The 72,089-nt window shown below is 34.9% G+C and overlaps 1 protein-coding gene and 1 long non-coding RNA gene across 4 annotated transcripts; one reads left to right on the top strand and one right to left on the bottom strand.

Annotated features, from left to right (window-relative positions):
- The first annotated feature begins 10,391 nt into the window (after positions 1-10,391).
- Positions 10,392-39,479, top strand: LOC125647556 (homeobox protein HOX3-like). Of its 3 annotated transcripts, none has more exons than XM_048874265.2 (3): positions 10,392-10,587; positions 36,229-36,799; positions 37,931-39,479. In XM_048874265.2, the coding sequence occupies exons 2-3, from the start codon at positions 36,334-36,336 to the stop codon at positions 38,689-38,691; spliced, it is 1,227 nt and encodes a 408-aa protein (XP_048730222.2). In that variant the 5' UTR covers positions 10,392-10,587; positions 36,229-36,333; the 3' UTR covers positions 38,692-39,479. The 3 variants fall into 3 exon arrangements, with proteins under 3 accessions (XP_048730222.2, XP_048730224.2, XP_048730223.2); XM_048874267.2 differs by lacking the exon at positions 10,392-10,587 and adding an exon at positions 21,218-21,496; XM_048874266.2 differs by lacking the exon at positions 10,392-10,587 and adding an exon at positions 22,539-23,076.
- Positions 33,529-36,229, bottom strand: LOC125647557 (uncharacterized). Its single transcript, XR_008796103.1, has 2 exons — positions 35,777-36,229; positions 33,529-35,381 (listed from the first exon to the last, which is right to left on the bottom strand). It is a non-coding gene; the product is annotated as an uncharacterized LOC125647557 (long non-coding RNA).
- Positions 39,480-72,089: the final 32,610 nt, after the last annotated feature.

Here is a 72,089-nt window from a genome sequence, read left to right on the forward strand (position 1 = left end):
AGATCTGTTAATTATGGATATAGAAATAATATTGTTCATCACACAAAGACATGGGGTAATTACACTGTTACCAAAGGGAGATAAACCATAACACTATCTAAAAAGAACTGGCGACCAATGGGAATCTGGGTTAGAATACATGTAGGTCCTCAGTACCCCCTTGCTTGTCGTAAGAGGCGACTAAATGGGGCGGTCCTTCGGATGAGACCGAGGTCGTGTGGCACGATAAGATCCCTCCCTGCTCAATGACCATAAGCGCCGAGCATAGGCCTAAATTTTGCAGCCCTTCACCGACAGTGGTCGTGACGTCTGCATATGAGTGAAATATTCTCGAGTGGGACGTAAAATATGCTAATCACAGTCTATAAAATTGCATCGAGAACTATTGCACCTGATCCCACCTCTGGTGTGTCCTGGGGTCCGTGTTTGCCAAACTATCTATTTTGTATTGCTTATAGGAGTTTATGATATTGATCACTGTTCGTTATCTTCACCTTTCATTGCGGCTATATTTAAAAAATATTTAGACAAAACAATAGACCCAGATCAAACAGGATTCATATCCAACAGGTATATAGGCGAAAACACTAGATTGAGATATGATATAATGCATTATACGGAAGAAGAAGATATCCCTGGTCTTTTATTACATATTGATTTTGAAAAAGCCTTTGATACTTCATCATGGAATTTTATACCAAAAAAATTAAAACTTCCTCAACTTTGGTCCTTCCATTAGAACACGGGTTAACCTCTTCTACACAAATATAAAATCAATTAACCAAGGTGGCAACCTTTCTGAAGTCTTGTGAACATAAAATCCCATCTTTTTTTTGTAAAGGGTTTATTTGTATCCTTTAATAAAAGGATTGGCGAAACTCCGGACTTTTGTCGTGTCCAGAGTTAAATGTGGCACTGTTTTTGATATTCAAAGAGGTTGTAGACAAGGGGATCCTTTATCTCCGTTTATTTATTTTTTTTATGTGCAGAGATTTTGGCAATAAAAATAAGAACAAATAAAGCAAAATTAAAGGCATAACTGTTGGTAATGTGGGGGGAAAATTTTCCAGCTTGCTGATGACTCGTCAATTACTCTTGATGGTACTAAGAAAGTCTTTCAGAAACTCTTAAAACTGTACATGCTTTCTCAGAAATGTCTGGACTATGTATGTATGAATTACACAAAAACTCAAAAGTATGGATTGGCTCAAAAAGATACAGTAACGATGTTCTTATTCCCAACAGTAAATTAAATTCACTTTACTGGGAATACCTTTTGATGTCGATTTGCAAAATATGCCTAAATTAAATTATGACCCAAAATTAGTAAAAACCAAATCTACGCTAAATCAATGGGAGAAGAGATATTTAGCTCCCATAAGCAAGATAACAGTTATTAAAACATTAGTGTTAACATTGTTGAATCAAATCCTGATGTCCATCCCTAACCCCATTTATTGCCTGTAAAGAATTAGAAAAGTTGTTTTTTTCTCCTTTGTGTGGGGTTGTTCAACCCACAGGGTAAAGAAGGATATACTTGTCAAGAAATATGAGGATGGTGGTCTAAAAATGATAAATCGAAAATCATTTATAGCTTCAATGAAATTGTTTTGGGTAAGACATCTTATCTCTGCAAATAGGGTATTAAGTAATTTCATATCAAATTTTAACCTAAATAAATTCACATCCTGTGGGATTGAAAACACTAATCTACTTTTAAAGTCATTAAAAAGCAAATTTTGGATAGATGTGTTCAAGGCTTGGATCGAATCACAAACACTTGTACTGAGTCTAATGTTACTGCAGATTCACCTTTGTTTTACAACCCTATGGTCCATATTAGTAAGAAAATGAATTTTAATAAACATTTATTCGACAATATTAATGATATTATTGAGGAAGATGGTACTTTTTTTAGCTATGAAACTTTTAGTACTACATGTACTAATCCAAATGTAAAAATTAACTTCTTGGAATATGCAAGTATTATCCATGCTATAATAACTTTTAAGCAGGCAGGTACAGACACTAACTTTAAAAGATTACCAAATCCTTTTATTAGAAGAAGCATTTACAATGTACTGAAGTGTATAAAATCAAAGTGTTTTTTGTGAATTTTTAAACAAAAACTCTTCAGTGACTGCAGGTACAATAAAATGGAGTAAGCTTTTGGATATTGATAACAGAGAATGGAAAATTATCATTATACTACCTTGCAAAATAACTTAAAACTGCAAACTCCAATGGTTTCAATACAAAATATATTACATAATTTTAGCAACAAATTTGTTTTTATTCAAAATTAAAAAAAAAAAAAAAAGTAAATTGTAAGATGTGTTATTTACGGGTACGTTTTGTCACGGAGAGGAAGAGACAATAGAACATATACTGTGGGAATGTGATTGTGTTCCAGCATTCCTAGATGAGCTTCAACTTTACATAGAAGATAAAACAAACTTTCAAATAGTTTTTACCAAAAAATATTTTATTTTAGTTATTCCTGGTAAAAGGTTTTGTATGCAAAATACTCTTATCATTTGGTTGAAATACTATATGTACTGAGACATCATTGAACATTCGTTTTGCAATATCCCACTTAAAACTCTTTTATGAAAGGCAAAAATTCCTATTTTACAAAAATGGTGATCACGAAAAATCTCTCTCTCTCTCTCTCTCTCTCTCTCTCTCTCTCTCTCTCTCTCTCTATGTATTCCTGCATGACCCTTGGTATGCATACAATGTATATTGAACATGTATTATGATATATACATGTAACCGTCATGTATTTAAATTAAAACACACTGGTGGTTCGGGTTCTAAAGTTCTTTATTGTTATATCCTAATTCTGGAGGATGATCTAAAAAATATGTAAAATACATGATTGTAATTAAGTTCTCTCTCACTCTATCATTCACACTTTTAGTTATATTAAAATAATGATTACAAAATATTTATAAATTAATGTAACAGATAAATATTTACCAATAGAGTAAATTCAAACTCTTACCGTAAACTCGGAAGAACAGAAACTGTAGTAAAACTTAGTTTCTTTGATATGACAATACATGAATAATAAGTCACTCAGTCCGGGTATGGAGTGTTGCTGGGTTAGTTTCTGTAATTGGCGCGAATCTTGCTTATATAGCACCAAACCAGTAAAACAACTCACAAGATACTCACAACCACACACAAACCATACTGACCTTTCACACTTCTCACTCTACCAATCGGCGTTCATCCCGATGAATATGAATGAAATGAAACGACTTACGATGAAATCAGTAACGTAATGAAATTATATTAGTATGTTAAATATGAATTATTTCATCCTGTGACATAAAGATTGTTTACAAAAATAAAATATCTAAGTAAGAAGCATATGTCGAGTACTCTGTTTTATATTTCGAGTTCTCAGGAATATATCGAATCGCCATATTAATGAAAATGATTATTGTTAATAGATAAGATGTCGTCGATATCAAAATGTTGAGTTGAAGGCGACAGCAAGATATTTTTCTTCTCGTGTAGCAGCTTTTGAATAAACTCTGCTTCATAAAAAATGATTTTGCATGACTAATCACTAGATATGTGTGTTTCCTTTTTCCATTTTTTTTTTGAAAAAGCAACTGTCTATGATGTCAAAAAGTCTAGTCTTTGATTTATCGTGAGGAATGGTCGTGTACATGTAAGATGTTGAGAATTCATACGTTTTGATGTTATTGATCTTAGAAAAGTTTTGCGATTTCAAATTTACTAAAAGTTCTTCGAATGTTTTAGAATCCACATTTGATTTACACAACTTCTGGAATATATTGTGGCACAGTACAGTTGAAGTTTTTCCTTCACTGCTGTTGATATTATCGTGAGGAGCAAAGATAGGGGCTTGATAGAACATTTACTGGATTGATTGAACGTCTCTCTCGAGAATTTTTCACTCATATGGAGACGTCACCAATACTGGTGAAGGGCTTCTAATTTAGGCCTTTGCTCGACACTTACGGCCATTGAGCAGTGATGGTTCTTTAGCGTGTCACACCTACTGTCACACGGGACATCCGTTTTTAAGGTCATCTCCAAGGACCCGTGACATTCACACCTGGTGCCGAGCGTTTGAACTGTCACTACCTGTTTTAACGACTTAGGTCTGTCGCGGCCGGGATTCGAACCCCGGCCTTCCGCGTTCGGGGCGAACGGTCTAACACTAGACCACCGCACCGGTGATCCAGCAATGCATCTTTGTATGGGTTTTGTGAAGTTTAGGAATCCATTATAGGTACGGTAAATTATTTTCATCCATGAGAGGTGAAGATAACGAACAGTGATCAATCTCATAACTCCTATAAACAATACAAAATAGATAGTTTGGCAAACACGGACCCCTGGACACACCAGATGTGGGATCAGGTGCCTAAGAGGAGTAAGCATCCCCTGTCGACTGGTCACACCCGCCGTGAGTCCTACATCCTGATCAGGTAAACGGAGTCATCGCATTGACTGGGATATTCAATGTATCTGACACTGAAGCATGATTAGAAGAATTTTATCATTTGAAAGGGCAGTTGGAATATAAGTACGATTGCCCAATGGAGAACTAATGCCAAGTTCGTTTAAGATATAGTTGTAATAATGAGCCTTACAAACAAGGTTTATTAGCTGGAACTACATGTAAACATCATGTAATTTATCTAATTCTTTGATCACTTCTGGTTTGCTAAACACAGATGGAAAGTACTTTTGTTTTGTATGTGAATAGAGCAGATCTGCAGGAAAGAAGTCGAGTTCTGATGTAAAGGTAACGGTGTTTGGTGGAGAACACAAGGTCATGGATAGGTTTAGGGGGAAATTATTCCATTTAGGACGTCAACTCAACCTGTAGCCAGAGAAGAAAAGTCTTAAATAACCATGCGGCCCAAGCTGAAAAAGATCATCATGACAAAACCACTGTAATTATAGGAGAAGAAAATGAGGTTTTAAATCGAAGATCTACTAGAATCAAACAACTACCAAGGAATTCACAACCTGCTCGTCCAAACTGCGAACCACATTAAACCTGAAACGTTTACCATTGGTAGGGACAGTTCCTTCGACAAGCGCCCGACATTAAAAGTGAAAGTCTTGGTACGATAAAGAACTCTGACTGTTACGGCCTTGAACTTATTGACACTTCACTTACATGTATAGCTATATATGGTGATGTTTTAATGCAAGTAATAGACGAACAAACAGCAATGTAAACAAATAGCGAATGGTATGGACCTCGTTTCTCCACAGTAAATTACACCACGTTGTATATACATGTATTCAGTGTTTATTTAGAATAACATAGTTGTCCATTGTACAGCGCTATCGTTGTGTCTGTAGTTGTACAGCGCTATCGCTGTGTCTGTAGTTGTACAGCGCTATCGTTGTGTCTGTAGTTGTACAGCGCTATCGTTGTGTCTGTAGTTGTACAGCGCTATCGTTGTGTCTGTAGTTGTGCAGCGCTATCGTTGTGTCTGTCTGTAGTTGTACAGCGCTATCGTTGTGTCTGTCTGTAGTTGTACAGCGCTATCGTTGTGTCTGTAGTTGTACAGCGCTATCGTTGTGTCTCTCTGTAGTTGTACAGCGTTATCGTTGTGTCTGTCTGTAGTTGTACAGCGCTATCGTTGTGTCTGTAGTTGTACAGCGCTATCGTTGTGTCTGTCTGTAGTTGTACTTGTATTCAATGACAGAAAGGAACCAATGTAACCGTGACCATGTATTCATGTTTATAGAAATATATCTATTGGCTTATAAATCTACACGCTTATCATTATCTATAATTATACCACGATCCGTGGCGTCTCAATATGAGTTACATATTCTCGAGGAAACATATATCACCCCCACCCCCACCCCCAATCTACGATGTAAAAGGTCTGTATTTGGTATATTACTAATAAACAGAAGAAATTTGTCAATTGCTCAATTTAGTGTATGTGAATCGATGTCTGCCAAAAATACATCGATGAAAATAGCATTGTATGTATACGATTGCTTCTGTACGAATATGTCTTAAAAAGAACGATTTTTTGTATAATGCCTTTGAATTATTGTGCTCATTTTGATATATTGATAGGCGTGATCAGGCACCATTTTCACATATATACATCATGTCAGTAAATGGTGTCTAATAGCGTATGCGTTTTATGTTTCCCAACAAAACAGAAGGTTGGAGTTTCATATTTTTCCTTTGAAAAATGTAACAATGTTGTGAAATTACGCCATTTCTATGGCATCATTAAAATTAGTGACGTCATGATAAGTATTGATTTGTTTCAAAGTAAAGTTCTGAGTTTTACATAGCAGTTATATTCTTGTATTCTAAATGTACTTTAGGGGGAAACTATTCACTACCGCAGATAGTTCTGTCCAAAAAGGTAAAAACGATTTTGCACTAAGCAGTTTGTTGGAACCTTTTGAATACTTTGATGTTATGTACAATGGATGTGCATGTCAAGAAGAACTGTACTTTGTAGATGTAAGGAATATCACTGTAATAAAAGAGAAATAATTAACCCCCTCGATCTCGGGATTTTGCTGGGAAATATAAAGCGCACTTTTCTTACTCGATCTAATCTCGAGACCGACGGTGTTACTTACCCACTGTCCTCTCACGTACTCTCCATTTCCTGAATCAACCGAATATTGGATATCATATAATTTCATTTCTTTAGCATCCAGCAAAGCAGACTGATACATGAAAAAAGTGAGGAACAGTGATCAATCTTATAAATCATATAAAGAAAACAAAACTGAAAGCAGGGCAAACACGGCTCTTTGGAAACGCCAGACGTGGGATCGGGTGCCTTGGGATCAGACGTGGGATCGGGTGCCTAGGGATTGAAAGAAACAGACCTGATATGGTGACCGTGAATGGATTATGTCGCACTAAAGAACTCCCCATGAGAGTAAAACATAACTATTTTTAAAGTTAAAGTGTGATATAGGTACAGACATTTCTCAATTTAAAAAAAAACTTCAAAAACATTCTTTGATTATGAAAATAGGACAGAAGAAAAGACCACACATCGTAACAGAAGTGCAATTTCGATGTTTATAATTACAGCTGTGGCGGTCTTCTTGTAAGTAGCTTAAGCTTGTCTACGTTTCCTACAAATATACGTTACGTTTTCGGATACTTGGGAGTTTTCATATCGTCGGGCATCAAAAGGTAATTTTACTTTTCTACTGGAAGAACGATGACGAAATTTGAATCGTCGATTGTACAACAAAGCCAAAGAACGGCAACTCGAACACAACTCTTGTGTTTGTGAACAAAACAAAGGACACAAAATGCAAGAACCGATACCCACGTGCACGTTTTTAGCTTTCAAAGTTGACACATTTTAAGGAATTAAATTTCATGTTTGCATGTCTGTTCTGCATGTTTAGAGTTCGACTGTGTTTTCCACTTTGGCGGGAATTATAACGCTACACTTCTAGGGGTGTGTTTTATTTGACTACTGGAAACGCCAATGACATGTATTATTGAAATATGTAATCAGTAGTTTAATCTACGCACAGGTAATTATATTTGATTTTGTAGTAAATATTGAAGTAATATTATATCAAACAGGAAAGGGACTAAGTTGATAGAACTTTTTTCCGATTCTTTTGTATATTGAACACATATACAATAAAATATGTTAGGAATACCAAAACATCAATCAGAAAATAGATATCTGATAGTTTTTAATGGTGTGAATATTACATCAAAATTTATTACAAATTAATAAATGAATTTATCTGAATTGAATCTTGTATTTGATAATACTATTAAATATATTCTATTGTTTAATCAAGTAGTATAGAGAGTAGGGAATATTTTTTGGTATAAGGTTATGAATGTCTAGTATATAACTGATGAGTTAAAATTAAATTCTTTGTAATATAATTCATTCTAAATTCTATAAGTATATACTAAAGGTTCATAATTTGGAGTATTATGAAATTTGAAAATAGGATATTGCTAGATATCTAATGCGTCATTCATCCACTTTTGAATATTTGTGCATCGAGTTTCCTTTTCATTAATATTTTCATTAATGTAGTAAAAATTCTACCATATATGTACTAGTACGTTATTGCTTGTTTATGATGAGTTTAATAATAAATATTGTTCACACTAAACTAAACTAAAATTTTAATAAAAAGAATTTGGTACATAAATCGTTATTAATTCAACCCAAGAACAGTTAATCAAAATTAGTTTGTTTTGAATACGCCGGCGGATTCAAAAAGGCTATTTTGAAATGTACATGTAATTATATTGACCCAAAGATGAATATAAATATTATAATAAAATAAAGTTCAAATCTGAAAGCAATGAAATCCTTCACGACATAATTTATGTAAAACGAAAAAGGTATATACACAAATGGAAAATCAAGCACTTTGTTATTTTTGTAATAGTCAATGAAAATATAAATTAAGTATGCCAGCAAATACTGTGAAAATTGAAGAAGGCCGCTTTGCTAATATTACTAAAATGAAGGAAATATATTTTGTGGGTAAATCTATCAATGATGATACAGAAGACATAAGTGTATTTATTTATTTTCTAACAAATGTACTGTTTTTGTTTTGCTAGTATCTTTATCACCACACCAAGATAAATGTCCACTCTTGCATTTGCATGTTGATTTACCCTGTGAATCATGTTCTTTTCTCATCCCCCACAATCTGTACAAGATTGAAACAAACACATTATATTGGTATAATCTAAATGCTAGTATCGTAAAATATGTTCTACCTGATAGGAAATTAATTACGTCTATAATTATCCTATTATTATTTGTTTATATATTTGTCTGTAAAATATTTAGTAGGTTTTTAGCTTTAAGATATCATCATCACCCCTTTTCTTTCATTATAAGTCTTGCTTTATTAGAAAAAAAAAGACTTGCTTTATGATCAATTTTGTATAGATTTATGCATTTAATTACAGTGGAAAACCTTTTACTCACAGATAACTGTTTATACATTTTTTGATAAAGAATAATTACATGTACATTTATCTTATGAATTATTGATAGAGTAAAAATACTTTCAGACGTATGGTATAAATTTTGATGTGAAAAATAAAGAATTGTACTACTAATTACACGACGAAACATGCTTATAAGCTGCTGTGTGGTAAGGAACCATGAATTGGCAGTATTTTATGAGTGTATATTAAGGGATTAATTCGGTATAAGATGTCCTGTTCACTGTGTATCTATGCGGGTGATCTGTATACACTCAGGTCGGTCTATCAGAATAATTTAATTCAGAAACTGATATCTTGGTTGGTCAGAAATACGCATTAATTACTCCAATTCAGACCAAAATCTACAACATCTGAAGGCCTCTATGAATCTACAACGTTGGTTTTATCTGACTTCTGCAGAAACCGGATCACTAGCATAGAGCGGTCTCATTACAAGCCGAAGAATTTTAAAGTTTTGCATAACAAGTGCCACACGGTTTAGATATAGTTGATATTCGGTCATCAATCATAACTGGGGATTATCGGGATATGAACTAAATTTCTGCTCCGTGACGTCGATTTGGCATTATATGTAATTATAATAAAAATGGGAGTATTGCATTATTAGGGTCACAAAAATATATGGGTGGTATTTTTATCCAAAGATGTGATATAACTAATATGCATTATTGTATCATTAATCTGTTTTTAAACAAATGAATTACACGTACACTTTAAAAATAAATTTTGAGCACACTTTGGAAGATAATTTTATAACATTTTCTTTTGATATATGAAATGAAAACTTGATTTATATGTATCATTACACTCGTAGTCAGAATAGTCAGGATTTCTCCTTCTATCTTTTTACTTAAAAATCGCAGCATTAAAATGTTTATATATTGTCATCTACTGTTCCAGTATATGCGATTTTAATTATGACGATAACACTTTTGGAATTTGGGAGATGATAATACCATCAATCAATTTTTGTTTACTGACGGGGATTCCTTATGTACATAAAGATGTTACTATACCCGCCCAACACTGAATGATGAAAGACGGACAAAATGAAGTAAAGTTTGTGTTACTGAATATATAAACATTTATTAAAGACGAAAATCTGGGTATTTACTTCTTGAAAAATAATCATTCTAACAACTTTAAAAATCATAGTAATGTTTCGCTAAATCATATTGCTTTTGTAATATTTTATAAAATGCAGTAAATAAAACAATGCTGAATTAATACAACTATTTCAGGCTAAACATATACTGTAATTAATAGTTTTGAATGTTTTTATTGTAATCAAATTTTGTGTGTAAAATTCATTTTCTACTTTTAGAAAACTTCTAACGGAGTATACAAAAAGCCGAACTACATATGCTCCATCTTCATTATTCATTTCATTTGGTCTAATCACCGTCTGACCTATCAGAGACTGAATAAAACCGCTGCTTCTCCTTACACATTCAAATCAAGGTCACGTGACCCCATATTGAAAATGACAGGCCGGTATTTTATGAGTTTACCGGGTCCTGGTTTATGGGTTTCGGCTAAGACGAAGAAAGGCCTCGTTTATCACCGCCAGTGGAAAGGTAATACATTTTCTATATATCAAGATCCACTAGCGTCTCTAACATCATGTAATTAGGAAAAGCAGTCGATAGAAGCCTCATCCAGGCGCGCTTAAAACAATAAATCTCATGTTTTATGATCTTTTAATTTTGTCTGATAATTTTTAAACCTTAAAAACTTGGATCGAGTTGTCTGTTTGCTCATTTGGACTGCAGGTTTTCGACGATGATAATAAAATACACATTAAAAGATCATTAAGCAGGTCGTTTAATTTGCATGTTTTAGGGGAGGGTCTACAGAGTGGGGAATCTTTTAAACGTGATTATTAGTGTCTGAATTACGGTTTAGTGTATTGGACATAGCAAACAGACATTTTCATTCACATTTGGAAGTAGGTGTGCATTTACCACTGATCAGATACCCGAGGGAAGATTGATGTTTTAATGTCACTGATAATAATTCTGCAACTCTGAAACTGTAAAAATTACACGCGGATAAGGTACACGTGATCCAAAGATAGAAGACTAAATAGCCATGGATTTTATACATTAAATCTACAGTGGATAACTCTGAAAGTGATCTCAATTACCTGCCAGATAGACGTATTATGGAACGTAAAGGTTAACGGGAGGATGGAACACTTGTGACTGTTAATATGTAATCTCTCTCTCTCAAAATTTCAATACACAGTTAATAATGAAATTTTCCCAGATTGTACAACTAAATATCGCCGTCTATTTTTGGACAAAGAGACATTTTTCTGAGAATAATAGATATGACATTAAACAAGTCTTTGATCTGTTTGAGTTCTGTCGACATTTCAGAAATACAATAAACGAACACAAAGCCTGGAATGATTCAAATTAAATTGTTTGACCACAAAATGGTCCAACTTTTGGTGGTTACGTTATTCTATCTCTTGTTTAGATAGTCTCTTTTTTTCTCGCCATTCTGAATTGAATCAATGGTCCAGTTGGCCGGTTTCTTTATTTTGGTGGCGAGGACTTTGATTTTAAAACTTTGTTGTGCCATCCTAACACACGCTCCGAGCCCGGAAAATAATGAAAAATAAATGAGATAGGTCCGAACATGGATGAGGCAGAAGCCCCGAGGGGTCTGACTACAGTTAAGGGTACCGGCGGAGATGGAGACGAGCAGGTTGTACGTGGTCGTACTTCGTTTATAATACTTTAGAAAAACCCAGGGTGTGTTGAAAGTATAGTATTGGTCAGGTTAAACTTGTTTTTGAAATTGATTTAAAATATAATATTTTCTCCAGGTACTACATAAAATGCATTAGGCTTTTCGTGAAAATCAGAACAGAGTTAGAATATCAGTATTTTATTCTTTCAATATTCATTTATTTTTGCTTTAAAATATTTTGTATTTGATTTGAGATATACAATTATAAGAATAAGTCTTCCTGTAGACGTTGGAATAAACATATTTAAATTATACATTAACATCGCTTTGAGAGTACCGGAAATATTAACATCGCTTTGAGAGTACCGGAAATATTTGGCTCTTCATTCAGATATATTGTATATGAATTGATTATTAATCTGTGGAATTATGGGAATTTTAATTTATCTTATTTTATATTTACTGGTCAATGACTAGCTAAATAACTTTGATAAAAATTGAAATATATTATCTGGTATTTATTATAGTATTTAGAAATATATGAAACGTGTTTTTCTCGAATTCATCAATTTATGACAAATACCTCAATAAATAAATTTGTAAGTTATATTATCTTTCTTGTAAATGATATAAACATTTTCTTCTGAAAGTGAGATATTTTACGATTGTTTTTTCACCAGTTGTATATTTTACAAAGCCATTGATTCTTTATATTAATTTGTTGTCATTAAATATTCAATACAACGTCCCAGTAAAAGTATTATGTGTTTTGAGTGTCATTAAAAACTCTGATATATTGTTGTAAATTATATGGATTGACTACCACAACGTTACAGTTTACGATCTGAAGCTTGTAAAACTATTTATGATATTGTCATTTCTTTAGTTAATTTAACATCATAATGAAACCGATAGGGACAGTCTTGTCCAGATTTGTATTTTACGACCAGTAGTTGGGTCCACTGATCGAATTTATCCGCTCTCCTGGGGGAATGAGTAGTAACGAATATCAATATTAATCATTTTTTGCATGTTATCCAATTTAAACAGAGGAATCTTAGATTTCACTGATTCCACAATTATCTCACTGAGGAACAGGATCAGATGGTTGGGGAAACGAAAGGGGAATAGCGACAGTTTTTCTGAACCGTAATTTATCATTTTTCGACAGCTTAAAGACGCACTACAAATCTCTATTTGTTTTATTGTCAGTTAATTTTAAGCAGGTGTGTAACACTTTGTAGCATAAAGCAGATTTTCATCAACAGACGTGTCAAACGAGTGTTGTCCTCATCTAACTGAACACATAAAACATGAGGGAAAAACTGATTGAGCAAATACTTCGTTTGAAGTTGTGTAAACGAAAGTGCACGAACTTGCAGCTAGTTATGAAAAACCATATTCTAACAATTTTCCTAGAATTGCTGCATGTCAGACAGTTTGTATAGTCTTTTTAATTTATAGGGTGTGCTGAGTCAGAATTCCATATTTTTCTTGTAATTGCATTTTTCGCTTGGTGCTGAATATCATGTTCATGTTCTAATTTTAAAATGATCGAACAACAGACTACCATTGCTATTTCAATCTGAAGTGCTATCTATATGCTAAATTAGACTTTCAAGAAAATAAAAGAAGATTTAATTCTCTAATAAACCAAAAATCCGGTTGTATATTTCACACGATCTGGTGTCCATGACAAACACGTTGAGTTTCGACACGGGCGTATTTAGGACCAAGGTGATGAAATTCTGACGCTATTGTCTTCCAGTAGGAAATCTTGTGATTCCATTTTGTGTTTCTAGGATGTAAAATTCTTCACGTTGTGGGTAATTGTACAACGTCGTCTGTTTGCCCTTTCGCAATACACCACTAATAACGCGGGTGTTCCTTCGGTTGTCGTAAATGTTTATCTAGAATGATTTACAACATTTAGCACACATGAAAATACCTTTATGTATGTGAACACACAGTTTTCTAGTGCTTCGAGATCTAAATAAAAAAAAAAAGCTGATTAATTATCTAAATACGAATCGCCGCATAAGTTTATTTTCGAAGGCTGCAGAATGCTTTCTTATATACCAATAAAGATTTCCACGAAAAAATCCAATATTTAGGACAATTAAAGACGATTTGCAAATACTAGCACGAGTATGTAGTATGATATAATCTATAATGAAGTATACAAAATATCAGAATTTATGGATTATGAATTCTCGATTTTCAAACGTCAATATATATTTTGAATGTTTTGAAATCAGGATCCAGAAAGATTCCAGTAACACCTCCATGCACGATTGGTCTAAACAATACAATTGTGCCTCCTGGGTATCGTATGAACATGTGTACATGTATATTATCTGGTCTGTGGAACATGAAAAAAACATTTATTCCCAAACGAATACTTCCAACATATGAATAGAAAACAAAAATAAATAAGGGATCCAAATGCCCCTTCCCCTCATTTCACTTAAATTTTAAAGTAGACATAAATCCGGAAATCTAACAACATATTGTAGAAATATATAAACACGATCATAAATTAAGTAACGAAATTCACAGGATTGTCAAAGATTTTTAGCAAATTTAAGGTTTCCGTCGATTTATTTTTTTAAAATAGAAAGTGTACACGAGTTTACTATGGACACACATTTGTCTATGTACCATTTCCATACCAAAGTTGCAGCTTATTGTAATGGTGTACAAAATATGTGCATGAATGTTTGATAGATAAGCAAGTGTTCTGACGCAATATGCATGTATGCTTTAGAGAACTATTTATGATAACAGGCTTTCTTGCCCCCCCCCCCCCAACTCAAAATTATATATATATATATATATATATATATATATATATATATATATATATATATATATATATATATATGTATGTCTGTATGTATGTATGTATATAATGAAAAGGTAACATAGCGAACAGTGATCAATCTCATAACTCCTGTAAAGAATACAAAACTAAGTGTAGGGCGAACAAGGACTACTGAACATACTAGAAGTGGGATCAGGTGCCTAGGAGGAGTAAGCATCCCCTGTCAACCGGTCACACCCGCTATGAGCTCTATACATGTATCTCGATCGTAGTCAAAACCAGTGTGCAAAGAACGGCCTCAATAGCATGTTAGACAGCATTTGACCCAATGGCAGGTAGTAGTCTTCTCAATTCAATACACTCATCAGAATGCGGAAAACTACACAGTGGTCCAGGACATTAGATTTGTTTTATGATTATAATACAACTTCTTTACGTGAATTTAATTAAGAAACATTCTCTTAGACTGTAGATGATGTAATTGAAATTTTATTTTGATGATAAAAGATATCGTTTGAACTAAGGCTATATGTAATTATTCTGGATAGAGTTCGATACATGTCATTATTCTGGATATATGGAGCCTCGAAAGTTAGTATGTTTCATTTCTTATGATAAATATTGGTTAGACTGAATTAATAGAAAATTATATTTTGGCGTATTTAAAATCAAGCATTGTATTTGCTGCAAGCTGCAATCACGAACTAGCCCCATCAGCGATCTGTTTTATTTATTAATGCAATGGTACATGGATTTTATATGTAAGACCCAAAGGCACGAAAATATATCGCAGACAGAAATATACATACTGTATGTGATTTTTACGTCAGAAATATAATTTCTTAGACTCTTTCCTTTATGCATAGACTATATATACACTGATGTATTGTTCTGTAGTCGACATGGGGAGTATACCGCCGAGAGCCATGTCATCACAGAGGACGGAGTAATTATAAATAAAACGGACACACAATTACATAAATGAGTAATGATTGATTAGTTTCTAATGTTTTGTTTAATCAGACTGCGACTCATACAAGGGTTGGACAAATCTTATGCAACTGCATTTAATATCACGTTCTGCATATGTACAGTAGCTATAGAACATCCAAAACACAACGGTACTAAGGACTGCTACTTTGTTGTAAAAATGTTTTTCGTATAAAGTACATTGCAACAGCTGAAATAATGTTTAATTCAAAAAAGGGATATATCTGAACAAGATGAAAAAAGGAAATATATCACGTAATGTTTCTTCGTGAACGATAAATCAAGCTTCCCTTGCTGTGGCGGCCCGTGTTTAAGACGTTTCCGCGGGCTAGATTGAATTGGATGTATCCATCCTTATTCTGTAGTGTTTGTATGCATGTTTTGGTGAACGTAATAGGGATGATGAATGGATGGAACTATTGTTAAATTGACGGTAGGAAATCGATAACGTAATCTAAATGATCTCTTTTCTTGGGCCTTGACATGTAAATGGTTTCCTTCCCCCTGTAAGGTGTGGATGTACTGAGTCATCCAATGTGTTGCAGATTCAATTAAGTTTACACCCTGCACGTGTAAAATATCAAAAATAAAATCCTGTTGATAAATAAGATTCATTTCATCCGATATATATCAAATGAAAAATATTTAGAACAGATATCCTACAGTTAACAATAGCCTAAAACGATATTCCAGCGTTTGATTTACAAAACATCTACAAATATTAGTGGGGTGTCATATCCTTAACGATTCTACAGACCTATCTGTTTGGTATTTCACATTGTATGAATATCTTTTTATATTAGACGCGTGTAAGTTTCAGCATTGAAATATAAACTGATGATAATTTACATCCATCATTTCTCAAATGTTTGGACCTTTCCGGAACCCATCATGTTTGTTTGGTTTTTTCTGTCAGTTTGATCTATATTCAGTGGTCGGTCCACGTGACCAGTCAAACTTAGACAAATATCGTATGTTTTCTCAATTATTTTGCGTAAATCTTTAGTTATAACCTCTTTGACAGGTATATAAATTTTAAAAGAAAACTGAATGCGACATTTTCCGTATTTAATTACAGTTTTGGCAGACATTTATGAAGTCTAATATTCTATTGGAATTCGCGTTCACTACATTCTATCCAAAAATGTTTATTTTTGTAGCCATAGATTCGCAATATGTAGGCAATTTGGGGATGCTTTACAAGAAAAGATTAAGCAAATTTTTTAGATTTTGTGGTGGCTTTGTATCAGGGTTATAAATCCTGTGAGACAGAATGCGATCCTCGTATCACGGATAAAGTGTGGTACTAATTTTCCAGCCTTTAATACGTCTTTAAATCTTTTCTGTCCTTTCTCTGTATTGCGGTACCTTTCGTCGTTTTTATGGTCGTTTTCCAAATTGCCTCATTCACTCCGATTGACTACCAAACATAAAAACCTCGTCTCAATAGTTCCTCAATAAGATTTCCTCCGATTGCAGTCGGATAGACTTTAAACCCTTGTCGTAAATCAGCCCCATAATGGACAGAAAGAGAGCACTTCTACTTGCCTACAACTAACGACCGAATGGAGGGAGTTTCCCATTTCAATAAATATAAATGATTGAAGTCGGCTTATGTAGGGAACTGTTATGAAGGATTAGCACCATAAAACAGTTTCAAATTTCTCAGAAGTTCGCACGGTTACATCGGATTTAAGTGAGGATAGCATCATTGAAATCCCAATAGATACACGACGGAAAATTAAAACAGTCCAGTTGTCATGGCGTTTTTGTGACAGGTACATTAGAGGAACAGACTTCCCGCCGAGAACGATTTACATTTTGTCAAAGAACCAAGGTGCTTTGGGCTACTAAAATAATTTACAATAACTATTGACAATATTATTTCACATTCTTTATCACTGATAGGATCGGGCAATGTTTTGAGCGTTAACTGGAAATTCGTGAATGGAAATTACATAGAGTAATCTAAGCTAGAACTACGGAAAAGCCATTCAGAAGCGATAGGGCCTCAACTAGAGCTGAACATCGATTACACATTATTAGGATTTTATGAAAGTCACTTCTTTATTTTGTTTGGTTGAAGGTGTTAAGCTTTGCTCTTTGAATTAAAAGGTTTGTTACCGCTCCCTTGTAATTTCTACACCTTCACCTATCATTAGTGTGTGGCCGTACCTCGATTCAGGACCTATAGATGATACCGGCCATAGTACAAATCTAAATATGACAACTTAACAAACAAACCACAGCTTCTTTGTATCATTGCCAAAGACTGAACACACCAATACATGAGCTGGATAAAAATGTTATGAACTGAAATATATTAATGTATTCTTAATAATTGTGTAACGAAAATTGAATATTTATTTTGCTGCAAGAAGTACATTAAATGTATATAGACCTGTGGACATTTTCATTTTGAATATTTTCACATTCTCATATTTTGGGGGTCTAAAATGCCTCTTTTGATACAATAGAACATTTTAGCACAAGGAAAGGCTACCAAACGTTTTTGTGACTATGATTGACAGTTCCGGTTTTCAGGTTTTGTGAATGTGACTGTTGTACAAGTGTTGGGTTTGCACGGGGTGGAGAACCCGAATTTTGACAGAATTATCAAGTGGAGCTAAAAAACATTTTCAATGCCGGGGTCGGTCGGGGTCAATGCCCATTGTTTGTTTGGGGGTTAAATTAATGTCAAATTTATCAAAACAAATTGTTGACTTGTCCATAAATTTTCTAAAAACTTGGGTGATACTTGAAAGACGGAATACCTTACACCAAGTATGCAAATGTCAATCTAAAAATTCAAACAAACAAAAATACAATAAAATTACTAAGTGAAATGAAATTGCAGATGTTGGTTTCATCTTTCGTTTCAGATTATTCAATAAATTCTCTGTTTACGTCAAAGCAGGGGAAGCTTTGTGAAAAATAATTTTGAGAATAATATACATGTAATAAATAAATTTTATTTGTAGAAGAAATTTTAGGAATGATCGATTAATATTTTGTACATATTCAAAATACGCATATTCATACAAAAATATATCAGAAATATTTCCGGAAATACCATAAAATTATTACCTTTTCGTTAAGTTACTGCATACAAACACTGCATGTGTAATTCTTATCATTTTTGTTATTTTGATTTTAAATCAAAGGAATAATTATCTCAATAGAATTGATACAACAATTTTACTTAGTACAGGGAGTAAACATGCAAGTATCTCTGCCTGCGAGGGGAAAGCAATGTGAAGCCATAACTTTCGTTTAATCTGTCTTTCGTCGTTTATATATATATATATATATATATATATATATATATATATATATATATATTTCAAATTGAAAATCAATGACATATAAACCATGTGTGATTTTGCTTTGTCGTAATTAAATATTAGCTTGTCAAGTGTCAAGAAATAATTCAAACTACTGATACGAATTATTAAAACGTTTCTAACCAATTCAACTATAGAAATAAAGAAACGAAATTAACAAGAGTAAAACAAATCGGAATAATTCGTGACACCTTTCCATTATTCTCGGTCACACAGTAACCCCCTTTATCAAATAGATTTCTGGGTATCTACGGGGATATTCGGAAGGTCTCGGTCCCGCACCTTTCCCCCGCGCGACCCCGAAGCTGTCAGGTTTTCGGGTCTAAGTTTCTTTGAGGCGATCTAAAGTGACCCTATAATAAACATATCGGATTCCTCCCATCGACTACACTATTGTTACAAACTTGGTTTATTTAGCGGGGACACGATACGGCTTTTTGAGAAGAAAAAAGCACACAAGCTTGAAATAATAATTTGTTTGCGCTCGAAAAACATTGCTCAGAAAATGGTATTTCAGCGACCTTTTAGTTGAAAGAAGTGCGAAAATTAAAAAATTATTGTTTCTCTTCAAACTTAAAAAATCTCATCGTGTTTACATGCAGCTATTGAAACAGACATGTTGAATATAAAATATTATCTATTTATGTTCCAATACTCTCTAACCTTGTTCAGAAATTAGAGATATTTATAAACATCGTAGACGTCACATTCATATCTCTAAAGGAAATATTGTAAACTGGTGTAATGTACACTGAATTTTCTTGAAACTTATAAACTGAAAATTTGAAGCTGGCGTTTAGTAGTATTCATCTATAAAATTTAGAACAGTGAAATGAAATATTATTTCTACAGAATTTGGTTATTTATATATACTATCTAAATTTCTTTCCGAAATAATATTTTGAAAATATCTAATAAAAACTCAAATAAATAAAAACGGATAATTTAGAAACAAATAATAAAAAGATAAATAGGGAGTAGAAATTAAGTTTGTTTTTCAGGAAATACATCGGGATGAAAGTCTTTACTAACAAAACTTGTTTTTTCTGGGTTTTTTTTTTTAATGGTTTGCTATAAAAAAAAAAATTGGGGTCAATGTGAAATACCCATCGAATTTAAGATTGCTATACACCATCGATTTTCAAATACAATACTATAAAAACTAATTGCAACTACACTCCAGAAAAATACCGACATATCTCCACAAATTCTAAAAAGATATTGCATCATCCTATTGGAATGAATATAAAAACACGAACGTCAGGATTCAGAAATTCTTCCTGGATGTCCCAGTTCGTGAAATCTCAGCCGATGTAAGTCCAATGAATGTTTATTCTTAAAAGTTTTACGATACCAGCAAACCAAAGTTATAACACAAACGTATAAGCATTTCGTCGCTATCAACACTACCACAACAATTATTATTAATCCATGTGTATCCATCGAATAGTGGTCAACAAATGATTTTGTGGAGAAGAATTCGTGGCATAAGAAAACGAGAGAAAATGACAAACGACTCTCGTAATATTAATTTATCACCGGGGCAATGTCGGTGTCAGCTCATCTATTTCCAATGTAAAAACTTCTTCAAATTCAACCTGGAATCTAGCCCTTGTGAATCGGCAACTAATTTGCAGGCAATCCTGTTAATGATGTTTGCCATTAATTTCTCCTTTTTTATCACTTGTTCAGATCTGCATTGAAAACGTGATACCTTCTTCGCATTGATACCTTAATGGGACAATAAAAACAATATTTTTTAAAAAGTTTTTTTTTACATTCTGGCTGCCCCCGACAGACATAAATCAGACTCCCTGACATACGTGTCGCTATTTAGACCCAGTTATTGTGTGGCGTGCCATTTCTGTGTTGTGGGGTCTTGTTTTAAAAACACACACGTGGGGAGAGAGAAAACGAGAAAGAGAGACAGAGGAAGAACGAGAGAAAGAGAAATAAGTGTTCATGTAATTAATCCATAAGATTAGAACTAGTTAAAAACAGAACATTGTTTTAGGTTTGAAACTGCATGACACCAAACCTAAATAACAGGGTTATCTTTCTTGTGCTTGTCTTTGAGACTAATTGGTGACCACTTCATAGTTTCAGCAGCGTGTCAATCTTTTTTGCCCTTCCCAGGCTTTATGACCCCTCTTTCTTCTCTCTCTCTCTCTCTCTCTGTTGAGTTTCCTCTATGTTGATACAGGGACACGGTTAATGGAGGTATCTGTTGTAAGGAGAGTTTTGGGATTCCTCATTTGCTTTGTTATCTGCTCGGTAAACAGAGATGCGGGTTTTTGTTACGTAAATCATCACTTTTATTTCGCAGGTTTTTATTTCTTTTAACTCGAGAATTTCTTGATTACCTTTTTCCCTTTATGCTGCTTTCACTGAAGATTTCATCTTTTTAATTGTGAGGATGTTTTAATTGACTTTATTGCATAGAGAACTTTGGGAATTGTGATAAACTTTTAAAAGGTTCACGGGCGATCTTGTTGGTGGCGATTTGTCGCAGTGTGTTAAAACCAATACCCAAAGAATGTTCTAATTGTGCGATTCTTACAATACATGTGTACACCTGCAAACAAAAGAATAATTTGGGACATTCCTGGCGCACGTTTTGATTAAAAGGTAAGTTTTTTGGTTTGATTTGTTAGAGTTTTCCCACGATTGTCAGTACCAGCTACACATACGAGAACCCTCCTGGCATCCCTTGAATTTCGCTGTACAGTTGTAAGTGCTCTGATAAGTGAATTGCCACTGTCTATTGCCCCCGTGACTTCGCTTAAAGTTCACTTTCTTAACGTTAAATTGTGTAGCCATTGTAACATTTGATGGAAGGCTATCGATACCATCCATGATATTAACATAATATCGGTATACTGCGATCATGCCTGATATTAAGACGACATTGTCCAGATATATTAAAAACTTGTTAAAAAGATAACGATTATTAATTTTCAGATGGAATCAGATTAATTTTAGTTACGACTGGTAACTGTACGTGTAGATAATTACACGGACCACTTCCAACACCGTGTGACATGTGTTCAATAATTAATGCAATGATAGAATATATGTTGTACGGAAGTCAAAATGTGTTCCCGAGGTTAAAAGTCATTTGACCTTTGTTTTGAAGAGGCGGGTGGGTTAATGTCATATAACAAAGAAAACAAATAGCTATAGGTTTGTTTGTTAACACTGTCTGGCTCTTTGTATTTTCCACTCTGGTATTTCAATCATTACCTGAATGAATAAGAAAAGCTTTGATATCTTCAAAAATGGTGATAGGCCAGATGTCATCATAGATGCAGTTTATCAAACTGGGGTTACTAAAAGCTATTTTGTTTCGCCAAGCTTTGAACCTCGGAATTTGTAAGATGCGTCTAGATGGGGGTTCCCTTTCTATAGACACCCAGTAGGCGCATCAGATTTTTATGGGACTTCGGTGACAATTTTTTTCTTATGATATATGTATTTTTGTCAAACGCCGAATGACAGGAAATCATGGATAATTAGGAATCCAACCAATTCCTTGTTCGGGAGTTGAATACAGCAGAAAAGTGTACCGGAAATCCCATGGATAGGAAGTGGGAGAGAGCAGTGTGCGCGTCGCAACTTATGAGAGCTAAAAAAGTGATATTAAATCTCTTTTGCATTTCTTTTGTCTTCCTGTCATTTTGCGACCGAAGACGATGCAAAACAGTGATGGATGACTAAGTTCTATACAGTTGACTGCAGAACGTATCCCTGTTTGCTACGTTACCAGGTTTCCGGGACTCACAGTGTGGTTCTTGCAGAGAAGGGATGTACAGGAAGTTAATCTAATTCATTGTATGCAGATCCCGACTTTTGTTTGATTGGGCAGTTCAGATCAATCCTGTCCCTATCTCATACCCTTACTTAGATAGTTAAACAGATGCCGCAGTATTGGCAGTGATTAATGACTAAAATATCGATACAAAATTCACCAGAATTCAATACGATCTGGAAGCGCTGAATTTCATTTCCATGTTTTTGTATTTCTTGAGGAAATATCAATGTATTCGATTACGGCACATTTATTCACATAAAAACGAATGTCGTGTCGACTAAAATCAAATATGACAGGATTGCCGATATCAAATAAGTTATATCATTCACTTAAATCGCGAGGAATTTTCTTTGGGAGGAAAGACAATCTATCAATTATTGGAACTAAACAGCTGATGGTAAATAACACTTAACAGACATGTATTCCAATTTCTTTCATATTTTCATTGCAAAAAAGGCATCAAATATTACTCAGTATTATTCACTTAATCTGATTAAAATAGAGGGTTCAAGGCGGGTTTGACCGGTAAACAGGGTATGCTTACCCCTCCTAGGCATCTGCTTCCATCTCTGGTGTTTCCAGGTGTCCCTATTTGCCCTGCTCTCAATTCTGTATTCTTTATAGGATTATGAGATTGATTACTGTTCGTTTTCTTCAACCTTTTCATATGTAACATGAAAGCATGCATGCATATAACCAGCTTACCTTAGACAATAGTTCAAGTGAACTTTTCTGATTAAGTATTGTCCAACATCTGTCTGTCTATCTATTAGGCATACAATTTTCATATTCTCAAGAATCACTGGATTCAAACTGAAGTTTATCACAAAGTATCGTTGGGTATAAGAATTCAAGTTTGTTCGTTTTTTACCAACGAGGGTCATTTTCCATCCCTTCCAGGGTTGGGGAGGGGTACAAGAGGGATTGAAGCGTTACGTAGGAATATACAGAGAATTAAAAATTTCCTTTTTTTTCAAGATCCAGAAGGATATAATGCAATGTATGTCTAATTGATATATCTAGTATGTTCTCACAATGCCTTCTGATGTGGGAGAAGGGTAGCTGATAGGCATTAGAGCTATATATAGGGATGTCTGAGAGTATATAGGCTTTACAAACTATTCGCTTTAAGAACTACAACACAATACATCTCATGTTGATATCAAAGCGTCCTTCTGTAGAGTAGATCAAAGTTGTTTGCAACATCATTTCCTGGGCATGGTGAGGTTATAATTGGGATTTAATACATATTTGGGGAAATTCAACTGCAACGTCGAGCAATCTGACTTGCTGACCTCTTCTATACAGTAAGTTTGTGGCACGATATTAGCACGACTGCAAGACAGCTAGAGATCACACCAATGTTTCAAAAACTCGTTGATTTACCCTTGATCCGTTATTTAAACACCCGATTAAAACAGGACATTAAAGAATATATGAAATCAAAAGATAAAATTAAATGAAAACTATAATCAGCTTGAATTTTAACTAACTCTCAACAGCTTATTCCTTTCTTGTAAATCACACCAACAACTCATTGTTACCTTGTACACTACAACAACAGCTTATCACCATCTCGTAAGCAACACAAACAGTGTATTTCTTTCTTGTATACAACAGCTTATTGCCATCTTATAAGCAACACAAATAGTGTATTTATTCCTTGTATACAACAGCTTATCGCCATCTTGTACACTACAACAACATCATATCGTTATATTGTATATTACAACAACAGCTTATCGCTATCTTGTACACTACAACAACAGCGTATCGCTATCTTGTATATTACAACAACAGCTTATCGCTATCTTGTATATTACAACAACAGCTTATCGCTATCTTGTATATTACAACAGCTTATCGCTATATTGTATACCACAACAGCAGCTTATTGCTATCTTGTACATTATGCCAACAGATAATCACCATCTTGTACATGACAATAACAGCTTATCGCTATCTTGTTCACCTTAACAATAGCTTATTGTTATATTGTACATCACAACAACAATTTATCGTTATCGTGTACACTACAACAACAGCTTATTGTTATCTTGTACACTGCAACAACAGCTTATCGCTATCTTGTACACTACAACAACAATTTATCGCTATCGTGTACATGATAACAACAGCTTATCGTTATATTGTACATCACAACAACAGCTTATCGCTATCTTGTACACTACAACAACAGCGTATCGCTATCTTGTATATTACAACAACAGCTTATCGCTATCTTGTACACTGCAACAACAGCTTATCGCTATCTTGTACACTACAACAACAATTTATCGCTATCGTGTACATGACAACAACAACTTATCGTTATATTGTACATCACAACAACAGATTATCGCTGTCTTATACATCACAGCAACATCTTATCGCTACCTTGTACATGACAACAACAGCTTATTGCTCTCTTGTACACAAAAACAAAAGCTTATCGCTATCTTGTACATCACAACAACAGCTTATCGCTAAATTGTATACCACAACAGCAGCTTATCGCTATCTTGTACATGACAACAAAATCTTATCACTATCCTGTACACTACAACAACAGCTTATCGCTATCTTGTACACTACAACAACAGCGTATCGCTATCTTGTATATTACAACAACAGCTTATCGCTATCTTGTACACTGCAACAACAGCTTATCGCTATCTTGTACACTACAACAACAATTTATCGCTATCGTGTACATGACAACAACAACTTATCGTTATATTGTACATCACAACAACAGATTATCGCTGTCTTATACATCACAGCAACATCTTATCGCTACCTTGTACATGACAACAACAGCTTATTGCTCTCTTGTACACAAAAACAAAAGCTTATCGCTATCTTGTACATCACAACAACAGCTTATCGCTAAATTGTATACCACAACAGCAGCTTATCGCTATCTTGTACATGACAACAAAATCTTATCACTATCCTGTACACTACAACAACAGCTTATCGCTATCTTGTACACTACAACAACAGCTTATCGTTATCTTGTACACTACAACAACAGCTTATCGCTATCTTGTACACTACAACAACAGCTTATCGTTATCTTGTACACTACAACAACATCTTATCGCTATCTTGTACACTACAACAACAGCTTATCGCTATCTTGTATATTACAACAGCTTATCGCTATCTTGTACACTACAGCAACATCTTATCGCTATCTTGTACCCTACAACAACAGCTTATTGCTATTTTGTACACCATAACAACAGCTTATTTCTATCTTGTACACCACAATACAGCTTAATGACATCTTCTACACCTCATCAACAGTTTATTGCTCTTTTGATAAAGTATCATATTATTTTTCAATAGCTTGATAATGGAATATTGCAAAATAATTCATGTACGGAGAAGCTGAAGTCATCCCGTTCGTACATCAATTTAGACTTGCATTTTAGAACCATTACATTTATGTATAGATATAAGATCAAATATCTACTTATATTCTTTTTATTGCAACAGAGTTATGGGTACATTCTCGAGTCAAGAGGTCACGGCTACGCAGTTTTACCGTGACGTCATTGAAAAAACGTCCATATGACACGACAGTGTGTGAAAAATAAAAGTATCATTTTTAAAACGATATTTTAAGCGCGTCGTTGGATTTGATCATGTGACTGACTGTATCTCTATTGTATATGTATTAAAATGATACCTTATTAAATGTCACACACCCCCCCCCCCCCCCCACCCCCCCCCCCCCCCCCCCCGCCTGTGAAAAGATTACTCATCCTTCCTGGGTATTTGAGATGAAAACCGAGAGAAAATTACAATACATCAAAAAGTAAATAAATAAAACCTATATTGCGACTTGCTGCTAAATATGATATTGCCATAGAGAAAACCAGTGCACCGAAAGCTCCCACAGACTTAACGGTCTTCTTTCGACATGCCTTACAACTCACGTGGATGGACGTATTTGACACAAGCAGATATAGTTTGATGCCCGGATGCTGTTATCTCCCCTTTTATCAGTTCGTCATGTTTTTCACACGTTTTGTATGGTAACAAAACACCTCTATCGCCGAGACAAGCCCTTACTTTCTGGCTCGATTTGTCTGATTGTTGACACCCAAGGTGAGATGTGCAAAGTCGAAATCAATTCGGAAATTTAGAAAATAGAGATCAAGAAACACCCAATAGTCTTTTCGAGAATATTGTATTCATAAACATTCCACACAAATATCGTCAGAGAAATTCGATTAATTTTTTTCACCGGGCTAAATACACGAGATTCTTGTGTTTAATTTTAGTTTTTTGAAATTATTAGAAATGACAGTTGGAGGTGAGTGCTTTCAACAACTGGTAATGTTAGACTATTGATAAATATTTACCCAGACAGCAAATTCTCAACAGAGAAAAAGTCTACAACTTTGACAGGACTGCGCAAAGCTTCACAAGAGGCATATCACTTCAACGTAATAGTTACCGTCTGTCAGAGTTAATAAATTCTCTTGTAGTAGGGGTAGTGTCACAGGCTCTAATTTGATCCAAACATAATTGTGTTATATGAATAACCTTAAATACCCAGACCGTAGAATGTGCTTATGGAAGAAAAGTTTTGATGCATTGGCGATATACCTGCTATTGTTTATTGATTCAGAAATTAGCTTATTACATGCATTTTGCGGTTCATGTAGATTGTTGCACTTCTGATGACAGAGTTTAGTAGAGGAAGCTTCTTGTCTTGTTGATGTTGGATCAGATCTGCAGTCATGTTTAACAGTATCAATTAAAGCAATGCTTCTTAACCGCCAGTGCTCTCGCTCAGTCCAACCATTTCTTCCCGATTGGTTCTCTACTGCTCTGACGGATTGTAGTGAAAACCAAGAATTAAAATCACAAAAACAAATGTTTACAAATCTCTCAGGCTCAAAAAGGGTTTTTCTCTTTGATAAAAAAGTTAAAAGAAACAAGCGTTTAGTGAGAAAAACCAGGAGTGCGATCTATTTCACAGACTGGAGGAGATCCGGGAAACTATCTTTTTTATGCTTTTTGCTTCATGCTGGGAATCAATGTGTTTTGCCTTACAGAGTATCAAATTTTAATCTTGTACAACTTCTTTCAGACCCCAGATCTGATTTGAAGCTGTGATAAAATTCATCACTCGTCAATTCCTCTGTACATATTGGAGTGGACTGCTGGAATAGTTCAGGCTATTTACTTGCTGAATTTACACATCTTTTTCCGCTCGTTTTTTTCCTTCTTTTTAATGTATCAAAAACTCTTCGCTAAATGTATTTTCTAATGTTACTTATGTATCTAAAAAATATTACAGATACATAAAGTGAAAGGAAATCAGATAGCACACACAAAAAATGACGTCTTAGTAACGATAAATCACTGACATGCCCAGAGATCGAAGGCATGTGGGGTGGGGGTGGGTCCTGTAGTCTGAAAGGTCAAGCCGCGGAAAGATCAAGGCATGCGAATAATGAATAATAGGTAATCAAGTGCAGTATCTTGTTTTAATTCTAAATTCTTTTGATTTTCTAGAAAATTTTATATTTTATAATTGCTATGCTATTTCCAATGGAAAAACAAGTCGTACACCTGCTGTGGTGTTGCTTTTGTAATACCCCCTTAAAAATTCATGTCCAAAAATCATGATATATTGCACATGGTATGGAATGTACCATAATCAAATAATGACGAAGGGGTAAAAAATTAGTATATTGTAATTAGGGAATGACAATAATGTAGGAAACATCTTGTAGTTTACGAGAGAGAGAGAGAGAGAGAAAGAGAGAGAGAGAGAGAGAGAGAGAGAGAGAGAGAGAGAGAGAGAGAGAGAGAGAGAGAGAGAGATTGGTACAACTGTGTCGTCGTTAAGAACACAATACATGGGCTTTGTTTGTCTGAGATACGTAAATTGACATTTTGAAATTACTGAATTCCCTTGTGGAAACTCTCTTGTACAAAAAGAGCATGGTGGGGGTATTTAGGGTATGAATGGAATCGAATCCTCCAATTCTTGCAGATAAAATAAATCAATATTTAACATCGCCCTTGCCAAATACACTGTCTTATTGTATAAAAATATAAATGATCATTTAACACTGCTTAAAAATAACGTTGTTGGTTACTTAGAATTACTTCCCTTGTCCAGTCAGGTCGACATCATGTCTCGTAGTTATTTCGCACGATACTGTCACTCTAATACCAAACGTTACTTGGAGATTACATTTCTCTGTGTATCGTGTACCATATTTCTGAAAAAAGGTATCATGAACTAAAGTCTTGCGCAAACGGGATATTTTTTGTTGTCAAATGCGATAACACAGCCTGTGGGGTTTTCCATAAAGTTTGGTTTCATTTGCCGCAACCATGTAAGTAGACCAGTATGTGATATTTTCATATATAAGTACTAGAAGGTTGCTCAAATGCTTAAAAGGTCAATGTGAACACACTATGGACTCAGAAATTTGTCAGTCATATATATTTATTTACATTAAATGCTTGATATTTTAAACATAAGCAAATCAAGGAGAGAATATTTTTTGGATTGTACGCATGCTGTTCAATCCTTATTCATTCAAATAGAAAATATCGCTAGGACTCGCTCAGTATTCTCGCAATTAGAGTCATCTCGAAAAACAAAAAACCACCCCACGAAAGTTAAAGCCTCGCTAATAACGTTTATCGCCATTATTTAAATCAATTTACACTATTTGAAGAAAATGATCAGACAGGGGTACTAATACGTATATGTAAATAGCGACTTAGAGTACAAAGGTCGTTTTAAGGTACACTGCAGCTCCACCATTAGGTGACTTTTTAATACTAATGGTTCAAAGCAGTAAAACTGGTTTAATTTTTACTTAATATAGTTTAATTTAACCAATAACCAAAGAAAATATATAAATTGCATGTCAGACATACATAAACAGAAGTTACATGTCAGGACCAGGGAATCTCACGTTTTCATTAAAATGTAAAATAAAAAATACATAAAAACTGGTTAGGAAGACAAAATTTGAATTTCAGCAGTTTAAAACAAACTGCTATTTTATAAATATATATTCTTAGCACACTGATTTTGACTACGAATAACTCCGTTTACTTGACCAAGATATAGGGCTCACGGGGTGTGATTGGTTGACAGGGGATGCTTAATCCTCCTGGGCACCTGATCCCACCTTTGGTATATCCAGGGGTCTGTGTTTGCCCAACTCTGTATTTTGTATTGCTTATAGGAGTTATGAGATTGATACTGTTCGTTATCTTCGCCTTTCATGAATCAATTATAGATACCAGGGGAAGCATTATATAATAGACATACAAGTGAGAACATACTAACATAGGAGTTAGTGTCTTTGACAACATTTTTAAATACATTGTTTAGGTAATTGATTATCTATGGAAAATATAAAACTTTTCAGTATCAAATAGTTTACCAGATTTAATATATATATATATACCCAGTGAATAAAACCTCCCCAATAGATATATTTCTAAATATAAAAAAACCCTAAAAACCTATGACGTCACACGAGAGGGTGGAACTACCTTAAAACATTTCTTTTATACTATGCACATGCCCGATATTTGAAATGAAAGGCTTTCGGTCGATTGTCTCCAATTGTTGTAGTATTTGATAGTGGGTGAGTGCTTGTTTCGTTCCTGTACGAAACAGCGCTGTGTATACATTCTGCATGCAACACGTTCTTTCTGTATCTTTCTACCACCTGCATTCGCTTATATAAAGAGAGCGTTTTTCGTTGACACCAAACATGAGCTAACGGTTTATTTACCCTGTTCTACAGCACTCCAACAGCCAGCCCCTGTCGGTTTCTCTGTGGTATCTGTGATATATCAACAAAATTTAAGTCACCTGTTCCTTTCGCCATCGCCTGTATGTCAATCAGGAAAGTTAAAGTCCCTGGTTTCTAAACTATATTTGTAAGTGCTATTCTAGAAAGTCACCAAAGCCATTTCATTGAGAACTTAATTTCATTGATCTATGTAACATGCCTACTAACAATACTTAGTTTATATGGTTTATTCTAAAAATCAAGCACAATTCATTTCGTGAAGAACCGTATTTACGAAATTATTACCACCACGAGGCATCTTTGCAAATTCAATTTATACGGATACTAATATCCCAAAATAAATTCGAGGATCAAACGCAATTTCTAGCTTGAGAATAACTGATGTTGAAGTTGTGTAAAAGTGTATTGGAGCGAGGTTTTGAATATTCATCACACTTTTGTCTGATTTTGTAGTTTTCAGCTTCATTTTACAAATTTCATAAACGAATCATTGGACCAAACTTGCTACAGGCAGCGAATTTGATTTTAATGCAGATTAACTGATGAATGTTCAAAGCAGTGAAAACACGTAATGGCTAAACAACGAGCTAATCGCACATCACAACAAAATAGGCTTCATTGAATATCTCTCTTTATCCCTCTGTGTGTTTGGAATGACTGCATCTTAAAGATGCAAGACATGGGAAATGAATTTGGTATGATAAGATTTGTCTTATAAACTTCAATCATTTAATGGTATATACCTTATTTGTTTTCATAATCTGATCTCTTGACTTCAGTGGCCACGAGGATGATATACCAGATGGGAAAAATTTTACAGACTAGTGTTCACTGGCGGATCCAGTGAGGGCGGGAGTTGAAGGGTTCCACCCTGAAAATTTGCCGTGTTGTGGCATTTCCCCTTTCAAATATAGAATAAGAATACATCATGCTTCCATGTCTTCAACCCTTACGTATGAATCTCCAGCTAAGCATTATACTTGTTCAAGTTGCCACCCTCTTGCTGAAATGTACAGTATATGACCGATGCAATATAATATGTTCTGCGTGATAATCCTATGTGTGTGTTGTTTTCATTTGACTGTAGATAACTTTGTTGTGCAGTGCTATTGATTAGAACTAGCTACATTATTCTTCATCGAATTTTAGCATCACTGTATGGTGCACATTGAAATACTGAGGTTTTACACACCAATTAATGGAAGTTGTATTGCAAGATGCACAAAAATTTTGTCAAAAAATCTAGATCCACCATGTAAGGGCCTTCTATAAAGGGCGGGGTTGCGGGGAAATGTGCCCTTTTGAAATTTGTCACTATTATTTTCTTCAAATGTGAGATGCTTAAAGGCAAGGTTTGCCTGAGCTTCTGATCTCACATGGTCCGGCCAAAATGTCAGAACCCCGGCCATTACTTTTGAATATTAAAACGTCACTACAGAAGCAATATTTGTTGCATACAATATCGTTAAAGAACACAAAGGCAACATAAAACTAGATTCTCTCTTTGCGTTTATGTACTAACTCACAGGAGAAATGTCCTCTGTCTCTCTTTGTTTGTTAAATGATGTTCATAGGATGTGCCTCCTATCTCTCCCTCGTAGGTGCACAACTAAAAATTACAAAAATCGCGAGGTAGGATCACGTGACCAGTAAATATTTACTCTAAAGAGAATAGTGCAGTACACTTGCTGCAGTACTAAAATGGCTGATGAAATGGCCGATTTAGTGTCTTTAAACCTTTAGAGGTATAATTTTATATGACATTTTCGCTTTGGTAATGCCCATGTAAGATTCTTTAAAAAAGTTTTATATATGACTTTTATTGGTGTAGGGTTATAAGAAACCATTTTTGATGTATAACGCTTATTTTTGTCGTGTAAGAATCCTTTTTTGTATAACACTTATTTGTGTAGGGTAAGAAAACATTTTTGTATAACACTTATTTGTGTAGGGTAAGAAAACATTTTTGTATAACACTTATTTGTGTAGGGTAAGAAAACATTTTTGTATAACACTTATTAGTGTAGGTTAAGAAAACATGTTTGTATAACACTTATTGGTGTAGGGTAAGAAAACATTTTTATATAACACTTATTGGTGTAGGGTAAGAAAACATTTTTATATAACACTTATTGGTGTAGGGTAAGGAAACATTTTTTTTTTTGCATAACACTTATTGGTGTAGGGTAAGAAAACATTTTTTGTGTATAACACTTGTTAGTGTCGAGCCAGAAAACATTTTTGGACATTCTTGTATATCTACTTTTCCATGGTTGACTTGTAGTTCTTTCAAATGCTTGTAATACCCTTTGTTTAGAAATATTTGTTTAGAAATATTGTACTACATATAGATGTTGTACTAAATATTGTGATACATATTCACAGCCCATCCCACAATGTATGAAGTTCAACAATCTTCGGTCTGCTTTCAGGTCTTCTCTAGAATTTCATTTTCATTTTTATTGTATCACTTAGCCATTTGAAACATTTCTTCTAGCACTTTTAGCATCGCACTGCAAATGTTTTAAAAGATTTTAGCATACATAAACATATTCATTTTATTCATGTATTGATTTAGTTTGTTTTCCCATCTTTAAACACATTCAAATTTAAAATATTTCTTGGTACAATGCGATATTTACACGGATTTGCTTACACATGGGAGTTCATTTCAGATCTTATAACCACAACTTTTGAATTATATTGACACTATAATCTCCGCGTATGCTATTTTGGCAGAAGTTGATGAACGACACAGATAACGTCTTGTTTGGTGAGCGAGAAAGCTGTTGCTGCTCCAATCGAATAATGTCACAGGCATATATACAAAAACATACAACTTCTGTATCAACGTCTATATAAACTAAATAATTGTTTCATCATGCAGATCGTACATAATAGAATAAAAATGAACCCGTCTATAACCGACTTTTCCTGATAAAAAATGTTCATTGAATAACTCGATCAAAAATAAATCGTTCTCGTTCATTCGATATAAATATATGTAAACTTAAAAAATAAACAGGCATATGTTAAATATTCCATTTTAATTATATGCACATCAAAAATATGTTCTAAATAATAATGAGGGTGGATTTTTTAAGCAGAAAAGTTAAAAAAAAAAATGATGTTCACAGATCAATGTCTTATTTGATTTCCTAAACATTGACGATTGACTACTTTCGTTTTACAATATGCAATTTGGTCGTGCACTCTGTGCTTGAATTGCACAGAATACGAAAAACGGGAGTAATATCTGGCATCATATACAAGTACACAAAAACACAACGTCTACAACAATAAGAAATATAAAGCCTGCGTTTGCCAGGAAAACACGAAATGTTTATCTCTAGAAACGTGATTCTCAAGTGACCGTGAAAGTCTGTGTGTTTCTATAAAGAAGTTTAGATAAGTTTTCTGAGTAATAAAGAAATTATTTTGTAAATTAAACACTTCACCAATTTGTTTTATCTTTGGGTCATGTAAATTAATCAAAGTTTCAAATTTATCCGTAAAAATTAAAGTAATTTAATATAACAGAGGGATACATCTGCCCAACATCTACCAAGAAGAATGTAGAGATTCACTTTCCTACTGTTTTCTGAATATTTCTACCTTGTATATTTTATACAATTTAGCATACCATTGATTCAAATTGTTTCAATCAGTTGAAAACCCAGGGACTGCATAAAAGTATACACTATTTTCACGCCAAATTTGTTTTTCTGTTTGTTTGTTTTTATTTTTATTTGTTTTGCTATTAAAAAAAATTGTCCAATGAAATACATGTATCTAAATTTTTATTTGAAGGAACTTTATACCATGAGTTTTTGTTTTATGTCTGATATATATATATCAAATAAATATTGTACTATTTTATGCATTTTGAGAGTAGAAAATAACATAAATAATTCGCATGATTTCAAAATAAAGTCAGATATGGATTTGTAAGAATAAAACGTACGTACACATGTTCGATAGATAAATGTTATTTTTTTAAAACAAGAATTTGATTTATTACTGTTAATCATATGCATTATTCACTGATTTTATGTTTTAATTGTTATAATGTACAAAACTAAGTTAAATTCGTATTTTTAAACTACATGTATCAGATGAAGAAATAAATTGATTTATTATGAAAAAAATCATACACATCTCAGATTGTAAAGTTTGAAAGGGAAAAAATTCGATTTATTGTAAAAAGCTGAAAATAAAAAGTAAAACTCGTGTCAGGTTGTAAACTTTGAATTTCCAGGATGGTTGCGTATATAAAATTTACAACATGGCGACTACGTGTGTGTCATAAAACACCCACCCAATTAAAGATTTACGATATCAACACTATCATGTAAAAGTTATTGAAATGGAACTTTGTACCTTGTTAATTTCGTCTGTTTGTTGTTTTGTTTTTCATTCTGCTAAGTTCTGTATACCAAATTTGACGATTACATTCCATACTAAAATTGCCTAAATTTAATTATTGTGCCAATTTTTAAAACCTAGCTAAAATTGAAAAAAACAAGTTTGATACAGAATATATTCCTTAATTTTATGTACAAAATTGTGAACTCCAAGTCATCCTTAATAGATAAAATAAAATGATATTTATAAACAGTTTTATAAACACTTTCCGTGTACGATTAGATAAATACAAGTACTTAAAGGAATATCACGATGTCAATAATCCGTGTTGATTGGACTGTTGGATGATGAACATGAGTTCTGACAGTAGAATTTGAGATCGTGGTTTGAGCTGTCCAGATTCCGGGTCCTGTGATTGATTAGCCTTCGATCTGGTCTGTCGGTTACAATATGTCAGGGAACCAAGAACATAGACACTGGACATTCTCTTTTTTTTTAAAAAAAAAATCCGGACTGAATTCTGTAATGATCAAGGATTTTGCGGATAAATTATGTAATGCAACTCTGGTTCTGAAGAAATGATTGCTTCAGAAATATCATTAATACTTGTATATCGCATTCCCTTTTTCGAAATGTCAAATGTACATTTAATAATGTATAAACATGAAATATTTGATATTCAAAACAGGGACCTTTTTAGTTACGTGAAAAAGTAGTGGCTAATTAAAAGAATATATTGTAATTGACGTAAATTGGATTTTCTTTAAAGTTAAGTTCAGTAATTACATTTCGGAATTTGCATTGAACTTTTAACACTTTCTGGTTGATTATAAAACCGTTTTGAATAAACCCGAGTGTTATTTTGGCACCAAACCGGAAATTTAATTAACGTGTTTGAATGGGTTTACAACTTACCTACTCACAACTGAAAACATCCGGGATAACCATTCCATAAAATAATTCTGATGTTTAAAAAAATCCCAATAATGAATCAACCAAAGCAAAAACCGACAATGATCAATCAGAGATAACAGACATTTAAATAATTTGAAATCAAAATTCAAACCTAGTGAATTAAATCCTGTTACTCAATTTAGAAAACTTGAAAGATCCGAAGGTTCCTTTGATGTGGTATTTGGTACAGATGAACCGTGACCCCCATTGTGGTGGTCATTTTCTGCTTTACATAAGACTGTCAGTTGTCCGCGTGTCCCGTGTCGGGTTCTTTCTTTCGCCAGTTTGTGATAGTCTGAACTAGGATAATTTATGCGAAAAATATTACCCTGAACCAAATTGATTATTTTTTCATTACATAGTCCCCACTTTTGTCGTAATCTAAGAAAAATTTTCTTTTCTGTCCTTTTCAGGTCTTTAAAGTTGAATGAAGTCTGAATCGCTTCACTGATTGGTGGATACCTCGTCACGTGACCGCTGAGTAGGTCGATGGTGGAGATGATTTGAGTTATCATAATATGACACATAGAAGGGGGAATGAAATAAATTTCAGCAACAGAGACATGCACAAAACCGCGTTTTATAACCACCCGGCCGTGTTTCAGAATTACTTCCCCGGCGATACAAATTACGCTTACGATGTTCCATATGGGCAATCAAACATGTCTCCGCATACAGGAGATTTCTACTCCCAGCCATCGTGCGCAGTGCAAAACAACAGTATACCATCTCCTAGTGGACCCTACAACGCCCAATACACAAGCTCAGAGGGGTTCTCCAACCACTTGACCGGAGTGGGCAGTCCGAATACTGCTCCTTATGGAAACAAAGGGGAAATTTATCCGTGGATGAAAGAATCGCGACAGAACTCGAAACAACGCCAAACAGCAGCTCAGCAACAGCAACAACAGCCACAACAGCAACCTCAGCAAAACCAACAGTCACAGGGACAGCCAGGACAGACTACACAGCCGCCGGGACCTGGTAAGTTGCCTCTCAGTTTGTGGCTTACTGTAATGATGTGGGAAATTTAACGTAGACATTTATAGTTCCCCCTATGACCGACTCCCCATTAAAACCTAATTTTCTAATGATGGATTCGGTTGTTACAGTGCGTTTATGGCCTGTTTCTGGAGATTGTTCGTTTTTTAGATGTCTGATACAGAAGACGATCTTCCAGGAATTATCCCTGATTGATATCAATTTGAGGGCACATCTGTTTACCCAACAGTAACGGATTGTTACTTATCATCCGATACAGAATTATTTGACTGTTGAAAGCGTATACATCCAATGATAGTCAGGGAATCGGTGGTTATGATCTATTGCATATTACTGATTTTCACCTGAGGCGGGTGCGTGGGGTGGCATCCTAAGTACTTGAAAATCTAATGTTATTGACAGAAAGAAAAAAGTTATGTATTAGCATATGTAGTAATTGTTACAACACGACTGATTAATTGTTTCGCAATGCATGGCCATGGATCAGAAAAGTCGAATTTGAGCGAAAAACACTATTTTTACATAATAACTGATTATCGTGTATGTGCCGGTGTGTGGTCTGTGAAGTAGATAAAAGGTTTAATTTAATTATAAGGAATGTAATAAAATATTCCGTAATGTGATAAATTTCTATACAGTTTTGTGTATTCAGCAATAAATCTAATTATTGGATACAGTAATTGAATCAGAAAGGATAAAATGTAATCAGAGATTGAACAGTCTACGCGGACAATTAATTGATTACAAAGAAATATTTATGGATAAATATACTCGTTAAGATCAAGTATAAACAAAACAATTCATTTGTAATCTATAATATATACTTCTCGGTTGTCAACAAACACATCGAGTTTTCGATGAATTCTGACATGATATTCCTGATAGTTGTTTAGTAGATATCAGAAATTACATGTCCATACAATATGCATATTTGCATGTTATTAACCTTTATGAATATTAATGTGTTTTACCGATTTATAATTTGGGAATTCCAATTTGTATATTACAATTAGTCAAAAACAGTTACTAAATTTTTAATGGATAATATTAAATAAAAATTAAGACATCATATATTTCAAATTCAGGATGTTAACGAATCCTTATTATTTTTAGAACCAACCAAGAGAGCACGGACGGCATATACCAGCGCCCAGCTTGTGGAGTTAGAGAAGGAGTTTCACTTCAATCGCTACCTCTGTCGTCCACGACGGATTGAAATGGCGGCGCTATTGAGTTTGACGGAAAGACAGATCAAAATCTGGTTCCAGAATAGGAGGATGAAGTTTAAGAAAGAGCAGCGCCAAAAACCGCATTCCGACAAGTGTAAACACGACGGGAACATATCCGGAAGTGAAAGTGACAGTCAAGGGTCAGCTTCAGGAGACAGACTTGCTAGTGATTGTGGGAAGTTGAGTCCGGATGACCTGGTGCATCCCCAATCACCACATGGTTTGCATTCCGTAATGAGTGCGCATAACACACACACGAACCACAAAACACCGCGTTCTCCACAAATCTCGTGCCAGAGCTTACGAAACCAGTACCTCACCGAAAATACCAACCATTACTTCCGGGAACAGGCCTCACCACGTCAGACACAGTCAATATCCCCACCGCATTATAACGACATGTACCAGCATTCACAACATCCGGTTTACAACCATCTCCCTCCCGATAATTCAGGATACCCTGCTTCGGGTCCATACAACGCCAACAGTCCCGTGTATCCTGATTTACCTCCCATCAGTGCTCAACTGGAGCCGGGGAATTCCCACCATTTTTCTTCCAACATGGGATATACGGCAGGGATTCCAAATTCTAATTGTTATTCTCAGGGTTCTTATGACTATGTGCCAAAATTGACACACCTGTAATATTTGTAGAATATTGAAATTTTTGTTAGATCTTGTAGTGTCTTCAAAAAATGTTGAAAAATGACGGAAGCTTACTTTTGATAAACTGCTTTGTATGTTTTAGTCCGTTAGTCTGGAATAATTTCATCATCTGGAGACAAGTGCAAAGTTAAGAAGTTGCAGATTTTATTGAGCAAGTTCCAAGTTTTCTTTTCAAGCTTTTGGATTCTCACATCTCTGTATATCCTGCAATAAATCTAATTGATTTCACACTATCAGAAATCATGGAGAGTAATACAGAGATCGGAATTAAATGGAAACGATAGCCTTAACGACCTGCCGGACTTGACACATTCTTAATAAAGTAATGATCTTTTAATAGTGTCCTCCAGCGATGAAATATACAGCTGTATTAGGATACTGGTCACTTACAGACAATGACCGCAATATGGTCGACTATCAACAGCTTTGCCATGCCGACCACCGCCCGTAATGAGCTTTGGGCGCAATAGGACTATATGCGCATGCGAAATTTTCAGAGAACGTTTTGAATATTTTGAGAAGTTGACAAAATAGAAGAAATGTATATTCTTTCAGTTTTTATGAACTAGTATATATGTAAGTAAAATGCAGGGTAATCTTTGTTATGACAAACGAGAATTTCATATATATATATTGTAATTTTTTCCTTTATTTGTCCGGTTTTTATCGTTAACGAGAAGACTTATTTTACATGTCTTGTAGATATTTCTTGTTTGCATGCTAAGTGATAGGATTGCAGACTAATAAAAGTTCTGTTTTCGACTACATTTAATATTTTGTTAGATAGCAACCCTTAATTCCCGTTAAACAATAAAATGTCAGATTATGATATGTGCACAGGTCCCTGTCCCCTTTGATTTGAAGTGTTGAGCAGTTATAGTCACCAATACACAATTCTATGCTACCTTCGGGGCTCACTGATATAATGAACAAAGAAATAATTATATTCTTAAAACTACAGTTCAGTTGATAATTAATCGGTCTTTTTGGCGGGAGACAAAAGACGATTGATTTTTTTCCTCTTCTGTTTGCTTAACATTAACACAGTTAAAAGCGTAACAGTAAATCGAGATCGACATTTCATCGGAAGGTCAGATGCGTCCCTAATGGACAGGCACATACATTTGTAGATGTGGGATGCCTCATAAAATATTCAAACAAGTAGTGATGGAAACGTGTTGATTGACAATAAATGCTAAAACTTTAAATCGCCAACCGAAATTATAGAAAAAAGTCATTGCAGATTTGAAAATCCGTTTTGAAAGAAAGAATGTAAACTGTTATGATAAAATCGCTATTCAGTTTCAAATTCTTCATTTTTGAGCAAGTGTCAGTTAGCATTATTTAAAACGTTATGGAGATTTTTATCTCTTAGTTCAATTAAAATTTTACCGCACCTAAGTTTAATACACGTCAATTTTAGCCACTGATCTTAGATGGTGGCGGATAGGCCGTTCGCGAACTTCAGAAATAATACTAGCCCTTTCAATCCAACAAAAAATATTTGCAGAAGTCGGCCTTTGAAGTTCAGGAAAATACCAGTCAATTGTTGATTGTTTTGTGAGTAAACATGCTGAATCAAGGATAATCGTGACTTGCTCCAACTCCTGGCTGTGAAACTGACACGAGAGCCATATTTGATCCAAAGCAGACGGTAGCCGCTGGTACCCGGCTGTAATGTCACGGGCTCGTACAGGCCCCGACAAAATTTGAGTATCAAAACAAATATGTCCATAACTTAATATGATCTGAAATTGCCGTCCTTTACATGTAGGTGAAAACTCGAACAAGATGAATTCGAGATTATGAATTTTAATTTCAGGGTGTTTTTCTTTTGGGTCATCTGAATCGCTTTGAACGGAAATCATCTGTATTTGAAAATTGAACAGTGCAAGATAATGTAATGAATACCGGTTTAATTGTTATTCATTTGAAAAGCTTGCTTTATAATTCAGGTCATATTTTAAATCCATTTTTAGATTTTGAAGCGAGAGATAGCTAACGAAATGAAATCTGATGATATTCATATTGATAAAACATTTCTGTATTTTTCTTGACTTTGGAAGTTTCTCACAATAGTGCGATCTTTTTACGGCGTAAGGTGAATGCAAAAGGAAAAACCTTTGTGGAAGAATATCGATTAATTGCATATCTACATGTACACAAGCAATGTATCGTGGTATAAACTTCACGCTAGGGGATGTGCAAAACAAATTCGAAGACTATGCACCCATTGTACAATTATTTGTGTCCCACTGCATATAATGCAAAATGTTTCTCATTCCAAATCATACATTGTTGATGATATAATTTTACTTCGTACTTGTAAACGCATCGGATACTACGACATACATTCCGATTATTTCCGGTTTCTTTGATAGATACATGTATTTCCGGTTTCTTTGATAGATACACACAATATAAATGTAAAGAAGTATTGAAAATAACATCTAATAGTACTAATAATAGTATGTAAAAATTGCATGCAAATTTTGTTTCTTAATATCCGTTTATTATCTCGGACCATAGAGATACTGGTATGAGCAACACATAAATGTAAAACCTTCAGAGACACAAATTAAAGATGCACTAAAAGTAATCATATATAAATATATATATTTACATTTCCTACGTTTTTTTCTTTTCTAAGTCTACAAATTGCATTGTTAGGCATTTCCTCATGAACACACTACAGTTGTAAACAATGCACTTACGAATACAGAACTGTTTTTATAAATGTACAGGTATATAAAGTACGTTTATTTTAACGGCAGAGTTGGTAGAATTTTCACTCATATGGAGACATCACCATAGCCGGTAAGTTAGGTCTATGCTCGACACTTACGGCCTTTGAGCAGGGAGGGATCTTTATCGCGCCCCGCCTTTTGTGACACGGGGCCTCGATTTTTGCGGTCTCATTCGAAGGACCACCCCATTTAATCGCCTCTTACGATAAGGAAAAGGTACTAAGGATCTATTCTAACCCGGATCTCCAAGGGATTTAACGGCAGGGAATTCCGGCAAAAAATGAAGAGTAGAATGTAAATAACGCGCTTTACGAAATATTAAGCATCGCAGTTCATTAAGAATTTATATATATATATATATATATATATATATATAGAGAGAGAGAGAGAGAGAGAGAGAGAGAGAGAGAGAGAGAGAGAGAGAGAGAGAGTAACAAAAAGATGTTTAGAAGCTCTAGGGGTGTATGTTTTCGAGTTTCTTTATTTTTCATAGGTAATTCATTGCCCACTGTAGATAAAGCCCTAAAATGACCAACGACAAGAACAAAATTTTAGGGGGAAATGGCCCCTTCCTAAGGAGAAACGAAAATGTTGTACATAAGGTGGCTAAAGATAACAAAAGATGTACAAAAAGCACTAAATCTACAAGCGTATTTACACTGCAAATTACATATTTGTTGCTTTGGGTGGCTAATCAACATGTTTCCTAGAGAATGGGCTGATCCACAATGCGCGAAGAGATGACAGACTATTCAAAATACGTTTTCGAACGTTCTTCATGAAGTATGTGACGTGAAACGTCGCGTTTCATGCCCTCATGTATTTTCAAAATGAAATTTAGTTTTTATATTTACATTCTACTTTCATATTCCGTCGGAATTCCAAGTCTTTAAAATAGGAGTACTATATTTTTCAAGATTCATAATGAATTGGCTATCATACAAGGCTCGGGTATCGAAGGCAAAAAATTAAGAATGTAAATATATTTTATAACATTTTCAATAATGAAATACTGAATTTATCCACTAAATAAAAATTTATATTTTCATATTGTGAAAATAACAACCGGAACTACTTGACGCAGTTTTCATCTGTGATTCATAAGATCACCTTCATTTTACGTTATATATAATTAATTTCTCATGTTTTTAATTTAAATACCCAAAATGAAATTAAATTAAAGTTGTCTTATTGTTCAAATGTAATGATTTATACAAATGCATATATTTTGCATGTTTCTTAAGGTTCTTTATTTTCTGTGTAATATTGTTTTGAACGTCAACATACATGTAGAATGAAACATACAGCTAAAAAGCGCTAAAGGAAAAACTGAAGAAAATGACATAAACAGAAAATTCAATGTTTTTGTTGTTGGATATAGAATTTCACTCGTGAGACAGGTTATTTTCATATTTGGACTGGCGCTTTGCACCCGTGAAAAAAATAATCCTGTCTCACTCACAAAATAAATTCTATATCCAACAAAAAACATCGAATATCCTCCATATATTTTACAGCATTTCTCAGTGTACCTTCATTGTATTGGACTGCAACAGAGTTATCAAGAAAACAAATGTTGTTTGTCAAAACAAATTTTACTAATGTGGATAGCTAGAAATCCAGAGAAAAAGATCGAATGCTTTTCTAATTTTGATTAGATGTTTTTGCATGAAAGGAATTTAACGAAGTATCAAAAACACGTAACAATACAAATTCTTAGAGGAAGTGGGTGAGTGTCAAAATATATGGTATTTACATACAATGTTTATGTTTATCAACGCTTAAAATATTGCAAACGACATAGAAAAAAATATTTCAAAGTGAAAAAATAAGGAATCTTATGCATTTGTAAGTGATGTTGCTAAGAACAGGGTTACCTACGTTGAACATGGTATTAAATTTTCCCTACAGGTATACTTTTTTCTCCTATTGGTGTTTTTTTTTTCTAAGATGGAAAATGTTGAAATGAAGTGCCTGATCCAGATTACACATTTTACCAATTTTAAAACGGACATATAAACGCGATTACATCCAGCTTAGTGGTAGCGAGCATAATCTTCTAATATCAAAGTCTTGAGATCGAATCATGCGGTATGCACATTCATTTTTCAATCTTCCTTTGATTTATAATCAGTATCATTAAACTATAATATTCGCTATATGAACTATAGGCGACATGAGTTGAATCAGGAGGGGATAACTGGCTATTTTGTGAGAAACTTCTGAGAGTCGTGTTAAAGTGGATAATCTCTCTTTGTACAACTGGAGTCAACCATTAAAAATTAATTCCATCGATCTATTTGATTGCTCAGTTGTAATTAACGATCTGAAGAGTGAAAACCAGTCATTAAAATTCTAATTTGAAAAAAAATGAATGGATTCTATTTTTTTGCTTTTTAAAATTGATAAATCATACTAAACAACGTGTTTCCATACAGAAATAGTCATGTATATATAATTAATTAGGTTTTGTATGGTAACATTTGACAAATTTTACAGAAAATAGCTTTGAAAGATAATTGTTTATCTTTCTATCCATACACCTGTAGTGACCTCGTGACCTCTGGAGTTACGGTGATACGAAATGATGACCCTCACCTTCAGCCGAATTTAGCGTAGACAAACGGGCGCCATGACTGTCAATATATTGCAGTATCCAACACGAAGAGGGACGTTCGATGGCGAGTCGCTTCTGCAGCTGAAGGCCTGCATTCTGTGAGCGTTTCCTTCACCCAGATGTTTTTTCCCATCTCCCTCGTTCCCGACTTTGGCACCCGCCGTGAACATATCTACTCGCTAGTGAACAGCGGTTTTGAACGAAACTTCCTGGCTCTGCAGCACGTCTTTAGATTTTCTCTAATCAATGACTTTGATCAGGGTAACAATATGAAATCTACATGATATCTCTTTCTGCAGCATGTTTGATAAAACATTCTAGTAGAGGGGATAGAGGTAAGAAATGGATGTCCGCAGACTCGTACACTTCTCCCTTGCTATTAATAAATTGTCAAAGTACATGCAGTTTTTGCATAACATTTACGAGCATCTTTATGTTCTCTCTAGCGAAATATATATATATATATATATATATATATATATATATACATGTATCTAGAAATGCACGTTTTCATCCTCGAATGATTGTTTTGTGAAGGAATAAAGCGTCCAGTATCATATAATAGATCCTGAAACACACCATACAGGTGTTAAATTTATCAATTCATAAATTAGATCACCACCCAGGCGTTAAAATGTTTCAATCTCACAAACGCCACCCCGCTGGGACGCTGCTGAGGATGTTTAACGCATCGCCACTTCATTTTTTTAGCATGAATAAAGTTAATTTTTCAAAAAAGAATTTTTAGCTTTTTACTACTTTTGATGTTAAAAGGGTGGTGCGATATTTTTGCATGCTAGGTGAATGACATAGTTTAATCGTATAACTAAGTCACATAGTGGATGTACAATCAAACACGGTGTATGGTATATTTGATATTAACGAAATCATTATCTGTCTTGTAAATGTGAAAAAGCGAAAATATTATAAAAACGTTAAGCACCAGAATAATCCCCCGTATCAAATTAAAGCTAAAATGAATCTTCACAGTTTAGTTCTGGGTAATGCTATACGTGATGTTTTACTCTTCAGATCTCCAGTACATATATGTACCACTCTGTACATGCAACCCCCTCCTCCCGCCCATCCTCTAACATTTCAATTAAATCATTGTATAACTTTTCAGGACCATACGGACACACAAACAGATTAACTAAATGGGTTGTTATTGTGTAAAGATAAATCGGTTGACTACAATTATCCGGGTAACTACATAACCTACAATGCATCTAATATCCTGTAAACTACATATAAGAGTGCAAATACCTACATTGTACATGTACAATGTAGGTTAAAAATCAACTTGGTGCATGTAGTTTATACAAAATAAATGAATAAAATGTTTTAAAATCAGTGTTAATCTTCCTAAAATTTGCGATTTTCCACACAATCTACATTATATTGCCTAACCGAGTCAGCTTTTAATTCATTAACCATTTTATTTATTATCCGATGTCAAATTCTAATGAATTTTAATAAACTGTACAAATATCTGCAGTTTCTGGTCTCAAAGCCTTAACTCTTCTCTGAACAGTTAATAGATATTTTAAAAATAGCTGCAACAATACCGCTCTTAAGGTTTTCGTTCTAATTGTATAAAGGACAATACAATGAATTAGAACACTAAACGTTTATGTGTGAGTTTCAATTGTCATATCTATGTATGTTAATTAGTTAAAACTTTAATATCCCTTATTAGAATTTACATTTGCAATGTTTTCGCCTGTGATAGATATCTCAACAAATTGTAATAATAGTCATTTCCTCGTGAATGCGTTGCAGTTGTAAACAATACGCGTGTGAGTCCTGATGGATACAGTACGTTTATCTTAATCAGTTAATGGTTAGGAAACTCCGACAGAAATAAAAGTAGAATATAAATAGAAGAAATAAACTTTTTTGAAAATACATGAGGGTATGAACGGCAACTCTTCGCGCTGACACACTTTTCATTTAGTGCGTTCGTAATTTCAAAAATAGAATTTATTTCATCAATGTTTTGCAGTAAATACTGTCAATTGTATGATAATCAGAGCAAAACATTCTTTCAATTTTTTTTCTCCCACAATAGACGTTTTCCATAGCGTAAAACATAACCGTTGACTTGTTTACAACACTACGATGTAGAGTGCGGTCGTTTGAATACATATCTTTGAAGAAAGGAACAAAGGAATTTGAATGCAATTTTTTAAATAATGTATATTTTCAAACTTTGTTTTGATCCCAAAGTAGATTTTTTTTTTTTTTTTTTACACATTTTCTGATCCTTCACACTACCACTTAATGCGCATGTTCACTATGCTTCCTAAAGGCTTGAAGATGATCTATAAATATTGGACATATAAATTAATGACCAAAATTGTACCTGTGATATCTGCAAAAATTATACAAATTCATAGAAAATCAAACTTTATTAGAACTCGCTTCCTTCATATCATTTTTAACTTGTAAAAACGAAATCACGTGCATCCCGTATCACAAAGGTGTTCTTTGTACCGTATATATAGGAAATCACGTGCATCCCGTATCACAAAGGTGTTCTTTGTACCGTATATATAGGAAATCACGTGCATCCCGTATCACAAAGGTGTTCTTTGTACCGTATATATAGGAGTGAAACATACATGTAACTTGTGAAATTTACAAGTAAATCTCAAACCCATACGTCAGTATGTTTATCGATCTCCCGGAGAATCGTGAAATACCTTATATTAGCTGACCATGCTTATTCTGAGGCCGCTTACGATGCTTGTCTGTTGTTTTCATTGAATTGTAATCTGTAATTCCCGCAAATTTTGCAATAAACGAAACGGACCGAAGCGCATTGCAAACGAATGTCCTAAGCATTGCCAGTAGGTGTGAGGTAATGTGAACAGGCTGACCTCTCCATACGCGTGAGATTTCCTCTCCAGATCTTCACATGCCAAGTTACTTGAGGACAAGCATTACGATCATAAGATTATGTATTTTTACTACAACTCCTGTCAGGTCAAGTCTCACAAAAATTATGGATAACTTCGTCCCAATATCGTAAACTGGCGTAGGAACAGAAATTGTACGCGTTACTCATCTTTGTAGTCGAGAATACCGGTAATTGATATCTACACCATTAAAGATTCACTATGCACGTGTATACACATTCATCATCAAAATGACAACAACAAACATAGTGTTCGCTTTTGTCTCCAAACTTCGTTGAAGTTTACAAATTAAAATCAAAACTAGTATGTAAATATACTGAACCCCATGTGATTGTCTGTAAATAACACTAAGAACAGTGTGGTTGTGTATAATACTGAGGACAGTGTGGTTGTAAATAATACTGAGGATAGTGTGGTTGTCTGTAAATATTACTGAGGACAGTGTGGTTGTCTGTAAATAATACTGAGGAGAGTGTGGTTGTCTGTAAATATTACTGAGGACAGTGTGGTTGTCTTTAGGTAATACTGAGGACAGTGTGGTTGTAAATAATACTGGGGACAGTGTGGTTGTAAATAATACTGAGGACAGTGTGGTTGTCTGTAAATAATACTGAAGACAGTGTGGTTGTCTGTAAATAATACTGAGGACAGTGTGGGTGTAAATAATACTGAGGACAGTGTGGTTGTAACTAATACTGAGGATAGTGTGGTTGTAAGTAAATAATACTGAGGACAATGTGGTTGTCTGTAAATAATACTGAGGAGAGTGTGGTTGTCTGTAAATAATACTGAGGACAGTGTGGTTGTCTGTAAATACTACCGAGGATAGTGTGGTTGTAAATAATACTGAGGACAGTGTGGGTGTAAATAATACTGAGGACAGTGTGGTTGTCTGTAAATAATACCGAGGATAGTGTGGTTGTAAATAATACTGAGGACAGTGTGGTTGTCTGTAAATAATACTGAGGACAGTGTGGTTGTCTGTAAATAATACTGAGGACAGTGTGGTTGTCTGTAAATAATACTGAGGACAGTATGGTTGTTAATAATACTGAGGACAGTGTGGTTGTCTGTAAATAATACCGAGGATAGTGTGGTTGTAAATAATACTGAGGACAGTGTGGTTGTCTGTAAATAATACTGAGGACAGTGTGGTTGTCTGTAAATAATACTGAGGACAGTATGGTTGTTAATAATACTGAGGACAGTGTGGTTGTCTGTAAATAATACCGAGGATAGTGTGGTTGTAAATAATACTGAGGACAGTGTGGTTGTCTGTAAACAATACGGAGGACAGTATGGTTGTTAATAATACTGAGGACAGTGTGGTTGTCTGTAAATAATACCGAGGATAGTGTGGTTGTAAATAATACTGAGGACAGTGTGGTTGTCTGTAAATAATACTGAGGACAGTGTGGTTGTCTGTAAATAATACTGAGGACAGTATGGTTGTTAATAATACTGAGGACAGTGTGGTTGTCTGTAAATAATACCGAGGATAGTGTGGTTGTAAATAATACTGCGGACAGTGTGGTTGTTAATAATACTGAGGACAGTGTGGTCTGTAAATAATACCGAGGATAGTGTGGTTGTAGATAATACTGAGGACAGTATGGTTGTTAATAATACTGAGGACAGTGTGGTTGTCTGTAAATAATACCGAGGATAGTGTGGTTGTAAATAATACTGAGGACAGTATAGTTGTTAATAATACTGAGGACAGTGTGGTTGTCTGTAAATAATACCAAGGATAGTGTGGTTGTCTGTAAATAATACTGAAGACAGTGTGGTTGTCTGTAAATAATACTGAGGACAGTGTGGTTGTCTGTAAATATACTGAGGACAGTGTGGTTGTAAATAATACTGAGGACGGTGTGGTTGTCTGTAAATAATACTGATGACAGTGTGGTTGTAAATAATACTGAGGACAGTGTGGTTGTCTGTAAATAATACTGAGACAGTGTGGTTGTAAATAATACTTAAGACAGTGTGGTTGTAAATAATACTGAGGACAGTGTGGTTGTCTGTAAATATACTGAGGACAGTGTGGTTGTCTGTATATAAAACTGAGGACAGTGTGGTTGTCTGTAAATAATACTGAGGACATTGTGGTTGTAAATAATACTTAGGACAGTGTGGTTGTAAATAATACTGAGGACAGTGTGGTTGTTTGTAAATATACTGAGGACAGTGTGGTTGTCTGTAAATAAAACTGAGGACAGTGTGGTTGTCTGTAAATAATACTGAGGACAGTTTGGTTGTCTGTATATAATACTGAGGACAGTGTGGGTGTATATAATACTGACGACAGTGTGGTTGTAAATAATACTGAGGACAGTGTGGTTGTAAATAATACTGAGGACAGTGTGGTTGTCTGTCAACAATACTGAGGACAATGTGGTTGTCTGTAAACAATACTGAGGACAATGTGGTTGTCTGTAAACAATACTGAGGACAGTTTGGTTGTCTGTATATAATACTGAGGACAGTGTGGGTGTATATAATACTGACGACAGTGTGGTTGTCTGTAAATAATACTGAGGACAGTGTGGTTGTCTGTAAATAATACTGAGGACAGTGTGGTTGTCTGTCAACAATACTGAGGACAATGTGGTTGTCTGTAAACAATACTGAGGACAGTGTGGTTGTCTGTAAATAAAACTGAGGAGAGTGTGGTTGTAAATAATACTGAGGACAGTGCGGTTGTTAATAATACTGAGGACAGTGTTGTTGTCTGTAAATAATACTGAGGACAGTGTGGTTGTCTGAAAATAATACTGAGGACAGTGTGGTTGTCTGTAATTAATACTGAGGACAGTGTGGTTGTCTGAAAATAATACTGAGGATAGTGTGGTTGTAAATAATACTGAGGACAGTGTGGTTGTAAATAATACTGAGGACAGTGTGGTTGTCTGTAAATAACACTGAGGACAGTGTGGTTGTCTGAAAATAATACTGAGAATAGTGTGGTTGTAAATAATACTGAGGACAGTGTGGTTGTCTGTAAATAATACTGAGGACAGTGTGGTTGTAAATAATACTGAGGACAGTGTGGTTGTCTGTAAATAATACTGAGGACAGTGTGGTTGTCTGAAAATAATACTGAGGACAGTGCGGTTGTTAATAATACTTAGGACAGTGTGGTTGTAAATAATACTGAGTACAGTGTGGTTGTCTGTAATTAATACTGAGGACAGTGTGGTTGTCTGAAAATAATACCGAGGACAGTGTGGTTGTGTATAATACTGAGGACAGTGTGGTTGTAAATAATACTGAGGACAGTGTGGTTGTCTGTAAATAATACTGAGGACAGTGTGGTTGTCTGTAAATAATACTGAGGAGTGTGGTTGTCTGTAAAGAAAACTGAGGACAGTGTGGTTGTTAATAATACTGAGGACAGTGTGGTTGTCTGTAAATAATACTGAGGAGTGTGGTTGTCTGTAAAGAAAACTGAGGACAGTGTGGTTGTCTGTAAATAGTACTGAGAACAGTGTGGTTGTAAGTAATACTGAGGATAGTGTGGTTGTCTGTAAATAATACTGAGGACAGTATGGTTGTAAATAATACTGAGGACAGTGTGGTTGTCTGTAAATAATACTGAGGACAGTATGGTTGTCTTTAAGTAATACTGAGGACAGTGTGGTTGTTAATAATACTGAGGACAGTGTGGCTGTCTGTAAATAATACTGAGGACAGTGTGGTTGTAAATAATACTGAGGACAGTGTGGTTGTCTTTAAGGAATAGTGAGGACAATGTGGTTGTTTGTAAATAATACTGAGGACAGTGTGGTTGTCTGTAAATAATACTGAGGACAGTGTGGTTGTCTTTAAGTAATACTCAGGAAAGTGTGGTTGTCTGTAAATAATACTGAGGACAGTGTGGTTCTCTGTAAATAATACTGAGGACAGTGTGGTTGTCTGTAAATAATACCGAGGACAGTGTGGTTGTCTGTAAATAATACTGAGGACAGTGTGGTTGTAAATAATACGGAGGACAATGTGGTTGTCTGTAAATAATACTGAAGACAGTATGGTTGTAAATAATACGGAGGAAAACGTGGTTGTCTGTAAATAATACTGAGGACAGGGTGGTTGTAAATAATACTGAGGATAGTGTGGTTGTCTGTGAATAATACTGAGGACAGTGTGGTTGTCCGTAAAAAAAACCCACCGTGATGGTGTGGCTATTTATAAATCACCTAAGTATGACTAGTTTTGAAATGGAGGCAGGCTACTAACAAAGACGTTGATATTATAGGTTTCAACAGTTTCGTTGAAAGTCAGCATTTCGCAAATTCTATCATCGTTATATTCATTGTATCTTGTTTAACGTCTCACTCGAGAATTTTTCACTCATACGGGGACGTCACCAATACCGATGAAGGGTTTCAAATTTAGGCCTTTGCTCGACGCTTACGACCATTGAGCAGTGAGGGTTCTTTAGCGTGCCACATATTCTCTGTCACAAAACATCCATTTTTAAGGTCATCTCCGAGGACCCGTGAAATTCACACCTGATGCCGAGCGTTTGGCGATGGAACTGTCACTACCTGTTTTAATGACTTAGGCCTGTCGCGACCGGGATTCGCTTCCGCCTGCATGACGAACGCTCTAACCTCTATATCATCGCGGTGGTTATGGTCGTTATAATGATTTAGTTTTCCAGTGCCACCTATCATTGGGTCAAATGCTTTCTGACATGTTTGATACCAATTGTTATGCCGTTCTTTACACACTGATTCTGACTACGGATTTTTTCATTTACCTGATCAAGATATAGGGCTCACTGCGGGTGTAAACGGTCGATAGGGGATGCTTACTCCTCCTAGGCACTTCATTCCACCCCTTGTAAGACCGTGTGTGCCCAACTCTTTATTTTATGTATTCCTTGCAGGAGTTGTGGTTGATTGATTGGTTATGGTTTTACACCGTTTTGACAATATTTCAGCCATTTTACGGCGGTTAAGTAATTGAAATATGTTTGGTTGTGAGTGTTTGAGCTTCCCTGACGGCCCCCAGTGAGCTTTCCCTTTTTCGAAAATCAGGGAAACGATCTTTTGCGTGCCAATGGGGGTTGTGATCCTTGACAAAGGGACACCCTTTAACGTCCCATCCAACGGACATAAAAGTTAAAAATACACAATCAGGTAATAAAAAAAAACCATCATTTCGTGTGTACAAACAGTTGTATTATAAAAGTGTTCAAATTTTTCTGTAAATATCGCATTCTTGTAAATATCGCATACTATAATGATTGTCAATGTTTTTAAAAAGTTCTTGCATTGATCACTGTTCGTTATCTTCACCTTTCACTGTTCGTTATCTTCACCTTTCACTGTTCGTTATCTTCACCTTTCACTGCTCATTATCTTCACCTTTCATTGTTCGTTATCTTCACCTTTCACTGTTCGTTATCTTCACCTTTCATTCATTGATTTGGTGGATATATTTTTCCAAACAAAACAGCAATTAATTTAATCTATCCAAAATTTCGTATAACAATAAAGAATTTTGACCAATAGTTCAAACATAGTATTTATAACCCTTACTTTTTAAAGTTTCATTTTCTATAAGACTTTGTAACTTAAGTGCCATTTTCAAAAAATTGACAATTCTAAATATGTTCTTTTGAGTTCTCAAATTCAATATGATTTTTTTCGTACATGAAATGCAAAAAGTTCATTGTTCTCTTCCAGTCTAATAGCATCAGTCTTTTTAAATATCTATATTGTTAGAAGACATGAGTATGTATTTAATTGATGTAACCCCATCAGAAGTCCTTCACTGGTATTGGTGACGTCACCATATGAGTGAAATGTTCTCGAGAGAGACGTTAAACAATATTAAATCAATCAATTGATGTAACGATTGATTTGTGTTGATTATGTTGATACCAACAGACAAATCAAGTTTATGCAGATAAGTAAATTTTAAGTGCAAAAGTGTCAAGTTTAGCACACTGTAGCACAAAAACAAGCACCCCAAAAAGATGACATTGCTGTAGAAATCAGGTACGAACCTCGTTAAGGGGGTGTTTATTGTCAGAATCTTTATTTACACAAAGCGAGCATTTCATTATATTTATATTTCCAATGTTTATACCATTGGTATATTTACAAACTAAGGATAACCATTTCCTCATGAATGCGCTGCAATTGTAAACAATCCGCGTATGAATCTTGATTAATACGGTACGGCTATTTTAACAACTGGAAATAGCGACAAAAATAAAAGTAAAATGTAAATATAAAAATGAATTTCATTTTTGAAAATACATAAGAGTATGAACTGCAAAGCTTCACGCTAGTATACTTTTCATGAAGTGTTAATACGCTTCCTGAAGTATACCGCCATGAAGCATGGCAGTTCATACCCTCCTTCCTGTATTGTCAAATCTTACGTCACACATCAATTATTTCATTGTACTTACCAGAATGTACATGGACATTAAAGACAATTATGCCTACAAAATGTGGATAAAGAAACTTATATACTCTTTTTACATAAAGGAAGTAATTTCGATTACAAACAACAACTTATTGATAAGAAAGTAGACAGGACTGTTGGTGAACAGGAATTCTGTTTGTAAACATGTTTCTAGTAAGGCGTGGCGGCTTGGGATTGGTAGATAATTATTAGATTTTGTTACTTTTTGACATGAATTTGAGTCATCCATTCACTTTCATTCAATATTTAGATTTTTGGCTCATATATGCCAAAATAAACAACTCAACGTATACATTTCATTTCTAATTTTCTGTCATTAATTGGTTTGTTCGACATAAATGTTGTGTCTTTTACTCACTCGTTAACCAGACCGATACATGCAAGTGTGTCCTCCCACGAGAGCGAACCTAGTCAGTGTGGTAAGGTACGACATGTACATAGAAAAGACAGAGGGGAACTGGGCTCAACGGGAAGTCCCCAATATTCAGGAGGCGGGGACAGCGGCTTTATATATCATTAATATTGATACATTTTTGCTACATGTTTTCTAGTGTGCATGGACTAAGATTAAAACGCGACCTTGACTTTAAGAATATCTATGAATCTTCATGTGCGTAAAATTCTGCTTTCGTTTTAGTTCATCTGGTTCTTGTATGCTGTTTTCGTTTTTAGACTATACCTGTGTATACATCCTGCTTTCGTTTTTAGCTCACCTGGACCTTACACCCGCTTTTGTTTTAGCTCAAACGATATTTCCACCCAGATTTAGTTTTTAGCTCACCTGAGCTTTACATCCTGCTTTCGTTTTAGCTCACCTTAACCACATTATTTAAATCAAAACGTGTTTCATGTTAACTTTGAACGCCTTCAACTTCTTCACAATGACCGGGCTAATTTGTCTCATGCACCGTGCACAAAATATCATTGAGAAAGGAGAATTGAAGTTCAAAACATATTTGTTTATTATTTGTGAAATGAACGTTGTTTTACGTCCCTTCTCCATTAGAGATTGTTTACCCATGTAGAGAAGTCACAAGCTGTAGGTCTATGAATGATTTAAATCATGGAATCCCATCACGAGAGTTTGCCAAACGATATATAGGGTCATTTCGGGATGAATACCTCTTAAAAATTAACAGAAATGGGTATATTTTCAATAGAAAGCTTCACTGAGTTAACCAGGTTAGCTAACAACGGGAAGCTGACCAGGTAAGCTACAGAATGTAATAACGAGAACTTGGTATCAATCCAAAAGTACACAAAAACAACAAAAGTCTGTCCTCTAATTTTCTTTGAAGTATATATTCATTTTGTAGTCCCATCTTTTTTCTAGCAAAATGTCACTTTCGAATTTTGCTTCCAAATAAATCGCAAAATTATATACAGGGTCTATCAATTTTTGCTTAGTATGTACACTTTTAATTTCAGGACAATCTCTCTCTCTCTCTCTCCTTAGTATGTACACTTTAAATTTCAGGACAATCTCTCTCTCACTCTATATATATAGCGTATGAATGTAGGGCATTCACGTGGTGGAGATTTAATGTACACATGGAATCAAAAGTTAGAAAGGCTGTAAAAATACGATAAAACTTGTAAAATAAGACAAAGTGCCAGTGGGCTATGAAAAGAGCATGATGTATCACCTGTTGCCAGAACTTTTAAAGGTAAACGACGATGGTGATGGGGAGGGGGGGGGGCACCTATTCTAACCCGGGTCCACACAGGACTTCTCCATGATAAACCTTTGCTTTACCATGACCTCCTTTGGATCCGTCACTGAACCTAATGCTTTTCAAACCATTTTAATTTTATGTTATTTTTCGATAAAATAACTTTTAAAAAAGACAAAAGATATTACAATATTATAATGGATTAAATATTTGTTTTAGGTATGATGGGAATATACAGCTATTATCTCATGATTACATTGTGTATAAATCCACCACGATACATTCAGTGCCAAAGGCGGATCCAGCGCCGGCGCGCTCCCTGTTTGAATTTTTTTTTTTGGTTAAATTCTTTTGTGTACAACAAGCAGTTAGTTTCAGTTTAGTCTACATGAAATGATAACACCTTTATTTATCCCCCTCCCCCTACTTTTTTCACTCGCAACATACGCCGACTATATATGTGTACGGTACGAGATATTTCCGGAATATCATTTTGCGACCATGCATATTCTAACAGAAGGACAAGACTCGTTTAATCCGGTGTAGAAAAAACCAATGGTGGACTAAATTGAAAAGTTTAAATCACTTCGACGGTCGGTGTTTGATCGTGACAAGGGTCGAAGTCAGGTCATTTATACAGAAATTATAAGCAGTATTAGAGATATGATAAGAGACTGTCCTAGAGAAGATATTCTACAGAGATTGAAAGAAGACAAATGCACTCATTCCAGATGATATTGACCATTTATGCTATGATTCTAAAGCGGTTCCCGGTGACGGGAATTGCTTATACAACTGCGTTTCCATCTACGTAACAGGTAATTTAGATCTAAATGTTATACACGATACAATACCGGCATGTCAGGCCTAAAATAAAAATTGTTGTGTTTCCGCTAACCCGAAAGCCCCTAAATTTTGACCCCGACCCTAAAGATTTTTTTTAACAAAAAAATCCAAACTCTGAAAACTAAATATAAAACTGTTCTACCTCTTTGTAACCAATGTAAAGATATGGGCAAATCTGCATTTGTTCAGAGGCCTTATGGACACAAAAAATTGACAATATAAATTTATATAATTGTGGTTGAATTTACAATGCATTTGCATCTATTTTTACCTACCTACCCTATTTTTTTCTGGAGCGTTAGATGAAACACAACTTTTTTTTTTTTTTTTGCCTCATTGTGGTATGTTACATAGATTTTTATAGTGTTACTTTAGGCCTATATGAAGTGGCGGATTTAGAACCCTTTTCGACAAATTTTCAAAATGACGTTAGTAAAACTCCAGACATGGCACCTTAAATGGCTGATATACTTGACTTTCACATACATGTGCCCCCCCCCCCCTTTTGTTTTGACATCCTGGATCCACCACTTTGATATGTCTAATCTAATGAATCCGTCTAGTTTGAATTACAGGTATGCTGAAATAAACATTTTTGTAAAGTTTTGGGGAAAATTAAACAAGAAATGCGCTGTATAGCTGTACATTAAATCATTTTAGAAAGCTAAAATTATAATTAATATTACGATGAATTGATTTTTTTACATAAAATGGGTATACATGTATATATAAAACGTAGCTTGAATTTTAACAGACTTTCGATGGGGTACTCTGTTTACTGTTTTGATAATATTAGTTGAAGTAATAGACAATGTAGTCATAAACATTTTTCCTTTAAAACAATTTCAAATATTTCTTTTTTTATTTAGGAGACACAAATCTGTCGTGGAGGATAAGGATTCTTGTTGCAGCCGAACTTTTTATACGAGCCAGTGATTATGCTGATCATCCTATACTCAAAGATGCTCTTGCCAGTAAAAATATAATTACTGATCACGCTGACACTTTGTTTTCACTTCTATTATCGAATGATGGTGGTGCAATTTTCGACAGAACACGGAAGATGCTATTATAGGTGAAGCGATGAAAACTTGTGATGATAAAGCATGGTCTTCTATGATAAACTTACTCGGTTTGTCCAGTGTGTTCAATCTTTGCATTGAGTCTGTGTACCCAAATGTAAATGGAGGATTTCGTCCACTATTTAATAGGTCAGTTTACCCTCTGGACAGAGCAAATATCGAGAAAAAGGCAAAGTTCGGAATTTTATGGTCCCGGGATGGTAATTTAGACACGCAGCCCGGTTTCTCATATGAGCCTAATCATTTCGCTCTACTTATTCCAATTTGTGATGAGCTCAGAAAAATGTGAAGAGAAAGTTTCACAACAATCATTGTTGTCGTCATTTTTCACAGAAGGAACACGAAAGGGAAAATTGTCGACAGAGAGTGCCGCTGACAAGAGTAGAATTCCCAGTATATCGGAACCTGAAGTGAGCCATTGTACGCCTGATCTTGATGAACCTAAACCGAGCACAAGCCATCAGGAATTTGTTCCTTCATCATCAAGAAAATAGGATAATTGCGCCTTTGATATTTCAAATTATATTGATGAAGGTCTTGTACTTGACGATGTAACTAAAACAAAAATTGTCGAAAATAGAATTCCACCCGCAGGATACCATTTTCCATCAACAAATTACAATGATAAACGAAGGAAAAGTGGATTTTCAACCAGGCACTGCAAAAGAGAGTGACTTGAAAAATATGAATACTTGTGCTATTCACAATTACAAGATGGACTTTATTGCCTTGCGTGTACTTTGTTTCTCAGCGAAATAAAACATTACAAGGGAGAATCTAATTTTGTCAGGGCACCTTGTAAGGACTGGACACATTTATTAGAATATAATTGACAGTTGCATGAAAAATGACAATACCACCAGGTTTCAAAGGACAAGTTCGACAATTTCATGCTTCGTTATAAAGACCCTTCACTTCGAATAGACAAAGATAACCGAGCATGCTGGTGTGAACTTCGAAAGAAATGTAGCTATCTTGGTTTCTATTATCAAGTGCTTGGAATTTTGCGGTAGACAAGGGATAGCCATTAGGGGTCATAGAGATGATGCAACGTCCGCCTCTATTAATAAAGGGAATTTGAATGCTTTACTGTATATGCGAATCGATGCAGTTCTTCAAAATCATTTATTAAAAGGACCCAGAAATGCGTCATATATCTCAAAAACTGCGCAAAATGACCTTTTGGAATGCACAGGAAATTTCATTCAGTTGGAAATCGTTTCAGAGATTAAAAACCAAGAAGGACACATTTTTTTTTTGCGATTGAAGCAGATGAAATTAGAGACATTTCAAACTGGGAGCAGTTGGGAATTGCCATTCGATACATTAAGGACAACAACGCTGTGAAAAGAATTCTTCAGTATGTTGATTGCGAGTCTACAACTGGAGAAAGTATATGTAATGTTATCGTCAAGTGTCTTCAGGGATGTGGACTTGATGTAAGAATGTGCCGAACGCAAACGTACGATGGCGCTGGAAATATGAGTGGAAGGATAAAGGGGTGTAGGACTCTATTCCTGAATTATGCTCCTAGAGTACATTATTTTCACTGTGAAAGTCACATTTTGAATTTGTCCCTGAGCCAAAGTTGTGCACAGGTTGAAGTACAATGCATGATGTCAACACTAAAAGAAGTCGCTCTGTTCTTCAAATACTCTCCAAAGCGACAGAGACTCCTAGAATCTTGTATTGAGACAGTCAATTGCGAACGGAAAGCCTCTGGAAAACCTAAAATTAGCAACCAAAAGGTGAAGCTTTTGTGCGAAACTAGATGGGTCGAGAGACATACATCTCTTGAGGAATTTGAAGACACATATGAAGCAGTTGTAGAATGTATGACAAGGATATGTGATCCAGTCAAGGAAATATTCTTGGGATTCAAAGACACTTACGGAAGCAAGAGGTCTGCTTACATCCATCTCAACACCAGGATTTCTTTGCGCATTTGCCTGCAACCGTTACCTGTTTGAATTTACTAAATCTGAGTCTTCTTTTCCAGGGATCGCATCAAGATGTCGTGACCGCTTATGAAGAAATTGGTTTGATAGTAAATGAACTGAAAGACATTCGTGAAAAAGCAGACGCTGAATTCAAACTAAACGTACTCCCGGTAATGGAAAAACTTGCTCTTGTTAGTGACACAAGTATTTCGATTCCCAGGAGATGCAAACGCCAGACTCTTCGTGGAAATATTGAGGCAAATTCACCAGAAAAGTACTGGCGACGTACTATTTTTATTCCAATGGTGGATCATCTAGTTTCTGAGCTGACAGATCGATTTCAAAATCTCTCTCAGTATGCTGTTCGTGGATTTGCTACCACGCTCTCTCGTTTCTTTAAACGATCAGGCGATATCAGATATCAAGGATTTCTTCAGTGATGATATGCCAGCCCAGGCTAATTTTGATCAGGAATTGAAACTATGGAAAAGAAAGTGGCTGAATATCGAGGAACCCCCCTCAACCTTGTCTACTGTCATACAGGCAACAAATGCAGGGATGTTCACCGAATATTGACACTACTGCTACTTATACCCGTCTCCGGTGCAACCGTCGAACGTGGGAACTCTGCGATTAAGCGAATCAAAACATCTCAAAGAAGTACAATGGGACAAGACCGCTTAAATTCTCTGACTCTCTTACAGATTCATAAAGACATTTCATTGGACTATCGTAAAATCGTCGACATGTTTATTAGAAAGAATCCTCGCAGAATGATGTCGGGTAATCCTCTGAAATAAAATAGATTTCCATTACTATGTTCCTCATTTCTTTTTTATGGTTAAGATAAGTTTCAGTTTTCAATGGCTGTCTTGGATGTAACTTTGAGTTAAAGCCTACAATTTTATGTTTTATTCATTACCAAAAAAATTACAAACGCCCACAAAAGAGCAAAATATACGTATGTAGACGTTATATGTTCATTATCTAAATGAAAAAGAACCCACTCTCTTATTGGCACAATTTCGTTAGCTTCCGGGGGCTTCGCCCCCTGCACCCCCATCAGTGCAAGGCTTCAAGGTAACCCCAGCCTTCTACTGCCCCCCCCCCTTATGAAATTCCTGGATCCGCCACTGTTCACATACAATTAACAAAGACATTTTGTTAAGTTAAAATATAAGTGTTTTTATTAAACCGAAATCAGGCGGCCTCCGTGGCCGAGTAGTTAGAGCATCGCGCTTAAAATCACACGGCCTCTCACCCCTGTCAGCGCGGGTTCGAATCCCACTCGCGCCGGTCAGTGAGTAAGTTTCCCAGTTTACTTTAGGAAGGTCGGTGGTCTCTTCCCAGGTACATTGTATCTGGGTTCTTTCATCCACCAATAAAAACTGGGCGCCACCAGATAACTGAAAAATTGTTGAGTGTGGCGGAAAATATCAATCAATCAATTAAACCGAAATCACACCCAAAAGACATTGTGATCACAAAATGAATATAAGGAATAAATGTGTACGTTGACTTATTGTGGTAGTTGTGGAACTGTAGCTCTGCTGGTTGGTTGTATATTAACGTCCCGCTTGAGAATTTTTCACTCATATGCCTGTAAAGGGCTGCAAAATTTAGGCCTATGCTCGGCGCTTATGTCAAGCAAGGGGTACTGGGGACATATTCTAACCTAGATCCCCACGGGCCGGAAAGATTGGATTAGACAATCAATAGCGATCTATGCATAATCGCCGACAATACACAAATTACTTTATTCTTCCATTCTGTATAATTATATCCCATACTACCAAAACAAAAACAAAAAACACCACAAAAAAAAAACCCCAAAAAAAACAAAACAACAAAACCAACCCCCAAACAAAAAACCCAAAATATAATTCCTCTGCTTTTCTTGTATTCCCATAAGTATATATAATTTTCAAAAGAAGGTTGTAATTAATTGCATTAAGGAATCGTATACATTGGACATTAGATATCTCCAATAAGGGTACTCTAATCTACATGGATAAATAATCATATTCAACTAAAAGCTTGACTAAATACCGAGTCAATAAACGGTCTACATTATTCTTGTCAAATTAAAAAAATATATATGAAGGAATGCAGAGACTGATATTTGAGATTGCATTTTTATGTTATAAAAGAGCATTAAATAAAACCATTTTACTGACTTTGAATATATCTATAAGTGGAAGAATATGAACGGATGGGTCTATTCATCATCCATAGAAGGAATGTCATGTTTTTATTTATTGAGCGGAATTACATAAATATATTAAAATCGGGTATATACCGATGTACCATGCAAAGTCACCGACATTTAAAAAACACTCACAGGGTATTCCATGCTGGGAAAAGGATTTGCCTTGATGAATCTTTAGTAATATTAATGGGGCAAGTTCAGAACCACATATTTATTATTTACAAAGTAATTCAACTCGCATTAATTATACGAACACTCATGAAAAGTCTGAAATTGTAATATTGTGTAGAACCCTTGGGAAATTTTTATTTCGTCTCAAATTAAACTTGAAATTGATTTTTAAAAAACCAGCGTGTAAGTTATGATTGCTTCACTTCAATAAACTAATCTGTCATGGACAAATTATGAATGTACAAGTTTTCAAATCGAGGCAGGCTACTGACAAAGTAACACGTTAGTGTTTCAGGGGTTTCAACAGTCTCGTTAACATTTCGCAAATTCTACGGTCGTTATAACTATTTTTGCCAATACAATCTGTAATTGGGTCAAATCCTGTATGACGTGTTTCATACTGATTGTTAGGCCGTTTTTAATTATACTGATTTTGACTACGGATTACTCAGTTTACCTGATCAAGATATAGGGCTCACGGCGGGTGTGACCGGTCGACAGGGGATGCTTACTCCTCCTAGGCACCTGATCCAACCTCTGATATATCCAGAGGTCCGCGTTTGCCTAACTTTTAATTTTGTATTCCTTATAGGAATCATGAGATATATCACTGTTCGTTTACTTCACCTTTTCAGGAATTATAATATTGGTCAGAGTTCGTTATCTTTACTTTTTCATTTATATAAAACCTTCTTTTAAACCATGAGTATTGAGAAACAATTTCGAAACATTCGCCATTTCTTACTTTTATTTGTTGATAAATAACTTTCTGAATGCCTCTAATAGTTAGCGTTAGTATGTCCTGACATTTGATAAATAACTTTCTGAATGCCTCTAATAGTTAGCGCTAGTATGTCCTGATATCCATGTTGTATGACCATGGAAAATTATAGATAAAATATAATCACGAGTAAGAGGCACGCTTGTTTTTTTTTTAATCTCCTTCCTCGTTTGCTACATGTAGTAAATACCCTCCCCCCCCCCAACAAAATACCTAGCCCCCCCCCCTTTTTTTTTTTTTTTTTTTTTTTTTTTTTTTTTTTTAACAACATATTAACCAGTTTGGTAAGTTACTCCTGCCTATAATGCTTTGATTCGTAATCAGGGGTTGCCAGGTCGTTTTGTTTACAGCTTATCTGTAGAGAGAATGAAATTAACAGTAGTTTGTACCTGCTAATTTATAAATCATGAAAGGACTTATATTTTCTTATTCAAAACCAATTGGATATGACCATGAGTAGATGGTAGAGACATGCTAATTAAGAAACTTACAACTGAAATAACATAATTTCAATCAAATATTAATACATATGTAGTTCATGACACGGCCCAAAATGAAATCAGGATTATCATTCATCATTAAAGTACTTTTGTATGCACATGTAGCTTATATTGTAAATGCTATATTTTCATGATACAATGCAATATTGAACTGATATCTTTGTAAACATGTATTACAAGCATGTCTACAACATTACATAAACAGCGTATAATTACTACCCTATGTTGGCTCGTTGTGGGTTCTTGTGATAATATAATTAAAGCTACGAATGCAATAATCGTGAGAGAGAGGATGATATAATTTGTCCCATTGTACATAGTCTCTGTTCAACCGCGATTCTCGAATACCTCGGAACAAATTTTCTGTCAACATGGCGTCGTTACGCAACTGACGCAGAAATATCCAAAACCTTCTTGAGAAGAAAAATCGTCTGGTGTAAAATATGTTACAATTTTTAATTTTTTTGCATTTCAATTCCATTGAAATGATCGTCATCATTAAAACGACAAATCTTGTTATTCGAACTGAGTTCTGACATCATACATGTACGTGTAACCCCTTTAATACTACATGCAAGAAAGACAATTTAATGAAATCATTCTGTTATCTTAAGTGATGCCCCACCCTTTTTCGGAGTCTCTATGTCCTTGTATAGATGAAGCCTATAGAAACAAATCAAGAGCATTCGTGTGCCTATATTACTCGTTAGAAAATGAATAGGAATTATAAAACTTGAAATCTAGACTCATTAATCAATACAGTTTGTGCGAGTGTTCATTGATGTACAACGACCCACTTCAATAGCGAAAAAGAAACTATAAGGCATAAATAGATCAATAGTATCACAGGCTATCTGTCAGTTCATTCAGCATTTACCTCTGACTTCTGGCGATGTTGTAGTATTGTATAAACTAGACGTTTTGTTGTTGTCGAGAATATAAATAGAGTTGCACTTCGATATTGCTCAGTGTTTGTGTCAAATGATATTTCATCCAGTGTTACAGTACATCCGGCTCCCATAACTTAGTAACCCTTGGCAATCTATCGGGATTAGTTGATTTCTTTATGTTTTCAATTATAGATATCTCAAAAGATTATTTTTATAACCTTCTGAGCCTGGATACTAGGGAAGACGTACAACAAAAACAACAACAATGCACTTTACACGTGCAGCATACCCCGACAGTAAAAGTGCACTCTATTTGATGTGCTGAAGAGCCAAATGTTTAAAATTTCACCGGGATTTCAAGTAATCTTTGTCGCTTAATAAAACGTATCAATATTCAAATCTATGATGTGTTATCTAGATGTTGAAAATAGTTAAGTTTCAACATCAAGCTTAAAATTCTCTTTTTGATAAGTCACCGTACCGCCAAAAAATGAATATCCCTGAATAATTAATGTATTTGTGGCACATCAGTATATAAGGATTTGAACTCCTGATGCAGGAATGCGGCATTCAAATGACATCGGATTTACATCACACTGACTATACTCGTATAGGCCTATATACCTTGGTACCAGAACACGGGCAACGAGCCCAACACTTGAGAATAGTGTTTCGGAATCTGTTTTCAATCTCCAATGTGGCTTTTTGTAGCAACATACAATAGCAATTACTACTACATTGTAATTCCAAAACTCTAAGATTTAGAGTCAAATGCGATATCATGAAACGTTGGGGACAATATATCTAATATATGTCACCATGGAAACAATTTTACAAACATTTGACATTGAATAAATCAAACTCCTATAGTAATTCATTTTCATACATAAATAAATCTTCAATCAAAAGAAAGTATATTAGAACATGATTACAGGATGACATTGTGATGAAAGTTTAGAAGTGCTTGCTTTTTGATTATCCTTACATAGAGAATGATAAATTAAGGATGTCGCAGCACATTTTTTGCAGCAGCTTATAAAAGCAACAAGGGCTCTGCAAGGCGGCACATCCTCTCTCAATGTAGGCAATCAGTAAATATAAGAAGCTAAATACGTAATAAATATGAGGCTTCTAGAGTGTCTAACAGTTTTTCTATTAAGTTCCTTTGTGACCTTGGCCTATGTCCCCCTGACCCCAGAATTAATTTGGTTCTCCCTCTCTCTGATGATAAAGGTGTCTCAGGGAAGTAACAAATCAGTCAAGCAAAAATGCAGCCACTAGAGTGTCTGTAAGGTGAACGTAACACACATGAACGGTTCCGTTACTATACCCCCTCAAACCGCCGCGGTGGTCTAGATGTAGAGTTCGCATCGCATGCGGAAGGTCAAGGTCCAAATTCCGGCCGCGACACACCTAAGTCCTTAAAAACAGGTAGTGACAGTTCCATCACCAAACGCTCAGCATCAGGTGTGAATGTCCCAGGTCCTCGGAGATGACCTTAAAAACGGATGTCCCGTGTCACAGTAGATGTGGGACGCTAAAGAACCCTCACTGCCCAATGACAATAAGCGCCGATTTGAAGCCCTTCACCGCATATTGACGACGTCTCCATATGTGGGAGAAAATTATCGAGAGGTACGTTAAACAAGATACAATCAATCAATCAATCACCCCCCCCCCCCCTCCCTGGTAACTTGATAAAGCAACAGGGTCGTTCGCGATCCTGATAATCACTTATTCGTACATTCACACGATGACATCAACGATGTATTATAAATATTATTGAAAGAGGCAACGTGAAAAATAGGGAAAGACGAACAAAATACGGAATGCTTTAAATAACTTTGCAGTATAGTAAACAACTGAAAGGATTTTACAGAGACAACTTGTGATCAGTTGTAAAGACACATTATGGTTCCTATGGAGGTGAAATTTATATTCAAGATAACTATTGATTGAATATTGTTTAACGTCCCTCTCGAGAATATTTCACTCATATGGAGACGTCACCATTGCCGGTGAAGGGCTACAAAATTTAGGTCTATGCTCGCCGCTTACGGACTTTGAGCAGGGAGGAATCTTTATCGTGTCACACCTACTGTAACACGGGACCTCGGTTTTTTCGGTCTCATCCAAAGGACCGCCCCATTTAGTCGCCCCTTACGACAAGCAAGGGGTACTGTGGACCTATTCTAACCCGGATCCCCACGGTCTCTAGATAGCGACTAATGTCGATATCGATGATGAAAGGTCATAACTCCTACAAGCAATACAAAATAGATAGTTGGGCAAACATGATATATCGTAACGTCACCGGCATCGATACTCGTGACAAATTCTCATCGACGATTTAGATGCTATCGACCATGTCCACAATATCGATCAGTGGAAATAATGAGATGATATCGACACAATATCGATCAGTAGAGTCCCGTGGGGATCCGGGTTAGAATAGGTCCACAGTACCCCTCGCTTGTCGCAAGAGGCGACTAAATGGGGCGGTCCTTCAGATGAGACTGCAAAAACCGAGGTCCCGTGTTACAGCAGGTGTGGCACGATAGAGATCCCTCCCTGCTCAAAGGCTGTAAGTGCCGAACATAGGCCTAAATTATGCAGCCCTCACCAGCAATGGTGACGTATCCATATGAGTGAAAAAAAATCGAGAGGGACGTTAAACAATATTCAATCAATCAATCAGTACACATAGTGAGATAATATCGACACAATATCGATCAGTGGACATAGTGAGATCATATCGATCAGTGGACATAGTGAGATAATATCGACACAATATCGATCAGTGGACATAGTGAGATAATATCGACACAATATCGATCAGTGTACCGTGAGACAATATCGATCAGTGGACATAGCGAGATGATATATAGATAATATCGATGAGTGAAAGATTCTGGAGAGGGACGTTAAGCAATATTCAATTAATCAATCAATCAATCAATAAGTAGTTATAGTGAGATGATATCGACACAATATCGATCAGTGGACATAGTGAAATAATATCTACACAATATCGATCAAGAAAATTTTAAGTACGAGACATAATAAGGCTTAAATTAAACATGATTAAAGTTTGTTTGGCGTTTTGGCTGACCCGAAAAGACATGTTCCAAGACAAAACATTTGATATCTGTTTCTTTATATAGTTTTTTATTTCTAAATACGACACGTGTTGCTGTTGTGAGTTAACGTTTGGTAAGAAATTGATTTATGTACCATCTACCATCATAACTTTGTTAAAAAGTGATTTTCTCAAGTTGAGGTTCATTTCATATACTTATAGATTTGTTTGCTCGATTATAGATAACGTGTCCTACACGAACATGCGTGGCAGTCAGAACTTTATTCAAGAAGTAAAACATGCAAGTTCCTGTGTATTCATATGCAGAGTAAAGTAAAATGAAAACCATCTGTAGAAAATACTCGGACTGTTGTACTGTGTATTTCATTATGCCGGAAACCACCGTACTAATTATAATCCAATATGGCGACTGCGTAAATTAGCAAAATATAAACTAATTCTTCAAATGTCAGATATGAATGTGAAAATTATGTCAAAAAGCCAATGGAGAAAGAACTGGTTAAATTGTCAAGTACGGTTATAGTATTCGGAATGATTTTGAAATTTAACTATTTGAATAGAAAGTGATTTTTTGTTGGTATATATTTATTCTTTTTAAAATTCTAATTTTTTAAAGCTTTTGGTTTTGCTTTTGAAATGGTGTAAGTGCTGAAATCCATAATGCAAGCGCTTTATTAAAAAAATGCATACCCACCAGGCGCGTAACCAGAAAGAAAATGAAGTGTACGCAAAGTACGTCAATGGGTCTGGTGACCGTCTTGAGGTCCTGGAAGCTCCTGAATGAAATCAATGTTTTTTTTGTTTTTGTTTGTTTTTTCTTTCTTTTTTTTTTTTAGTACATAGCTGATAATTTGAAATTGAAAAAGGACGAAATTTGATTAAATGGGCATTATAATGTTGATTAAATTATAAATCAGAACTATATAACGCAAAGTTATTAAAAGGCACAAATATTTTAACGACAGACCTCTCTCTGCGTGTGTGTGTGTCTAAAAATGATGTGTACGCAATTGCGTACTTGCATATAGGCAGCAACGCGCCTGTCCACCATGTTGTAAGTACGTTGTATAAAACACCGAATTTTTATAATTTAATCGTCCAATACTTGTAGCAACTGTAGGTGTAGTGGACCGTGCCATACGTCTGTTTGTCTATAAAAACCTACATGCACTGGAAAGCTGATTAAGTAAATGTAATTAACATGATGTCCTACCAATAAATTACTGGGGGAAATTTCTCCAGAATTATCATTCGTCTCGGCAGCCAGTATAGCGACATCACAACCAGAGAATGTTTCTGATTATTAAATCTTTTACTAAATAAAAATACTACCATTGAAAATTATATCAACTAAATAGAATTCAATCCCAGGAAAATTACAGATACGTTGCGTGAAGCATCGTCCGTGAGATATTTTTATCCAATGTTTGAATGGTTCACAGTTACATGTGAGTTCACTTAATCAACATAGTGTCGTTATGAATCCTGTGCCACTTTACCAAAACATTTTTAAACTGCGCCAAGGTTTGTATACTCCTTTCCTTTTTACTAATAACCTAACATAAGTATGATTAACATTGTAATATGGTAGTCATTCTCCTAATAAACATGTGCATTGTGATGCATTATCTCGTGTGTGATAAAATTAGTATACCAAAGTAGAATGCAAATTTAATCATTTCCAACGTCGCCCCTCTTACCTTTAACACTCTTATTATCTTGTCCTTGTCTAGATTCTGAAGGGCACATTTCATATCCATTTTCTTTTCTTTTACAAGATATCAATGGGTGTGATTTCGGGGGGAAATCATTCCACCGGGAGGGTAAATTTCCTATAGGCTTGTTGTTAGGTATAAGATATATTGTAGGCGTCACTGCTCGGCAAGACATAGGCGAGTTATGGGTTTAAGCTATAGAATTGATTGTCAGTTAAACCTAAGATTTTATTGTGGGGTGTACAATGAGCTTTACTGTAGGGTAAACTATGAGGTTTACTGTTAAGCTAGGTTGTCAGGTTAGATATAATTATAGGTTATAGACTTTGTATGGGAAAATATGACGACCGAGTTTTTTGGTGCGTAGAATTTGTGGCAGCAGTCTAATTTCCCCACTCTACAATCTGGCAGTTCAGAAGCGCAATGTGCTACTACATGTAGATGAAAGAGCAAGTTCTACAAATATTATACTTCCGTAATTATTGTGTCAAGGCCTGATTTTGTACTATACAAGCTTGACCTGCACATGTGTTTCATCCCTGATTTATAAAATAACATAAAAAGGATCAGAATTGCATCAACTTAATACAGTTAGAAGTACAGTTGTACCATCTTCAATACTGGGCCATCACTGCTCTAGAGACTTTAACTCTGAAGAAAACAAAGCTGGCAGTGCCTACTTTTAGTTTTAACTATCTGTACTATCTCATCTAACACCTACAAAACACTTCCTTATGCCCATTTAACAGAAACAGACATGTTACTTGTGTTCATGTTCCTTTTCCTGGCAACACTTAACATTTCCAAAGTACAACATTCATCTACATGTATATATCAAAATAAGATACATAAAATGAAATTAGAATTGTGCACGCATGTACTTCCTTATAATCATAATTTATCACTTGTAAATTATATACACCATATTACAACCTCTTGGTCACAGAGATATGTTTTTTTAATATAAGCATATATATTTAACACTATTGAATAACATGCAGCACAATTATAAAATCACTACAACCAACATGGATTCCCGGAATTACCCACAATTCTAACTTAATCATAACTATCACAATTAGGATTTTGGTTTCCCGAAACTGATGGTGTTTATGAAGACAAAAATGAGATTAAAAACTCAATACATGTCTTATATGGTACATATTGTACATCATGGAGTAAATTCATGTTTGCGGAATGGAAACAATAAGCTGGGTGGTGTGCGACGATGACATATACTATGTTGAATTGTGTTTCATATAAATGTTCTGTATCAATTGTACATGTTATGCAAGTTGTAAGTGTTTGTGTAAATAAATCTAGATTATAATGAAATTTCATTGTACACTAGGCCTGTACGGAAAATCGAATAAATTCATGAATTCCACAAAGTGATTCGTATAATCCTATTTTTAACATATCTGGCTATGTAAACAATGTTGGGATAGCAGGGCTCTCCTATTTAAACTGGTAGTGGTATGTACGTTAATCAGTAAATATGTTTTGTATATACAGCTGCTGTCGATGTCACGTAAGACTCTCTTCCACATTGTCCATTCTTTTTCCTCTAATTTTGCACGTATTATAATCATGTAAATTTACATATTCATTAAGAAGGCTGAAATACACAATGTGGGTGCTGCTTAATTACATTCATGTATTCAATTTTATGAATGAAACATTGTTTAAATTTGATATAGATGCAAATGTTTATATAAAGAATGTGGTTTGAAACCTTGAGAAAAAGGTCGAGATACTCTCAAGCAGTTAATTCAAAATTTTTTGTTTTTAGTATACAATTACATTTTTATTGAATATGAATTGACGTTCAAATAATGGTTTTAAAGTTTCTTTTAACCTATTTCAGTGACCTATTAATAGAGTAAGATGCAAAATTAAAATATAAAATGACACAAGAACTTTTATTGTAATTAAATCATTTTATAAATCCAAGTTTCTGGGCAGATGTGGCCATATTTCATTGTTCATTACGAATAGTAAAATGTACAAAGATAAACAATGTACTTGATGAAAAGTAAGTTAGATGTAAATTGTTTAAAAACACAGTTTGTCACATTTAAAAATATGACCATTTGGTTTCTTACAATATGTATTTACATGTACATTCATATATAAGTTTGAATTGCTACATATACATTTCATACAATGTGGATTCAGGTAAAGCACCGATTTCGAGATTTATAAAAAGATCTCTTATTGCTTGTAATTTATCAATGAAAACTACATTAAAATACAGTTGCTGTTGACATAATTCCATGTTGGATTTCGGAAGTGCATATTCCATGGCCGATATACAGGGTAAAGTAATCTATTGTATTACTTGCAAAAAAAAAAAAATAATGAGAGTGATGTTCAAATTAAAGGAAGCATATTTATAATTTCACGGCATAACAGGTCGATGGCAGTTATGATTTAACCACAGACTTATTTTAAAATTTAAATATATGCAATTAAATTTATGTAAATTAGATGACAATTAATGGTGGCATGGTTTAGTGTACACGTTCTCGGGACCTCTGTGCGTCTTTACCCATACATCTAATGTCTACAGTGGCGGCTTTAATCAATAAGAATACAGGGGAGGGGGTATTTAGTTCCTGTATATATTGCTCCGATTTCCGGTAAACAACTTTAAAGCATGAATCATACATGTAAATATTACATAGGATTTCTTGCCTGTATACCGGCCATTACCGAATTCACTATTTTAAGTTACGGAGGATGTCTAAAACCTTTATGTTTTACAGGACCTAAGCACGCGAGTCCATACTAGTATCGACCTGTGACCTTGTATTGACAGTCTCATGGGTCTTTACCACTGATAAACATGTGGGTGTCCCGTCAAATTATTATATTTTCTTCAGATCAGATTTCTTATTTTAATGGATTCTTAGATATTACGGTTGAACAGTGTTTGGTTTCAGTTTTTAACGCACAATGTTTAGTTTCAATTTATTAGTCATAGTGAATTACTTGTATTTTTGAAAACATTCAGTTTTTTATCTATTGATTTATAATCGAACGTACTGAAACAAAGTAACAGATAAATCTGGGGACACAATTCGAAACTGATGATTGAGGACTGATTACACCTGTATATTTCGTCATTTTCTTACGAGTATGCAAAACGTGTCATATTTCCAGCAAATGTGAATGTCAAAGACAAATGAAATTGATCATTAGTATAATCGCTGAAATAGTGTATGGCAATGACAGAGGGTCAGCATGGTGTCAGAAGAAAACAAGTCCTGGAATCTGCCACCTCGAACACGCCATGTCAGGTTTTATTAGTTGCTTCCTCCAGCTTCTAATGATTTTGATATTTGTGGTATTATTGTAAAATTAGGAACACACACTTGGTCTTTACAGATACATGTGTATTTACAGATGTGCACACGTGTATTTAGAGATGTGTACATGATGTATGTGTATGGAAGTCTTGAATTTAATATTAAACCGGAACAGAATCGTGATTCGGATTACAAATCTTGAAAAAAAAGGATGCAATATTACATTTTCATGAATACTGCATGAAATTACTAGTTTTGAGAAAAATAATAATTGTGGTCTTGTGTGATCTTAATCTATGGAAACAATACCTCTTGGACTTATAATTTTCTTACGAGTATGCAAAACGTGTCATATTTCCAGCAAATTTGAATGTCAAAGACAAATGAAATTGATCATAAGTATAATCGCTGAAATAGTGTACGACAA

The sequence above is a fragment of the Ostrea edulis genome, chromosome 6, assembly GCF_947568905.1.
Source record: "Ostrea edulis chromosome 6, xbOstEdul1.1, whole genome shotgun sequence".
In the NCBI taxonomy this organism is placed as follows: domain Eukaryota; kingdom Metazoa; phylum Mollusca; class Bivalvia; order Ostreida; family Ostreidae; genus Ostrea; species Ostrea edulis.

What these genes read in the sequence shown, in the direction of transcription:
- LOC125647556 (XM_048874265.2), top strand. Translation starts at nt 36,334, where the DNA reads ATGACACATAGAAGGGGGAATGAAATAAATTTCAGCAACAGAGACATG. An exon ending in TACACAGCCGCCGGGACCTG is followed by an intron (nt 36,800 to 37,930) that starts GTAAGTTGCCTC and finishes TATTATTTTTAG; the next exon opens with AACCAACCAAGAGAGCACGG.